At 44.2% G+C, this 72,089-nt stretch overlaps 1 protein-coding gene across 1 annotated transcript; it reads left to right on the forward strand.

Moving 5' to 3' along the window:
• Positions 1-20,903: 20,903 nt before the first annotated feature.
• pnpla1 (patatin-like phospholipase domain containing 1) lies at positions 20,904-39,028 on the forward strand. The gene is made up of 9 exons (XM_065021008.1): positions 20,904-22,418; positions 25,275-25,507; positions 26,035-26,100; positions 26,374-26,586; positions 27,235-27,295; positions 27,463-27,735; positions 34,250-34,364; positions 38,427-38,528; positions 38,834-39,028. Exons 1-9 carry the CDS (start codon positions 22,163-22,165, stop codon positions 38,976-38,978), a joined length of 1,464 nt encoding a protein of 487 aa, XP_064877080.1. The 5' UTR covers positions 20,904-22,162; the 3' UTR covers positions 38,979-39,028.
• The last annotated feature ends 33,061 nt before the right edge of the window (positions 39,029-72,089 follow it).

Here is a 72,089-nt window from a genome sequence, read left to right on the forward strand (position 1 = left end):
AGGCCCTAATGAAACAGGTTCAGTTACAGGCCCTAATGAATCAGGTTCAGTTACAGGCCCTAATGAAACAGGTTCAGTTACAGGCCCTAATGAAACAGGTTCAGTTACAGGCTCTAATGAAACAGGTTCAGTTACAGGCCCTAATGGAACAGGTTCAGTTACAGGCCCCAATGAAACAGGTTCAGTTACAGGCCCCAATGAAACAGAAACAGGTTCAGTTACAGGCCCCAAATAAACAGGTTCAGTTACAGGCCCTAATGAAACAGAAACAGGTTCAGTTACAGGCCCTAATGAAACAGGTTCAAGTTACAGGCCCTAATGAAACAGGTTCAGTTACAGGCCCTAATGAAACAGGTTCTGTTACAGGCCCTAATGAAACAGGTTCAGTTACTGGCCCTAATGAAACAGAAACAGGTTCAGTTACAGGCCCTAATGAAACAGGTTCAGTTACATGCCCTAATGAAACAGAAACAGGTTCAGTTACAGGCCCCAAATAAAAAGGTTCAGTTACAGGCCCTAATGAAACAGGATCAGTTACAGGCCCTAATGAAACAGGTTCTGTTACAGGCCCTAATGAAACAGGTTCAGTTACAGGCCCTAATGAATCAGGTTCAGTTACAGGCCCTAATGAAACAGGTTCAGTTACAGGGCCTAATGAAACAGGTTCAGTTACAGGCCCTAATGAAACAGGTTCAGTTACAGGCCCTAATGAAACAGGTTCAGATACAGGCCCTAATGAAACAGGTTCAGTTACAGGCCCTAATGAAACAGGTTCAGTTACAGGCCCTAATGAAACAGGATCAGTTACAGGCCCTAATGAAACATGTTCAGTTACAGGCCCTAATGAAACAGGTTCAGATACAGGCCCTAATGAAACAGGTTCAGTTACAGGCCCCAAAGAAACAGGTTCAGTTACAGGCCCTAATGAAACAGAAACAGGTTCAGTTACAGGCCCTAATGAAACAGGTTCAGTTACAGGCCCTAATGAAACAGGTTCAGTTACAGGCCCTAATGAAACAGGTTCAGTTACAGGCCCTAATGAAACAGGTTCAGTTACAGGCCCTAATGAAACAGGTTCAGTTACAGGCCCTAATGAAACAGAAACAGGTTCAGTTACAGGCCCTAATGAAACAGGTTCTGTTACAGGCCCGAATGAAACAGGTTCAGTTACAGTCCCTAATGAAACAGGTTCAGATACATGCCCTAATGAAACAGGTTCAGATACAGGCCCTAATGAAACAGGTTCAGTTACAGGCCCTAATGAATCAGGTTCAGTTACAGGCCCTAATGAAACAGGTTCAGTTACAGGGCCTAATGAAACAGGTTCAGTTACAGGCCCTAATGAAACAGGTTCAGTTACAGTCCCTAATGAAACAGGATCAGATACATGCCCTAATGAAACAGGTTCAGATACAGGCCCTAATGTAACAGGTTCAGTTACAGGCCCTAATGAAACAGGTTCAGTTACAGGCCCTAATGAATCAGGTTCAGTTACAGGCCCTAATGAAACAGGTTCAGTTACAGGCCCTAATGAAACAGGTTCAGTTACAGGCCCTAATGAAACAGGTTCAGTTACAGGCCCTAATGAAACAGGTTCAGTTACAGGCCCCAATGAAACAGGTTCAGTTACAGGCCCCAATGAAACAGAAACAGGTTCAGTTACAGGCCCCAAATAAACAGGTTCAGTTACAGGCCCTAATGAAACAGAAACAGGTTCAGTTACAGGCCCTAATGAAACAGGTTCAAGTTACAGGCCCTAATGAAACAGGTTCAGTTACAGGCCCTAATGAAACAGGTTCTGTTACAGGCCCTAATGAAACAGGTTCAGTTACAGGCCCTAATGAAACAGGTTCAGTTACATGCCCTAATGAAACAGAAACAGGTTCAGTTACAGGCCCCAAATAAACAGGTTCAGTTACAGGCCCTAATGAAACAGGTTCAGTTACAGGCCCTAATGAAACAGGTTCTGTTACAGGCCCTAATGAAACAGGTTCAGTTACAGGCCCTAATGAATCAGGTTCAGTTACAGGCCCTAATGAAACAGGTTCAGTTACAGGGCCTAATGAAACAGAAACAGGTTCAGTTACAGGCCCTAATGAATCAGGTTCAGTTACAGGCCCTAATGAAACAGGTTCAGTTACAGGCCCTAATGAAACAGAAACAGGTTCAGTTACAGGCCCTAATGAAACAGGTTCAAGTTACATTTACATTTACATTTACATTTAAGTCATTTAGCAGACGCTCTTATCCAGAGCGACTTACAAATTGGTGCTTTCACCTTATGACATCCAGTGGAACAGCCACTTTACAATAGTGCATCTAGGTCTTTTAAGGGGGGGGGGGGAGAAGGATTGCTTTATCCTATCCTAGGTATTCCTTAAAGAGGTGGGGTTTCAGGTGTCTCCGGAAGGTGGTGATTGACTCCGCTGTCCTGGCGTCGTGAGGGAGTTTGTTCCACCATTGGGGGGCCAGAGCAGCGAACAGTTTTGACTGGGCTGAGCGGGAACTGTACTTCCTCAGTGGTAGGGAGGCGAGCAGGCCAGAGGTGGATGAACGCAGTGCCCTTGTTTGGGTGTAGGGCCTGATCAGAGCCTGGAGGTAGTGAGGTGCCGTTCCCTCACAGCTCCGTAGGCAAGCACCATGGTCTTGTAGCGGATGCGAGCTTCAACTGGAAGCCAGTGGAGAGAGCGGAGGAGCGGGGTGACGTGAGAGAACTTGGGAAGGTTGAACACCAGACGGGCTGCGGCGTTCTGGATGAGTTGTAGGGGTTTAATGGCACAGGCAGGGAGCCCAGCCAACAGCGAGTTGCAGTAATCCAGACGGGAGATGACAAGTGCCTGGATTAGGACCTGCGCCGCTTCCTGTGTGAGGCAGGGTCGTACTCTGCGGATGTTGTAGAGCATGAACCTACAGGAACGGGCCACCGCCTTGATGTTATTTGAGAACGACAGGGTGTTGTCCAGGATCACGCCAAGGTTCTTAGCGCTCTGGGACGAGGACACAATGGAGTTGTCAACCGTGATGGCAAGATCATGGAACGGGCAGTCCTTCCCGGGAGGAAGAGCAGCTCCGTCTTGCCGAGGTTCAGCTTGAGGTGATGATCCGTCATCCACACTGATATGTCTGCCAGACATGCAGAGATGCGATTCGCCACCTGGTCGTCAGAAGGGGGAAAGGAGAAGATTAATTGTGTGTCGTCTGCATAGCAATGATAGGAGAGACCATGTGAGGTTATGACAGAGCCAAGTGACTTGGTGTATAGCGAGAATAGGAGAGGGCCTAGAACAGAGCCCTGGGGGACACCAGTGGTGAGAGCACGTGGTGAGGAGACGGATTCTCGCCACGCCACCTGGTAGGAGCGACCTGTCAGGTAGGACGCAATCCAAGCGTGGGCCGCGCCGGAGATGCCCAACTCGGGAGAGGGTGGAGAGGAGGATCTGATGGTTCACAGTATCGAAGGCAGCCGATAGGTCTAGAAGGATGAGAGCAGAGGAGAGAGAGTTAGCTTTAGCAGTGCGGAGCGCCTCCGTGATACAGAGAAGAGCAGTCTCAGTTGAATGACTAGTCTTGAAACCTGACTGATTTGGATCAAGAAGGTCATTCTGAGAGAGATAGCGGGAGAGCTGGCCAAGGACGGCACGTTCAAGAGTTTTGGAGAGAAAAGAAAGAAGGGATACTGGTCTGTAGTTGTTGACATCGGAGGGATCGAGTGTAGGTTTTTTCAGAAGGGGTGCAACTCTCGCTCTCTTGAAGACGGGAGGGACGTAGCCAGCGGTCAGGGATGAGTTGATGAGCGAGGTGAGGTAAGGGAGAAGGTCACCGGAGATGGTCTGGAGAAGAGAGGAGGGGATAGGGTCAAGCGGGCAGGTTGTTGGGCGGCCGGCCGTCACAAGACGCGAGATGTCATCTGGAGAGAGAGGGGAGAAAGAGGTCAGAGCACAGGGTAGGGCAGTGTGAGCAGAACCAGCGGTGTCGTTTGACTTAGCAAACGAGGATCGGATGTCGTCGACCTTCTTTTCAAAATGGTTGACGAAGTCATCTGCAGAGAGGGAGGAGGGGGGGGAGGGGGAGGAGGATTCAAGAGGGAGGAGAAGGTGGCAAAGAGCTTCCTAGGGTTAGAGGCAGATTCTTGGAATTTAGAGTGGTAGAAAGTGGCTTTAGCAGCAGAGACAGAGGAGGAAAATGTAGAGAGGAGGGAGTGAAAGGATGCCAGGTCTGCAGGGAGGCGAGTTTTCCTCCATTTCCGCTCGGCTGCCCGGAGCCCTGTTTACAGGCCCTAATGAAACAGGTTCAGTTACAGGCCCTAATGAAACAGGTTCTGTTACAGGCCCTAATGAAACAGGTTCAGTTACAGGCCCTAATGAAACAGAAACAGGTTCAGTTACAGGCCCTAATGAAACAGGTTCAGTTACAGGCCCTAATGAAACAGAAACAGGTTCAGTTACAGGCCCCAAATAAACAGGTTCAGTTACAGGCCCTAATGAAACAGGTTCAGGTACAGGCCCTAATGAAACAGGTTCTGTTACAGGCCCTAATGAAACAGGTTCAGTTACAGTCCCTAATGAAACAGGTTCAGATACATGCCCTAATGAAACAGGTTCAGATACAGGCCCTAATGAAACAGGTTCAGTTACAGGCCCCAAAGAAACAGGTTCAGTTACAGGCCCTAATGAAACAGGTTCAGTTACAGGCCCTAATGAAACAGAAACAGGTTCAGTTACAGGCCCTAATGAAACAGGTTCAGTTACAGGCCCTAATGAAACAGAAACAGGTTCAGTTACAGGCCCCAAATAAACAGGTTCAGTTACAGGCCCTAATGAAACAGAAGCAGGTTCAAGTTACAGGCCCTAATGAAACAGGTTCAGTTACGTGCCCTAATGAAACAGGTTCAGTTACAGGCCCTAATGCAACAGGTTCAGTTACAGGCCCTAATGAAACAGGTTCAGTTACAGGCCCTAATGAAACAGGTTCAGTTACAGGCCCCAATGAAACAGGTTCAGTTACAGGCCCTAATGAAACAGGTTCAGTTACAGGCCCCAAAGAAACAGGTTCAGTTACAGGCCTAATGAAACAGGTTCAGTTACAGGCCCTAATGAAACAGGTTCAAGTTACAGGCCCTAATGAAACAGGTTCAGTTACAGGCCCTAATGAAACAGAAACAGGTTCAGTTACAGGCCCTAATGAAACAGGTTCTGTTACAGGCCCTAATGAAACAGGTTCAGTTACAGTCCCTAATGAAACAGGTTCAGGTACATGCCCTAATGAAACAGGTTCAGATACAGGCCCTAATGTAACAGGTTCAGTTACAGGCCCTAATGAAACAGGTTCAGTTACAGGCCCTAATGAATCAGGTTCAGTTACAGGCCCTAATGAAACAGGTTCAGTTACAGGGCCTAATGAAACAGGTTCAGTTACAGGCCCTAATGAAACAGGTTCAGTTACAGTCCCTAATGAAACAGGTTCAGATACATGCCCTAATGAAACAGGTTCAGATACAGGCCCTAATGTAACAGGTTCAGTTACAGGCCCTAATGAAACAGGTTCAGTTACAGGCCCTAATGAATCAGGTTCAGTTACAGGCCCTAATGAAACAGGTTCAGTTACAGGCCCTAATGAAACAGGTTCAGTTACAGGCCCTAATGAAACAGGTTCAGTTACAGGCCCCAATGAAACAGGTTCAGTTACAGGCCCCAATGAAACAGAAACAGGTTCAGTTACAGGCCCCAAATAAACAGGTTCAGTTACAGGCCCTAATGAAACAGAAACAGGTTCAGTTACAGGCCCTAATGAAACAGGTTCAAGTTACAGGCCCTAATGAAACAGGTTCAGTTACAGGCCCTAATGAAACAGGTTCTGTTACAGGCCCTAATGAAACAGGTTCAGTTACAGGCCCTAATGAAACAGAAACAGGTTCAGTTACAGGCCCTAATGAAACAGGTTCAGTTACAGGCCCTAATGAAACAGAAACAGGTTCAGTTACAGGCCCTAATGAAACAGGTTCAGTTACAGGCCCTAATGAAACAGAAACAGGTTCAGTTACAGGCCCCAAATAAACAGGTTCAGCTACAGGCCCTAATGAAACAGGTTCAGTTACAGGCCCTAATGAAACAGGTTCTGTTACAGGCCCTAATGAAACAGGTTCAGTTACAGTCCCTAATGAAACAGGTTCAGATACATGCCCTAATGAAACAGGTTCAGATCCAGGCCCTAATGTAACAGGTTCAGTTACAGGCCCTAATGAAACAGGTTCAGTTACAGGCCCTAATGAATCAGGTTCAGTTACAGGCCCTAATGAAACAGGTTCAGTTACAGGACCTAATGAAACAGGTTCAGTTACAGGCCCTAATGAAACAGGTTCAGTTACAGTCCCTAATGAAACAGGTTCAGATACATGCCCTAATGAAACAGGTTCAGATACAGGCCCTAATGTAACAGGTTCAGTTACAGGCCCTAATGAAACAGGTTCAGTTACAGGCCCTAATGAATCAGGTTCAGTTACAGGCCCTAATGAAACAGGTTCAGTTACAGGCCCTAATGAAACAGGTTCAGTTACAGGCCCTAATTAAACAGGTTCAGTTACAGGCCCTAATGAAACAGGTTCAGTTACAGGCCCTAATGAATCAGGTTCAGTTACAGGCCCTAATGAAACAGGTTCAGTTACAGGGCCTAATGAAACAGGTTCAGTTACAGGCCCTAATGAAACAGGTTCAGTTACAGTCCCTAATGAAACAGGTTCAGATACATGCCCTAATGAAACAGGTTCAGATACATGGCCTAATGAAACAGGTTCAGTTACAGGCCCCAATGAAACAGGTTCACTTACAGGCCCCAATGAAACAGAAACAGGTTCAGTTACATGCCCCAAATAAACAGGTTCAGTTACAGGCCCTAATGAAACAGAAACAGGTTCAGTTACAGGCCCTAATGAAACAGGTTCTGTTACATGCCCTAATGAAACAGGTTCAGTTACAGTCCCTAATGAAACAGGTTCAGATACATGCCCTAATGAAACAGGTTCAGATACAGGCCCTAATGTAACAGGTTCAGTTACAGGCCCTAATGAAACAGGTTCAGTTACAGGCCCTAATGAATCAGGTTCAGTTACAGGCCCTAATGAAACAGGTTCAGTTACAGGCCCTAATGAAACAGGTTCAGTTACAGGCCCTAATGAAACAGGTTCAGTTACAGGCCCCAATGAAACAGGTTCAGTTACAGGCCCCAATGAAACAGAAACAGGTTCAGTTACAGGCCCCAAATAAACAGGTTCAGTTACAGGCCCTAATGAAACAGAAACAGGTTCAGTTACAGGCCCTAATGAAACAGGTTCAAGTTACAGGCCCTAATGAAACAGGTTCAGTTACAGGCCCTAATGAAACAGGTTCTGTTACAGGCCCTAATGAAACAGGTTCAGTTACAGGCCCTAATGAAACAGAAACAGGTTCAGTTACAGGCCCTAATGAAACAGGTTCAGTTACAGGCCCTAATGAAACAGAAACAGGTTCAGTTACAGGCCCTAATGAAACAGGTTCAGTTACAGGCCCTAATGAAACAGAAACAGGTTCAGTTACAGGCCCCAAATAAACAGGTTCAGCTACAGGCCCTAATGAAACAGGTTCAGTTACAGGCCCTAATGAAACAGGTTCTGTTACAGGCCCTAATGAAACAGGTTCAGTTACAGTCCCTAATGAAACAGGTTCAGATACATGCCCTAATGAAACAGGTTCAGATCCAGGCCCTAATGTAACAGGTTCAGTTACAGGCCCTAATGAAACAGGTTCAGTTACAGGCCCTAATGAATCAGGTTCAGTTACAGGCCCTAATGAAACAGGTTCAGTTACAGGACCTAATGAAACAGGTTCAGTTACAGGCCCTAATGAAACAGGTTCAGTTACAGTCCCTAATGAAACAGGTTCAGATACATGCCCTAATGAAACAGGTTCAGATACAGGCCCTAATGTAACAGGTTCAGTTACAGGCCCTAATGAAACAGGTTCAGTTACAGGCCCTAATGAATCAGGTTCAGTTACAGGCCCTAATGAAACAGGTTCAGTTACAGGCCCTAATGAAACAGGTTCAGTTACAGGCCCTAATTAAACAGGTTCAGTTACAGGCCCTAATGAAACAGGTTCAGTTACAGGCCCTAATGAATCAGGTTCAGTTACAGGCCCTAATGAAACAGGTTCAGTTACAGGGCCTAATGAAACAGGTTCAGTTACAGGCCCTAATGAAACAGGTTCAGTTACAGTCCCTAATGAAACAGGTTCAGATACATGCCCTAATGAAACAGGTTCAGATACATGGCCTAATGAAACAGGTTCAGTTACAGGCCCCAATGAAACAGGTTCACTTACAGGCCCCAATGAAACAGAAACAGGTTCAGTTACATGCCCCAAATAAACAGGTTCAGTTACAGGCCCTAATGAAACAGAAACAGGTTCAGTTACAGGCCCTAATGAAACAGGTTCTGTTACATGCCCTAATGAAACAGGTTCAGTTACAGGCCCTAATGAAACAGAAACAGGTTCAGTTACAGGCCCTAATGAAACAGGTTCAGTTACAGGCCCTAATTTTACATTTACATTTACATGTACATTTAATGAAACAGAAACAGGTTCAGTTACAGGCCCCAAATAAACAGGTTCAGTTACAGGCCCTAATGAAACAGGTTCAGTTACAGGCCCTAATGAAACAGGTTCAGTTACAGGCCCTAATGAAACAGGTTCAGTTACAGTCCATAATGAAACAGGTTCAGATACATGCCCTAATGAAACAGGTTCAGATACAGGCCCTAATGAAACAGGTTCTGTTACAGGCCCTAATGAAACAGGTTCAGTTACAGGCCCCAATGAAACAGAAACAGGTTCAGTTCCAGGCCCTAATGAAACAGGTTCAGTTACAGGCCCCAATGAAACAGGTTCAGTTACAGGCCCCAATGAAACAGAAACAGGTTCAGTTACAGGCCTCAATGAAACAGATACAGGTTCAGTTCCAGGCCCCAATGAAACAGAAACCGGTTAAGTTACAGGCCCCAATGAAACAGGTTCAGTTACAGGCCCTAATGAAACAGGTTCAGTTACAGGCCCCAAAGAAACAGGTTCAGTTACAGGCCCTAATGAAACAGGTTCAGTTACAGGCCCTAATGAAACAGGTTCAGATACAGGCCCTAATGAAACAGCTTCAGTTACAGGCCCCAAAGAAACAGGTTCAGTTACAGGCCCTAATGAAACAGGTTCAGTTACAGGCCCTAATGAAACAGGTTCAGTTACAGGCCCTAATGAAACAGGTTCAGTTACAGGCCCTAATGAAACAGGTTCTGTTACAGGCCCTAATGAAACAGGTTCAGTTACAGGCCCTAATGAAACAGAAACAGGTTCAGTTACAGGCCCTAATGAAACAGGTTCAGTTACAGGCCCTAATGAAACAGGTTCAGATACAGGCCCTAATGAAACAGGTTCATTTACAGGCCCCAAAGAAACAGGTTCAGTTACAGGCCCTAGTGAAACAGGTTCAGTTACAGGCCCTAATGAAACAGGTTCAGTTACAGGCCCTAATGAAACAGGTTCTGTTACAGGCCCTAATGAAACAGGTTCAGTTACAGGCCCTAATGAAACAGAAACAGGTTCAGTTACAGGCCCTAATGAAACAGGTTCAGTTACAGGCCCTAATGAAACAGGTTCAGATACAGGCCCTAATGAAACAGGTTCATTTACAGGCCCCAAAGAAACAGGTTCAGTTACAGGCCCTAGTGAAACAGGTTCAGTTACAGGCCCTAATGAAACCGGTTCAGTTACAGGCCCCAATGAAACAGGTTCAGTTACAGGCCCTAATGAAACAGGTTCAGATACAGGCACTAATGAAACAGGTTCAGTTACAGGCCCCAAAGAAACAGGTTCAGTTACAGGCCCTAATGAAACAGGTTCAGTTACAGGCCCTAATGAAACAGAAACAGGTTCAGTTACAGGCCCTAATGAAACAGGTTCAGTTACAGGCCCTAATGAAACAGAAACAGGTTCAGTTACAGGCCCTAATGAAACAGGTTCAGTTACAGGCCCTAATGAAACAGAAACAGGTTCAGTTACAGGCCCCAAATAAACAGGTTCAGTTACAGGCCCTAATGAAACAGAAACAGATTCAAGTTACAGGCCCTAATGAAACAGGTTCAGTTACATGCCCTAATGAAACAGGTTCAGTTACAGGCCCTAATGAAACAGGTTCAGTTACAGGCCCTAATGCAACAGGTTCAGTTACAGGCCCTAATGAAACAGGTTCAGTTACAGGCCCTAATGAAACAGAAACAGGTTCAGTTACAGGCCCTAATGAAACAGGTTCAGTTACAGGCCCTAATGAAACAGAAACAGGTTCAGTTACAGGCCCTAATGAAACAGGTTCAGTTACAGGCCCTAATGAAACAGAAACAGGTTCAGTTACAGGCCCCAAATAAACAGGTTCAGTTACAGGCCCTAATGAAACAGAAACAGATTCAAGTTACAGTCCCTAATGAAACAGGTTCAGTTACATGCCCTAATGAAACAGGTTCAGTTACAGGCCCTAATGAAACAGGTTCAGTTACAGGCCCTAATGCAACAGGTTCAGTTACAGGCCCTAATGAAACAGGTTCAGTTAGAGGCCCTAATGAAACAGGTTCAGTTACAGGCCCCAATGAAACAGGTTCAGTTACAGGCCCTAATGAAACAGGTTCAGTTACAGGCCCCAAAGAAACAGGTTCAGTTACAGGCCTAATGAAACAGGTTCAGTTACAGGCCCTAATGAAACAGGTTCAAGTTACAGGCCCTAATGAAACAGGTTCAGTTACAGGCCCTAATGAAACAGGTTCAGTTACAGGCCCTAATGAAACAGAAACAGGTTCAGTTACAGGCCCTAATGAAACAGGTTCAGTTACAGGCCCTAATGAAACAGGTTCTGTTATAGGCCCTAATGAAACAGGTTCAGTTACAGGCCCTAATGAAACAGAAACAGGTTCAGTTACAGGCCCTAATGAAACAGGTTCAGTTACAGGCCCTAATGAAACAGGTTCAGATACAGGCCCTAATGAAACAGGTTCATTTACAGGCCCCAAAGAAACAGGTTCAGTTACAGGCCCTAGTGAAACAGGTTCAGTTACAGGCCCTAATGAAACAGGTTCAGTTACAGGCCCTAATGAAACAGGTTCTGTTACAGGCCCTAATGAAACAGGTTCAGTTACAGGCCCTAATGAAACAGAAACAGGTTCAGTTACAGGCCCTAATGAAACAGGTTCAGTTACAGGCCCTAATGAAACAGGTTCAGATACAGGCCCTAATGAAACAGGTTCATTTACAGGCCCCAAAGAAACAGGTTCAGTTACAGGCCCTAGTGAAACAGGTTCAGTTACAGGCCCTAATGAAACCGGTTCAGTTACAGGCCCCAATGAAACAGGTTCAGTTACAGGCCCTAATGAAACAGGTTCAGATACAGGCACTAATGAAACAGGTTCAGTTACAGGCCCCAAAGAAACAGGTTCAGTTACAGGCCCTAATGAAACAGGTTCAGTTACAGGCCCTAATGAAACAGAAACAGGTTCAGTTACAGGCCCTAATGAAACAGGTTCAGTTACAGGCCCTAATGAAACAGAAACAGGTTCAGTTACAGGCCCTAATGAAACAGGTTCAGTTACAGGCCCTAATGAAACAGAAACAGGTTCAGTTACAGGCCCCAAATAAACAGGTTCAGTTACAGGCCCTAATGAAACAGAAACAGATTCAAGTTACAGGCCCTAATGAAACAGGTTCAGTTACATGCCCTAATGAAACAGGTTCAGTTACAGGCCCTAATGAAACAGGTTCAGTTACAGGCCCTAATGCAACAGGTTCAGTTACAGGCCCTAATGAAACAGGTTCAGTTACAGGCCCTAATGAAACAGAAACAGGTTCAGTTACAGGCCCTAATGAAACAGGTTCAGTTACAGGCCCTAATGAAACAGAAACAGGTTCAGTTACAGGCCCTAATGAAACAGGTTCAGTTACAGGCCCTAATGAAACAGAAACAGGTTCAGTTACAGGCCCCAAATAAACAGGTTCAGTTACAGGCCCTAATGAAACAGAAACAGATTCAAGTTACAGTCCCTAATGAAACAGGTTCAGTTACATGCCCTAATGAAACAGGTTCAGTTACAGGCCCTAATGAAACAGGTTCAGTTACAGGCCCTAATGCAACAGGTTCAGTTACAGGCCCTAATGAAACAGGTTCAGTTAGAGGCCCTAATGAAACAGGTTCAGTTACAGGCCCCAATGAAACAGGTTCAGTTACAGGCCCTAATGAAACAGGTTCAGTTACAGGCCCCAAAGAAACAGGTTCAGTTACAGGCCTAATGAAACAGGTTCAGTTACAGGCCCTAATGAAACAGGTTCAAGTTACAGGCCCTAATGAAACAGGTTCAGTTACAGGCCCTAATGAAACAGGTTCAGTTACAGGCCCTAATGAAACAGAAACAGGTTCAGTTACAGGCCCTAATGAAACAGGTTCAGTTACAGGCCCTAATGAAACAGGTTCTGTTATAGGCCCTAATGAAACAGGTTCAGTTACAGGCCCTAATGAAACAGAAACAGGTTCAGTTACAGGCCCTAATGAAACAGGTTCAGTTACAGGCCCTAATGAAACAGGTTCAGTTACAGGCCCTAATGAAACAGAAACAGGTTCAGTTACAGGCCCTAATGAAACAGGTTCAAGTTACAGGCCCTAATGAAACAGGTTCAGTTACAGGCCCTAATGAAACAGGTTCAGTTACAGGCCCTAATGAAACAGGTTCAGATACATGCCCTAATGAAACAGGTTCAGATACAGGCCCTAATGTAACAGGTTCAGTTACAGGCCCTAATGAAACAGGTTCAGTTACAGGCCCTAATGAATCAGGTTCAGTTACAGGCCCTAATGAAACAGGTTCAGTTACAGGGCCTAATGAAACAGGTTCAGTTACAGGCCCTAATGAAACAGGTTCAGTTACAGTCCCTAATGAAACAGGTTCATATACAGGCCCTAATGAAACAGGTTCAGATACAGGCCCTAATGTAACAGGTTCAGTTACAGGCCCTAATGAAACAGGTTCAGTTACAGGCCCTAATGAAACAGGTTCAGTTACAGGCCCTAATGAAACAGGTTCAGTTACAGGCCCCAATGAAACAGGTTCAGTTACAGGCCCCAATGAAACAGAAACAGGTTCAGTTACAGGCCCCAAATAAACAGGTTCAGTTACAGGCCCTAATGAAACAGAAACAGGTTCAGTTACAGGCCCTAATGAAACAGGTTCAAGTTACAGGCTCTAATGAAACAGGTTCAGTTACAGGCCCTAATGAAACAGAAACAGGTTCAGTTACAGGCCCTAATGAAACAGGTTCTGTTACAGGCCCTAATGAAACAGGTTCAGTTACAGGCCCTAATGAAACAGAAACAGGTTCAGTTACAGGCCCTAATGAAACAGAAACAGGTTCAGTTACAGGCCCCAAATAAACAGGTTCAGTTACAGGCCCTAATGAAACAGATACAGGTTCAGTTACAGGCCCCAATGAAACAGGTTCAGATACAGGCCCTAATGAAACAGGTTCAGATACAGGCCCTAATGAAACAGGTTCAGTTACAGGCCCTAATGAAACAGGTTCAGTTACAGGCCCTAATGAAACAGGTTCAGTTACAGGCCCTAATGAAACAGGTTCAGTTACAGGCCCCAATGAAACAGGTTCAGTTACAGGCCCCAATGAAACAGAAACAGGTTCAGTTACAGGCCCCAATGAAACAGATACAGGTTCAGTTACAGGCCCTAATGAAACAGGTTCAGTTACAGGCCCTAATGAAACAGGTTCAGTTACAGGCCCCAATGAAACAGAAACAGGAACAGTTACAGTCAAAATGAATACATACCAACCTTCTTTCTAATGGTCTTTAACACATATTTTTGGGGGACTAATGCTCCATTATTTGTGACATTGTGGTTCCATCGAAGAATGTAAATGAAATACATCCTATACATCCTATTCATCCTTTTCATCCTATACATCCTATTCATCCTATACATCCTATTCATCCTATACATCCTATACATCCTATTCATCCTATACATCCTATTCATCCTATACATCCTATACATCCTATACATCCTATTCATCCTATACATCCTATTCATCCTATACATCCTATTCATCCTATTCATCCTATACATCCTATTCATCCTATACATCCTATTCATCCTATACATCCTATACATCCTATACATCCTATTCATCCTATTCATCCTATACATCCTATACATCCTATTCATCCTATTCATCCTATACATCCTATTCATCCTATTCATCCTATACATCCTATGCATCCTATTCATCCTATACATCCTATACATCCTATTCATCCTATACATCCTATACATCCTATTCATCCTATTCATCCTATACATCCTATTCATCCTATTCATCCTATACATAGGATCACTCCGGTCTATATAAGGTCCCACAGAGCAAAAACCATGCCATGAGGTGGAAGGAATTGTCCGTAGAGCTCCGAGACAGGATGTGTCGCGGTTCAGATCTGGGGAAGGGTACCATAACATTTCTGCATCATTGAAGGTCCCCAAGAACACAGTGGCCTCCATCATTCTGAAATGGAAGAAGTAATCGGGTGAGAAGGGCCTTGGTCAGGTAGGTGACCGAGAACCCGATGGTCACTCTGACAGAGCTCTAGAGTGACCCTGTGGAGATGGAAGAACCTTCCAGAAGGACAACCATCTCTGCAGCACTCCATCAATCAGGCCTTTATGGTAGAGTGGCCAGACGGAAGCCACTCCTCAGTAAAAGGCACATGACAGCCCACTTGGAGTTTGCCGAAAGACACCTAAAGAACTATCAGACCATGAGAAACAAGATTCTCTGGTCTGATAAAACCAAGATTGAAATCTTTGGCCTGAAAGCCAAGCGTCACATCTGGAGGAAACCTGGCACCATCCCTACGGTGAAGCATGGTGGTGGCAGCATCATGCTGTGGGGATGTTTTTCAGTGGCAGGGACTGGTAGGTGTTAGGGTTGATTCCTTTCGTCCTTGTCAATCATTGGCTCATTGGTGAAATTAGCATTATGACAATATCTAATATAAATCATTACAAAAACCTTTAATGCAATTGCAGAAAGAAGTTGACAATCAGGAACAGGAAGAGGAACAGGAACAGGAAGAGGAACAGGAACAGGAACAGGAAGAGGAACAGGAAGAGGAACAGGAACAGGAACAGGAAGAGGAACAGGAACAGGAACAGGAACAGGAAGAGGAACAGGAACAGGAACAGGAAGAGGAACAGGAAGAGGAACAGGAACAGGAACAGGAAGAGGAACAGGAACAGGAACAGGAAGAGGAACAGGAACAGGAACACAGCACGCATGTTTCAGAGTAAGTTCTGCATCAAACAAAAGGTCTCCTGGTGTTTTGTTAAACCGACGTCCCACCTTCGTGATGTCACTGACTACGTCAATACCTTTTTACTCCTGAGACCAAAGCCCCGTGCCCACCAAGCTACATAAAACAAAGCTTTTAGTGTTATCTAAAGACTTAGCAGTAAACATCCTCAAAGTTGATTTATTGTGGAATGTTTGACGAGCGTTATCTCCACACTCCCCTGCAGAGTTCTGTCTCAGTCACACATTCTCAGAGGGTTCTCTTTATAGAGAGAGAGAGAGAGAGAGAGAGAGAGAGAGAGAGAGAGAGAGAGAGAGAGAGAGAGAGAGAGAGAGAGAACTAAAAAACAACTGTTGAACAATCCTAAACCTCTATAATGAATATATATATATATATTGTTAATCTGTAGTCTAGGACCCTATAAATGTAAGGGGTCTTATAACCCCTCCCCTTCTATTAATATAACATAAGCATTATCAATTATTCTAATAAATCAAATATTTGTACAGCCCCAAATCATGACCCCTAGGTGAACTTCTAACATAGGCTAGTCAGGATTGAGGGAAATATGAACGAAGCAAAGTACAGAGAGATCCTTGATGAAAACCTGCTCTGGAGCGCTCAGGACCTCAGACTGGGGAGAAGGTTCACCTTCCAACAAGACAATGACACTGAGCACACAACCAAGACAATGCTGGAGTGGCTTCAGGACAAGTCTCTGAATGTCCTTGAGTGGCCCAGCCAGAGCCTGGACTTGAACCCGATCGAACATCTCTGGAGAGACCTGAAAATAGCTGTGCAGCGACGCTCCCCATCCAACCTGACAGAGGTTGAGAGGATCTGCAGAGAAGAGGGGTTGAAGAAGAAGGGTTTAACTTCCCAAACACAGGTGTGCCAAGCTGTCACGCATCATACCCAGGAAGACTCCAGGCTGTAATCACTGACAAAGGTTCTTCAACAAAGTAGTGAGTAAAAGGTCTGAATACTGATGTCAATACAATATTTCCATTTTTTAAATTTCATACATTTAATTTTTTTTCTAAAAAACGTTTTTTTTTCTTATTATGGGGTATTGTGATGTCATTATGGGGTATTGTGATGTCATTATGGGGTATTGTGATGTCATTATGGGGTATTGTGATGTCATTATGGGGTATTGTGATGTCATTATGGGGTATTGTGATGTCGTTATGGGGTATTGGGATGTCATTATGGGGTATTGTGATGTCATTATGGGGTATTGGGATGTCATTATGGGGTATTGTGATGTCATTATGGGGTATTGGGATGTCATTATGGGGTATTGTGATGTCATTATGGGGTATTGGGATGTCGTTATGGGGTATTGGGATGTCATTATGGGGTATTGTGATGTCATTATGGGGTATTGGGATGTCATTATGGGGTATTGGGATGTCATTATGGGGTATTGGGATGTCATTATGGGGTATTGTGATGTCATTATGGGGTATTGGGATGTCATTATGGGGTATTGTGATGTCATTATGGGGTATTGGGATGTCATTATGGGGTATTGGGATGTCATTATGGGGTATTGGGATGTCATTATGGGGTATTGTGATGTCATTATGGGGTATTGGGATGTCATTATGGGGTATTGTGATGTCATTATGGGGTATTGTGATGTCATTATGGGGTATTGGGATGTCATTATGGGGTATGGTTTTGTCATTATGGGGTATTGTGATGTCATTATGGGGTATTGTGATGTCATTATAGGGTATTGTGATGTCATTATGGGGTATTGTGATGTCATTATGGGGTATTGTGATGTCATTATGGGGTATTGTGATGTCATTATGGGGTATTGTGATGTCATTATGGGGTATTGGGATGTCATTATGGGGTATTGGGATGTCATTATGGGGTATTGTGATGTCATTATGGGGTATTGGGATGTCATTATGGGGTATTGGGATGTCATTATGGGGTATTGTGATGTCATTATGGGGTATTGTGATGTCATTATGGGGTATGGTGATGTCATTATGGGGTATTGTGATGTCATTATGGGGTATTGTGATGTCATTATGGGGTATTGTGATGTCATTATGGGGTATTGTGTCATTATGGGGTATTGTGATGTCATTATGGGGTATTGTGATGTCATTATGGGGTATTGTGATGTCATTATGGGGTATTGTGTCATTATGGGGTATTGTGATGTCATTATGGGGTATGGCGATGTCATTATGGGGTATTGTGATGTCATTATGGGGTATTGTGTCATTATGGGGTATTGTGTCATTATGGGGTATTGTGATGTCATTATGGGGTATGGTGATGTCATTATGGGGTATTGTGATGTCATTATGGGGTATTGTGATGTCATTATGGGGTATTGGGATGTCATTATGGGGTATTGTGTCATTATGGGGTATTGTGATGTCATTATGGGGTATTGTGATGTCATTATGGGGTATGGTGATGTCATTATGGGGTATTGTGATGTCATTATGGGGTATTGTGATGTCATTATGGGGTATTGTGATGTCATTATGGGGTATTGTGATGTCATTATGGGGTATTGTGTCATTATGGGGTATTGTGTCATTATGGGGTATTGTGTCATTATGGGGTATTGGGATGTCATTATGGGGTATTGTGTCATTATGGGGTATTGTGATGTCATTATGGGGTATTGTGATGTCATTATGGGGTATTGGGATGTCATTATGGGGTATTGTGTCATTATGGGGTATTGTGATGTCATTATGGGGTATTGTGTCATTATGGGGTATTGTGATGTCATTATGGGGTATTGTGTCATTATGGGGTATTGTGATGTCATTATGGGGTATTGTGTCATTATGGGGTATTGTGATGTCATTATGGGGTATTGTGTCATTATGGGGTATTGTGATGTCATTATGGGGTATTGTGTCATTATGGGGTATTGTGATGTCATTATGGGGTATTGTGTCATTATGGGGTATTGTGATGTCATTATGGGGTATTGTGTCATTATGGGGTATTGTGATGTCATTATGGGGTATTGTGTCATTATGGGGTATTGTGATGTCATTATGGGGTATTGTGTCATTATGGGGTATTGTGATGTCATTATGGGGTATTGTGTCATTATGGGGTATTGTGATGTCATTATGGGGTATTGTGTGTAGATGGGGTATTGTGATGTCATTATGGGGTATTGTGTCATTATGGGGTATTGTGATGTCATTATGGGGTATTGTGTCATTATGGGGTATTGTGATGTCATTATGGGGTATTGTGTCATTATGGGGTATTGTGATGTCATTATGGGGTATTGTGTCATTATGGGGTATTGTGATGTCATTATGGGGTATTGTGTCATTATGGGGTATTGTGATGTCATTATGGGGTATTGTGTCATTATGGGGTATTGTGTCATTATGGGGTATTGTGTCATTATGGGGTATTGTGTCATTATGGGGTATTGTGTGTAGATTGATGAGGAAAGTAAACAACTTATTGAATTTTAGAATAACGCTGTAATATAATAATATATAAAAAAAAGTGGAAAAAGTCTGAAAGGGGTCTGAATACTTTCCAAATGCACTGAAAACACAAGCATATACAGTACAGACTGAAAACACAAACATATACAGTACAGACTGAAAACACAAACATATACAGTACAGACTGAAAACACAAACATATACAGTACAGACTGAAAACAGAAACTACAGTACAGACTGAAAACACATTTATATTCTGCATTGACTGAGAACACAAGCACATACACTAAATACTGAGAAGACAAGCATTACATGTACTGTACAGACTGAGAACACAAGCATTACATGTACTGTAGAGACTGAGAACACAAGCATTACATGTACTGTAGAGACTGAGAACACAAGCATTACATGTACTGTAGAGACTGAGAACACAAGCATTACATGTACTGTACAGACTGAGCATAATACTTACACAGCAGTTGTGGTCAGTAGTATCTTTCTATGTCTGTTTGTGTTTCTATGTCTGTCTGTGTGTGTGTGTGTGTGTGTGTGTGTGTGTGTGTGTGTGTGTGTGTGTGTGTGTGTGTGTGTGTGTGTTTCTATTGTCTGTGTGTGTGTGTGTGTTTCTATGTCTGTGTGTGTGTGTTTCTATGTCTGTGTGTGTGTGTGTGTGTGTGTGTGTGTCTGTGTGTGTGTGTGTGTGTGTGTGTGTGTGTGTGTGTGTGTGTGTGTGTGTGTGTGTGTGTGTGTGTGTGTGTGTGTGTGTGTGTGTGTGTGTGTGTGTGTGTGTGTGTGGTCATCAGCCTTGATGCTATCTAGAATTTGACAAGCTTTTACTACTAGTTTTGAATGACTGATAGTTTTACGTTGGATTCGACAACACTCCTTCCCCCAACACTAGGCTTTCGGTAGCTCCTTCCCCCAACACTAGGCTTTCGGTAGCTCCTTCCCCCAACACTAGGCTTTCGGTAGCTCCTTCCCCCAACACTAGGCTTTCGGTAGCTCCTTCCCCCAACACTAGGCTTTCGGTAGCTCCTTCCCCCAACACTAGGCTTTCGGTAGCTCCTTCCCCAAACACTAGGCTTTCGGTAGCTCCTTCCCCCAACACTAGGCTTTGGTAGCTCCTTCCCCCAACACTAGGCTTTCGGTAGCTCCTTCCCCCAACACTAGGCTTTCGGTAGCTCCTTCCCCCAACACTAGGCTTTCGGTAGCTCCTTCCCCCAACACTAGGCTTTCGGTAGCTCCTTCCCCCAACACTAGGCTTTCGGTAGCTCCTTCCCCCAACACTAGGCTTTCGGTAGCTCCTTCCCCCAACACTAGGCTTTCGGTAGCTCCTTCCCCCAACACTAGGCTTTCGGTAGCTCCTTCCCCAAACACTAGGCTTTCGGTAGCTCCTTCCCCCAACACTAGGCTTTCGGTAACTCCTTCCCCCAACACTAGGCTTTCGGTAGCTCCTTCCCCCAACACTAAGCTTTCGGTAGCTCCTTCCCCAAACACTAGGCTTTCGGTAGCTCCTTCCCCCAACACTAGGCTTTCGGTAACTCCTTCCCCCAACACTAACCATCCAAATGGGAAAACGTTTTTTTTGTGTGTTTTGCAATGAAAACAGGAGTTTCCTTTTGACAAATGAAGGTAGGTTCCTCCTCGTTTCATTCTTCAGCCCTTTGATATCTGGTGAACACACTCTCTGTTGTGTGTCGACACAACAGCACCCTGGTTCATGTGGTGGTGGTGGTAATCAGATCATTCTCAGTGGGGACTTTAAACAACGGCAGATTGATGCTGAAGAACATCACGTGTAAATCCTATTCACAAACCGTATCAGTAGGAGAGCTGGTCTAGGATCAGTTATGTCTTTAAAGAGCATAATGAATAAGAGAGGAAAGCTGGTCTAGGATCAGTTATGTCTTTAAAGATCATAATGAATAAGAGAGGAGAGCTGGTCTAGGATCAGCAGTCTGACACACTCTCTGAATAATACAGGCTCTAGGCTCTGATTACCAGCTTCCTGTTGATGCAGCACAGAGATCATGGAGCAGACTATTTGTTCACAGCGCAGAGAGAGACAAGACACACTGAAGAGATCTGGGAGACAAGAGGTCTCCAACTGATTGGCTAAGAATTATAATCAATTGACTAATTGATTGTCTACGATATGCACTGTTGAGGACATCACACATTCCACCGAGAGACCCGGGTGCTGCTGATCGACATCGATAACTGTCATTAAACTCATTAGGAACCAAACGAAACAAAAACGGAGAGGGACCTAGCTGAATTTGTCCGAAAGAAACTTGTTTTCATCGTAAAATGTTTTACGTTTGGATTAAACAGTTTCTGAATGTTTTTGCTACGGTGTGTGACTAATGAATACACCCCTAAACTAGTGTGACTGATGTTATCCAACTGGACTATGTAAAGAGCAACAGAGCTCAGCCAGAGAACAGATACTCCAGTTCTATTCCCTCTGTTCCTTGTGTGGATTTACAGAACGTCAAATAACTCGGACACGCCGCCCGTCTGCTAGAACCTCAGATATTCTCCTGCTGAGAAGACTAAACCTCAATAGAGGTTGACAAGACGATAACTGATAACCTCTCCTCGTCTCCTTGGACACCGAAAGATAACAAGCCTGTTAACCTCTCCTCGTCTCCTTGGACACCGAAAGATAACAAGCCTGATAACCTCTCCTCGGACACCGAAAGACAACAAGCCTGTTAATCTCTCCTCGTCTCCTTGGACACCGAAAGATAACAAGCCCGATAACCTCTCCTCGTCTCCTTGGACACCGAAAGATAACAAGCCCGATAACCTCTCCTCGTCTCCTTGGACACCGAAAGATAACAAGCCCGATATCCTCTCCTCGTTTCCTTGGACACCGAAAGATAACAAGCCCGATATCCTCTCCTCGTTTCCTTGGACACCGAAAGATAACAAGCCCGATATCCTCTCCTCGTCTCCTTGGACACCGAAAGATAACAAGCCCGATATCCTCTCCTCGTCTCCTTGGACACCGAAAGATAACGAGCCCGATAACCTCTCCTCGTCTCCTTGGACACCGAAAGATAACAAGCCCGATATCCTCTCCTCGTCTCCTTGGACACCGAAAGATAACGAGCCCGATAACCTCTCCTCGTCTCCTTGGACACCGAAAGATAACAAGCCTGATATCCTCTCCTCGTCTCCTTGGACACCGAAAGATAACAAGCCCGATAACCTCTCCTCGTCTCCTCGGACACCAATAAAAGTGAAAGTCAAGTCTAGTTGATTGTTGTTCCTGTATCCTAAACATGTCTCCATCGAGGTCTGTGGAGCCTCCTCTCTCCAGTGGGCAGTCTGTGTCTGGTCAGTCTGTGCCTGGTCAGTCCGTGCCTGCTCCTCTGTCCATCTCCTTCTCTGGATCGGGGTTCCTGGCTACGTACCAGTTGGGTGTGGCCCAGAGCCTGCGGGACCGGTCCCCCAGGGTGTTGCAGACGGCCCCTAAGGTCATGGGGGCCTCGGCCGGGTCTCTGGTGGCTGCTGCCGTAGTCTGTGGCTCCAGTCTGGGTAAGAGAGTTAATTATGCTGAGAAGTTGACCAGTCTGGGTAAGAGAGTTAATTATACTGAGAAGTTGACCAGTCTGGGTAAGAAAAAATTATGCTGAGAAGTTGACCAGTCTGGGGAAGAGAGTTAATTATGCTGAGAAGTTGACCAGTCTGGGTAAGAGAGAATTATGCTGAGAAGTTGACCAGTCTGGGTAAGAGAGAATTATGCTGAGAAGTTGACCAGTCTGGGGAAGAGAGGTAATTATGCTGAGAAGTTGACCAGTCTGGGTAAGAGAGAATTATGCTGAGAAGTTGACCAGTCTGGGGAAGAGAGTTAATTATGCTGAGAAGTTGACCAGTCTGGGTAAGAGAGAATTATGCTGAGAAGTTGACCAGTCTGGGGAAGAGAGTTAATTATGCTGAGAAGTTGACCAGTCTGGGGAAGAGAGTTAATTATGCTGAGAAGTTGACCAGTCTGGGTAAGAGAGAATTATGCTGAGAAGTTGACCAGTCTGGGGAAGAGAGTTAATTATGCTGAGAAGTTGACCAGTCTGGGTAAGAGAGTTAATTATACTGAGAAGTTGACCAGTCTGGGTAAGAGAGTTAATTATGCTGAGAAGTTGATGTGAGATGCTGTTGATTGATGTTTTAATCATTCTGCGAATATGTATGTGTGTACGTGCGTGTCGTGTGTGTGTGTGTGTGTGTGTGTGTGTGTGTGTGTGTGTGTGTGTGTGTGTGTGTGTGTCTGTCTATGTGTGTGTGTGTGTGTGTGTGTGTCTGTAACAAGCCGACTGTTTGTGTGTGTTTCTGTCTGTGTGTGTGTGTGTGTGTCTGTCCATGTGTGTGTGTGTGTGTGTGTGTCTGTAACAAGCCGACTGTTTGTGTGTATGTCTGTCTGTGTGTGTGTGTGTGTGTGTGTGTGTGTCTGTCTATGTGTGTGTGTGTGTGTCTGTCAATGTGTGTGTGTGTGTGTATGTGTGTGTGTGTGTCTGTAACATGCCGACTGTTTGTGTGTGTGTCTGTCTGTGTGTGTGTGTGTGTGTGTGTGTGTGTCTGTCTATGTGTGTGTGTGTGTGTGTGTCTGTAACAAGCCGACTGTTTGTGTGTGTGTGTGTGTGTGTGTGTGTGTGTGTGTGTGTGTGTGTGTGTGTGTGTGTGTGTGTGTGTCTGTCTATGTGTGTGTGTGTGTGTGTGTGTGTCTGTAACAAGCCGACTGTTTGTGTGTGTGTCTGTCTGTGTGTGTGTGTGTGTGTGTGTGTGTCTGTCTGTCTATGTGTGTGTGTGTGTGTGTGTGTGTGTGTGTGTCTGTAACAAGCCGACTGTTTGTGTGTGTGTCTGTCTGTGTGTGTGTGTGTGTGTGTCTGTCTATGTGTGTGTGTGTGTGTGTGTGTGTGTGTGTGTGTGTGTGTGTGTGTCTGTAACAAGCCGACTGTTTGTGTGTATGTCTGTCTGTGTGTGTCTGTGTGTGTCTGTCTGTAACAAGCCGACTGTTTATGTGTGTGTGTGTGTCTGTGTGTGTGTGTGTGTGTGTGTCTGTCTATGTGTGTGTGTGTCTGTCTGTGTGTGTGTGTGTGTGTGTGTGTGTGTGTGTGTGTCTGTCTGTCTATATGTGTGTGTGTCTGTCTGTGTGTGTGTGTGTGTGTGTCTGTCTATGTGTGTGTGTGTGTGTGTGTCTGTGTGTGTGTGTGTGTGTGTGTGTGTCTGTCTGTAACAAGCCGACTGTTTATGTGTATGTGTGTGTCTGTGTGTGTGTGTGTGTGTGTCTGTGTGTGTCTGTGTGTGTGTGTCTGTGTGTGTGTGTCTGTGTGTGTGTGTCTGTGTGTGTCTGTCTGTGTGTGTCTGTCTGTGTGTCTGTCTGTGTCTGTCTGTGTGTGTCTGTCTGTGTGTGTCTGTCTGTGTGTGTCTGTGTGTGTCTGTCTGTGTGTGTCTGTCTGTGTGTGTCTGTCTGTGTGTGTCTGTCTGTGTCTGTCTGTGTGTGTCTGTCTGTGTTTGTCTGTCTGTGTGTGTCTGTCTGTGTGTGTCTGTCTGTGTCTGTCTGTGTGTGTCTGTCTGTGTGTGTCTGTCTGTGTGTGTCTGTGTGTGTCTGTCTGTGTGTGTCTGTCTGTGTGTGTCTGTCTGTGTCTGTCTGTGTGTCTGTCTGTGTCTGTCTGTGTGTGTCTGTCTGTGTGTGTCTGTCTGTGTCTGTCTGTGTGTGTCTGTGTGTGTCTGTGTGTGTCTGTGTGTAACAAGCCGACTGTTTATATGTGTCTGTCTGTGTGTGTCTGTCTGTGTCTGTCTGTGTGTGTCTGTGTGTGTCTGTGTGTGTCTGTGTGTAACAAGCCGACTGTTTATATGTGTGTGTGTCTGTCTGTGTGTGTCTGTCTGTGTGTGTCTGTGTGTGTCTGTCTGTGTCTGTCTGTGTCTGTCTGTCTGTGTGTGTCTGTCTGTGTGTGTGTCTGTCTGTGTGTGTCTGTCTGTGTGTGTCTGTCTGTGTGTGTCTGTGTGTGTATGTCTGTGTGTGTCTGTCTGTGTGTGTCTGTCTGTGTCTGTCTGTGTGTGTCTGTCTGTGTGTGTCTGTCTGTGTGTGTCTGTCTGTGTGTGTCTGTGTGTGTCTGTCTGTCTGTGTCTGTCTGTGTGTCTGTCTGTGTGTGTCTGTCTGTGTGTGTCTGTCTGTGTGTGTCTGTGTGTGTATGTCTGTGTGTGTCTGTCTGTGTGTGTCTGTCTGTGTCTGTCTGTGTGTGTCTGTCTGTGTGTGTCTGTCTGTGTGTGTCTGTCTGTGTGTGTCTGTGTGTGTCTGTCTGTCTGTGTCTGTCTGTGTGTGTCTGTCTGTGTGTGTCTGTCTGTCTGTGTGTAACAAGCCGACTGTTTATATGTGTGTGTGTCTATGCCATGCAGACATGGTGCGTGATGAGATGCTGAGGTTTGCGCGGCAGATGAGGGGCCGTGTCCTGGGGCCGCTGCACCCTGCGGGGAACGTGTCTGTGTGGATAGAACGCATGCTGCGCCTCTTGCTACCGGCCGACGCCCACATCAGGGCCAGCGGACGCCTGGCCATCGCCATGACACGCATCCCAGATGGACAGAACATCATGGTGTCAAAGTTCACGTCCCGAGAAGACGTGGTGCAGGTGTGTTATGCTATAGACAATTACATTGATAAAACTAACGTGAGGTGATCTCAGTTTACCGTGAGGTGATCTCAGTTTACCGTGAGGTGATCTCAGTTTACCGTGAGTTGATCTCAGTTTACCGTGAGGTGATCTCAGTTTACCGTGAGGTGATCTCAGTTTACCGTGAGGTGATCTCAGTTTACCGTGAGTTGATCTCAGTTTACCGTGAGGTGATCTCAGTTTACCGTGAGTTGATCTCAGTTTACCGTGAGGTGATCTCAGTTTACCGTGAGTTGATCTCAGTTTACCGTGAGGTGATCTCAGTTTACCGTGAGGTGATCTCAGTTTACCGTGAGGTGATCTCAGTTTACCGTGAGGTGATCTCAGTTTAGTGAGGTGATCTCAGTTTACCGTGAGGTGATCTCAGTTTACCGTGAGTTACCATGGTACACATCATTAAATATAAGTATCAACATGTTGAATTTAGTGGTGTCTGTCTATGAGCCAGATGTTTAACTGCAGTTCTGTGTTACCCCCACATGGAGGCGCTGTTGTGCGGTTGCTTTCTGCCTGGGTACTGTGGTATACAGCCACCAAGATACAAAGGAGTGGTGAGTCCCCACACTGCTCACTGTCTGTGGGCTAATACTAAACCTGTTACACTTTAAACTAATACACAAAACGTTTTACATTGGAGTTGAACCCCTGGAGTAGCACACCTGAGTCAAGGGCTTTTGATGATTAGTCGACCAGTTGAATCAGGTGTGCTGGTTCTGGAATAGTTTCGATCAAACGACCGGCTCCCTGATGAGAGGTTTGAAAGAGACTGCTATAAAGCTCCATGGTGCATGTGATCATATCCCTGTTTGTGTGTTGTCCCGCAGCATTACGTGGACGGCGGTTTCTCCAGTATCCAGCCGACCAACTCCTGCCCAATTGGCCACACCCTCACCGTGTCTCCATTCGCTGGTGAGACGGACATCTGCCCAAAGGACCCCGCCCCACTGTGTGACATCGTGGTGAGCGGAGCGTACCTCCACTGCAGTCTTGTCAACGGTTACCGGATACTACACGCCATGTACCCCTACGACTGGGAGGTATATCCCCAAAACAAACTCAGCCCTCTACCTCTCCACCCAGCCCTCTACATCTCCACCCAGCCCTCTACTTCTACCCCATTACCCTAGACCCCAAAGCAACCCCTAACTTCCTTCCCATAGGCCCCTAAACAACCCCTAACCTCCTTCCCATAGGCCCCAAAACAACCCCTAACCTCCTTCCCATAGGCCCCTAAACAACCCCTAACCTCCTTCCCATAGGCCCCAAAACAACCCCTAACCTCCTTCCCATAGGCCCCTAAACAACCCCTCTCCTCCTTCCCATAGGCCCCAAAACAACCCCTAACCTCCTTCCCATAGGCCCCAAAACAACCCCTAACCTCCTTCCCATGGCACAACTTAAAGTAGCCTTAATTACCTCCACCTATCCCCACCTTCCAGATCTGCAGACTAGCATATGATTAGCCTATCAGAAGGCCGGGTGGAGACATGACTTTACATACAGTAAATGTATGTAAGTCATGTGCTGCAAACATGATAGTTGATAACAGAGAAGTTGACCAGTCTGGGTGAGAGAGTTAATTATACTGAGAAGTTGACCAGTCTGGGTACAGTACATGTCAGAGTGCCTTAAACATGATAGTTGATAACAGAAGGAGTGTGTCTGTGTCTATAACCTCTCCTCAGGCTCTGGACAAGGCCTACCACAGTGGATACAGAGACGGCCTTCACTTCCTACAAACCAGTGGTGGGTCATGATGTCATGTGATCTCTGTATAGATGAGTCTCTTTATGGAGGCAAAGAGATGAAGTGCTAGTGACTCCTTATCCTTTTTTTTCTCTCTCTATTTCTCACTCACTCTCTGTATCTCTCTCTATCCCTGCACCCCCCTCCTCCCCTCCCCACCCCACTAGACCTGGTCCCATGTCTGCCACTTCTTAACACCCCATCAGAGCCTCACTTCTCACCTCCTCCTGATGGATGGACAGATCTGGAGACAGACCTGGAGGAGGAGGAGGAGGAGGAGGAGGAAGAAGAATGGGTGGATGAGGTGAATGTGTGGTCCTCCCAGACAGAGACCAGAGGCAGTCAGAGAAACTGTTATCTTGAAGGCGGAGATCTACCTTGGCATCTGGCAAGCCTGGAGCAGGCCATTTACCTAGCCCTGCCCAGCTGGATAAACACAGGTACCGTGCACACACACTCGCAACACACACACACACTCTCAGCGTCATCAAGCAAATTAAATGCTGAAACGATCACCGCCAACTTTCTTGACCTAACACTTGCATGTGTCTTTTCTTACTCGCACTGACTTTGCCACCATATGTTTTTCCTACAGGGAATTTTAAAAACACTTAAAATAAGGGCTGTGTCCGACGTGAGGTTTTGATAACCGTGTAAATCTCTCTCGGACAAGGTGACTTTTATCTATATATTCGGCTCTATTTATATAACCATGTGTCTGATAGCTTTACTACCAGGTATTGATCCTGCAGGTCTCTAGTTGACACCTTTACTACCAGGTATTGATCCTGCAGGTCTCTATCTGATACCTTTACTACCAGGTATTGATCCTGCAGGTCATCTCTGATATCTTTACTACCAGGTATTGATCGTGCAGGTCATCTCTGACACCTTTACTACCAGGTATTGATCCTGCAGGTCATCTCTGACACCTTTACTACCAGGTATTGATCCTACAGGTCATCTCTGACACCTTTACTACCAGGTATTGATCGTGCAGGTCATCTCTGACACCTTTACTACCAGGTATTGATCCTACAGGTCATCTCTGATACCATTACTACCAGGTATTGATCCTGCAGGTCATCTCTGATACCTTTACTACCAGGTATTGATCGTGCAGGTCATCTCTGACACCTTTACTACCAGGTATTGATCCTGCAGGTCATCTCTGACACCTTTACTACCAGGTATTGATCCTACAGGTCATCTCTGACACCTTTACTACCAGGTATTGATCGTGCAGGTCATCTCTGACACCTTTACTACCAGGTATTGATCCTACAGGTCATCTCTGATACCATTACTACCAGGTATTGATCCTGCAGGTCATCTCTGATACCTTTACTAACAGGTATTGATCCTGCAGGTCTCTATCTGATACCTTTACTACCAGGTATTGATCCTACAGGTCATCTCTGATACCTTTACTACCAGATATTGATCCTACAGGTCATCTCTGATACCTTTACTACCAGGTATTGATCCTGCAGGTCTCTATCTGATACCTTTACTACCAGGTATTGATCCTACAGGTCTCTATCAGACACCTTTACTACCAGGTATTGATCCTACAGGTCTCTATCTGATACCTTTACTACCAGGTATTGATCCTGCAGGTCATCTCTGATACCTTTACTACCAGGTATTGATCCTGCAGGTCATCTCTGATACCTTTACTACCAGGTATTGATCCTGCAGGTCATCTCTGATACCTTTACTACCAGGTATTGATCCTACAGGTCATCTCTGATACCTTTACTACCAGGTATTGATCCTGCAGGTCATCTCTAATACCTTTACTACCAGGTATTGATCCTACAGGTCTCTATCTGATACCTTTACTACCAGGTATTGATCCTGCAGGTCATCTCTGATACCTTTACTACCAGGTATTGATCCTACAGGTCATCTCTGATACCTTTACTACCAGGTATTGATCCTGCAGGTCATCTCTATCAGACACCTTTACTACCAGGTATTGATCCTGCAGGTCATCTCTGATACCTTTACTTCCAGGTATTGATCCTGCAGGTCTCTATCTGATACCTTTACTAACAGGTATTGATCCTGCTGGTCATCTCTGATACCTTTACTACCAGGTATTGTTCCTGCAGGTCTCTATCTGATACCTTTACTACCAGGTATTGATCCTGCAGGTAATCTCTGATACCTTTACTACCAGGTATTGATAATGCAGGTCATCTCTGATACCTTTACTACCAGGTATTGATCCTGCAGGTAATCTCTGATACCATTACTACCAGGTATTGATCCTGCAGGTCATATCTGATACCTTTACTAACAGGTATTGATCCTGCAGGTCATCTCTGATACCTTTACTACCAGGTATTGATCCTGCAGGTCATCTCTGATACCTTTACTAACAGGTATTGATCCTGCAGGTCATCTCTGACTCCTTTACTACCAGGTATTGATCCTGCAGGTCATCTCTAACAGGTATTGATCCTACAGGTCATCTCTGATACCTTTACTACCAGGTATTGATCCTGCAGGTCATCTCTGATACCTTTACTACCAGGTATTGATCCTACAGGTCATCTCTGATACCTTTACTACCAGGTATTGATCCTGCAGGTCATCTCTGATACCTTTACTAACAGGTATTGATCCTACAGGTCTCTATCAGACACCTTTACTACCAGGTATTGATCCTGCAGGTCATCTCTAACAGGTATTGATCCTGCAGGTCATCTCTGATACCTTTACTACCAGGTATTGATCCTGCAGGTCTCTATCTGATACCTTTACTAACAGGTATTGATCCTACAGGTCATCTCTGATACCTTTACTACCAGGTATTGATCCTACAGGTCATCTCTGATACCTTTACTACCAGGTATTGATCCTGCAGGTCTCTAGCTGACACCTTTACTACCAGGTATTGATCCTGCAGGTCATATCTGATACCTTTACTACCAGGTATTGATCCTGCAGGTCATCTCTGATACCTTTACTACCAGGTATTGATCCTACAGGTCATCTCTGATACCTTTACTAACAGGTATTGATCCTGCAGGTCATCACTGATACATTTACTACCAGGTATTGATCCTGCAGGTCATCTCTGATACCATTACTACCAGGTATTGATCCTACATGTCATCTCTGATACCTTTACTACCAGGTATTGATCCTGCAGGTCATCTCTGATACCTTTACTAACAGGTATTGATCCTGCAGGTCATCTCTGATACCTTTACTACCAGGTATTGATCCTACAGGTCATCTCTGATACCATTACTTCCAGGTATTGATCCTGCAGGTCATCTCTGACACCTTTACTACCAGGTATTGATCCTGCAGGTCATCTCTGACTCCTTTACTACCAGGTATTGATCCTGCAGGTCATCTCTAACAGGTATTGATCCTACAGGTCATCTCTGATACCTTTACTACCAGGTATTGATCCTACAGGTCATCTCTGATACCATTACTACCAGGTATTGATCCTACAGGTGATTTCTGACACCTTTACTACCAGGTATTGATCCTGCAGGTCATCTCTAACAGGTATTGATCCTACAGGTCATCTCTGATACCTTTACTACCAGGTATTGATCCTGCAGGTCATCTCTGATACCATTACTACCAGGTATTGATCCTACAGGTCATCTCTGATACCATTACTACCAGGTATTGATCCTACAGGTCATCTCTGATACCTTTACTACCAGGTATTGATCCTGCAGGTCATCTCTGATACCTTTACTACCAGGTATTGATCCTGCAGGTCTCTATCTGATACCTTTACTAACAGGTATTGATCCTGCAGGTCATCTCTGATACCTTTACTACCAGGTATTGATCCTGCAGGTCTCTATCTGATACCTTTACTAACAGGTATTGATCCTGCAGGTCATCTCTGACTCCTTTACTACCAGGTATTGATCCTGCAGGTCATCTCTAACAGGTATTGATCCTACAGGTAATCTCTGATACCTTTACTACCAGGTATTGATCCTACAGGTCATCTCTGATACCATTACTACGAGGTATTGATCCTACAGGTCATCTCTGACACCTTTACTACCAGGTATTGATCCTACAGGTAATCTCTGACACGTTTACTACCAGGTATTGATCCTACAGGTCATCTCTGACACCTTTACTACCAGGTATTGATCCTGCAGGTCATCTTTGATACCTTTACTACCAGGTATTGATCCTACAGGTCATCTCTGATACCTTTACTACCAGGTATTGATCCTGCAGGTCATCTCTGATACCATTACTACCAGGTATTGATCCTACATGTCATCTCTGATACCTTTACTACCAGGTATTGATCCTGCAGGTCATCTCTGATACCTTTACTAACAGGTATTGATCCTGCAGGTCATCTCTGATACCTTTACTACCAGGTATTGATCCTACAGGTCATCTCTGATACCATTACTTCCAGGTATTGATCCTGCAGGTCATCTCTGACACCTTTACTACCAGGTATTGATCCTGCAGGTCATCTCTGACTCCTTTACTACCAGGTATTGATCCTGCAGGTCATCTCTAACAGGTATTGATCCTACAGGTCATCTCTGATACCTTTACTACCAGGTATTGATCCTACAGGTCATCTCTGATACCATTACTACCAGGTATTGATCCTACAGGTGATTTCTGACACCTTTACTACCAGGTATTGATCCTGCAGGTCATCTCTAACAGGTATTGATCCTACAGGTCATCTCTGATACCTTTACTACCAGGTATTGATCCTGCAGGTCATCTCTGATACCATTACTACCAGGTATTGATCCTACAGGTCATCTCTGATACCATTACTACCAGGTATTGATCCTACAGGTCATCTCTGATACCTTTACTACCAGGTATTGATCCTGCAGGTCATCTCTGATACCTTTACTACCAGGTATTGATCCTGCAGGTCATCTCTAACAGGTATTGATCCTACAGGTAATCTTTGATACCTTTACTACCAGGTATTGATCCTACAGGTCATCTCTGATACCATTACTACCAGGTATTGATCCTGCAGGTCATCTCTAACAGGTATTGATCCTACAGGTAATCTTTGATACCTTTACTACCAGGTATTGATCCTACAGGTAATCTCTGACACCTTTACTACCAGGTATTGATCCTACAGGTCTTCTCTGACACCTTTACTACCAGGTATTGATCCTGCAGGTCATCTTTGATACCTTTACTACCAGGTATTGATCCTACAGGTCATCTCTGATACCTTTACTACCAGGTATTGATCCTGCAGGTCATCTCTGATACCTTTACTAACAGGTATTGATCCTACAGGTCTCTATCAGACACCTTTACTACCAGGTATTGATCCTGCAGGTCATCTCTGATACCTTTACTACCAGGTATTGATCCTGCAGGTCTCTATCTGATACCTTTACTAACAGGTATTGATCCTACAGGTCATCTCTGATACCTTTACTACCAGGTATTGATCCTACAGGTCATCTCTGATACCTTTACTACCAGGTATTGATCCTGCAGGTAATCTCTGATACCATTACTACCAGGTATTGATCCTACATGTCATCTCTGATACCTTTACTACCAGGTATTGATCCTGCAGGTCATCTCTGATACCTTTACTAACAGGTATTGATCCTGCAGGTCATCTCTGATACCTTTACTACCAGGTATTGATCCTACAGGTCATCTCTGACACCTTTACTACCAGGTATTGATCCTACAGGTCATCTTTGATACCTTTACTACCAGGTATTGATCCTACAGGTCATCTCTGACACCTTTACTACCAGGTATTGATCCTACAGGTCATCTCTGACACCTTTACTACCAGGTATTGATCCTACAGGTCATCTCTGACACCTTTACTACCAGGTATTGATCCTGCAGGTCATCTCTGACTCCTTTACTACCAGGTATTGATCCTGCAGGTCATCTCTGACACCTTTACTACCAGGTATTGATCCTGCAGGTCATCTCTGACAGGTATTGATCCTGCAGGTCATCTCTAACAGGTATTGATCCTGCAGGTCATCTCTGATACCATTACTACCAGGTATTGATCCTACAGGTCATCTCTGATACCTTTACTACCAGGTATTGATCCTACAGGTCATCTCCGATACCATTACTACCAGGTATTGATCCTGCAGGTCATCTCTGACACCTTTACTACCAGGTATTGATCCTGCAGGTCATCTCTGACTCCTTTACTACCAGGTATTGATCCTGCAGGTCATCTCTAACAGGTATTGATCCTACAGGTCATCTCTGATACCTTTACTACCAGGTATTGATCCTACAGGTCATCTCTGATACCATTACTACCAGGTATTGATCCTACAGGTGATTTCTGACACATTTACTACCAGGTATTGATCCTGCAGGTCATCTCTAACAGGTATTGATCCTACAGGTCATCTCTGATACCATTACTACCAGGTATTGATCCTACAGGTAATCTCTGACACCTTTACTACCAGGTATTGATCCTGCAGGTCATCTCTGACACCTTTACTACCAGGTATTGATCCTGCATTACAATTCTTTTTTTTGGGGGGGGGGGGTAAATACACTCAAATATATAGATAAAAGTCACCTTGTCTTAGAGAGACATGGTTATGAAAATGTCAAGATAAGCCTACACGAATCATAGCCCTTATATGTTTCTAATATCGCCTTCGGGGAAAAACGATTGGAACCATTTCCTTTTTTACGGCTAGGTTTTATGGGTATTATGACTCATACTCTGGTACTCTATGGAAGAAAAAATCGCCTTACTATGACTGTGATATGTCTCCCTGTAACTACTGTAAGATGAACGCACTAACTGTAAGTCGCTCTGGATAAAAGCCTCTGATAAATGACTAACATGTAAATGATTCGATTTTTACCTTGAGAACACTTAATAGACTGCGAGTGGCCAGGTATAAGGAAGTGTCATGTTATTACCAGCTGTGATTGGTGTTTCAGCGTTGCTATGCAACATCATGGAGTTGCTGTGGACTCATCCCCTACTCCGTGTGATGTCATACCTGCTCCTCCCCTTCACCGCGCTACTCAGCTTCCTGATTGAAAATACACACAGGTAAGACACATGCACACGCACACACTAGTGCTGAGCGATTAACCAACATCTCTGCTATTCATTTTTTAAAGGGGCTTGTTTTCATCACATCAGAGGCATTTCTAGGACAGTGAGAAGCCAAAGCCAAGTCAGGGCAGGGCTTCGCTCTCTGAATGACACACCTTATGACAACTTCCGGTGTCTAAAGATACATGTCGTCCTGCTTTGTGGCATTTCGCGAAGGCTCTGTGTTCTACTGATCACACTATAAGGCTCTACTGATCACACTATAAGGCTCTATGTTCTACTGATCACACTATAAGGCTCTATGTTCTACTGATCACACTATAAGGCTCTATGTTCTACTGATCACACTATAAGGCTCTATGTTCTACTGATCACACTATAAGGCTCTACTTATCACACTATAAGGCTCTATGTTCTACTTATCACACTATAAGGCTCTATGTTCTACTGATCACACTATAAGGCTCTACTGATCACACTATAAGGCTCTACTTATCACACTATAAGGCTCTATGTTCTACTTATCACACTATAAGGCTCTATGTTCTACTGATCACGCTATAAGGCTCTGTGTTCTACTGATCACACTATAAAGCTCTATGTTCTACTGATCACACTATAAGACTCTGTGTTCTACTGATCACACTATAAGGCTCTATGTTCTACTGATCACGCTATAAGGCTCTGTGTTCTACTGATCACACTATAAGGCTCCACTGATCACACTATAAGGCTCTATGTTCTACTGATCATGCTATAAGGCTCTATGTTCTACTGATCACACTATAAGGCTCTATGTTCTACTGATCACACTATCAGGCTCTATGTTATACTGATCACACTATAAGGCTCCACTGATCACACTATAAGGCTCTATGTTCTACTGATCACACTATAAGGCTCTATGTTCTACTGATCACACTATAAGGCTCTTTGTTCTACTGATCACACTATAAGGCTCTATGTGAGACTGATCACACTATAAGGCTCTGTGTTCTACTGATCACACTATAAGGCTCTACTGATCACACTATAAGGCTCTATGTTCTACTGATCACACTATAAGGCTCTATGTTCTACTGATCACACTATAAGGCTCTATGTTATACTGATCACACTGATCAGACTTCATTCATTAAGTGAGGAGAGAGAGACTTCAGTGAGGAGAGAGACTTCAGTGAGGAGAGAGAGACTTCAGTGAGGAGAGAGAGACTTCAGTGAGGAGAGAGAGACTCATTCATTCATTCAGTGAGGAGAGAGAGACTCATTCATTCAGTGAGGAGAGAGAGAATCATTTAGTTAGGAGAGAGAGAATTCAGTGAGGAGAGAGAGAGAGGCTCATTCATTTAGTGAGGAGAGAGAGACTCATTTAGTTAGGAGAGAGAGAATTCAGTGAGGAGAGAGAGAGGCTCATTCATTCAGTGAGGAGAGAGAGAGAGGCTCATTCATTCAGTGAGGAGAGAGAGACTCATTCAATCAGTGAGGAGAGAGAGACTTCAGTGAGGAGAGAGAGACTTCATTGAGGAGAGAGAGAGACTTCAGTGAGGAGAAAGAGACTTCATTGAGGAGAGAGAGAGATACTTCATTGAGGAGAGAGCGACAACGACGAGACGCCAACAACGACGAGACGGCCTACAGGGAGGAGGTGAGGGCCCTCGGAGTGTGGTGTCAGGAAAATAACCTCACACTCAACGTCAACAAAACTAAGGAGATGATTGTGGACTTCAGGAAACAGCAGAGGGAACACCCCCCTATCCACATCGATGGAACAGTAGTGGAGAGGGTAGCAAGTTTTAAGTTCCTCGGCATACACATCACAGACAAACTGAATTGGTCCACTCACACTGACAGCGTCGTGAAGAAGGCGCAGCAGCGCCTCTTCAACCTCAGGAGGCTGAAGAAATTCGGCTTGTCACCAAAAGCACTCACGAACTTCTACAGATGCACAATCGAGAGCATCCTGGCGGGCTGTATCACCGCCTGGTACGGCAACTGCTCCGCCCTCAACCGTAAGGCTCTCCAGAGGGTAGTGAGGTCTGCACAACGCATCACCGGGGGCAAACTACCTGCCCTCCAGGACACCTACACCACCCGATGTTACAGGAAGGCCATAAAGATCATCAAGGACATCAACCACCGAACCACTGCCTGTTCACCCCGCTATCATCCAGAAGGCGAGGTCAGTACAGGTGCATCAAAGCTGGGACTGAGAGACTGAAAAACAGCTTCTATCTCAAGGCTATCAGACTGTTAAACAGCCACCATTGAGTGGCTGCTGCCAACACACTGTCATTGACACTGACCCAACTCCAGCCACTTTAATAATGGGAATTGATGGGAAATGATGTAAATATATCACTAGCCACTTTAAACAATGCTACCTTATATAATGTTACTTACCCTACATTATTCATCTCATATGCATACGTATATACTGTACTCTACATCATCGACTGCATCCTTATGTAATACATGTATCACTAGCCACTTTAACTATGCCACTTTGTTTACTTTGTCTACATACTCATCTCATATGTATATACTGTACTCGATACCATCTACTGTATGCTGCTCTGTACCATCACTCACTCATATATCCTTATGTACATATTCTTTATCCCCTAACACTGTGTATAAGACAGTAGTTTTAGAATTGTTAGTTAGATTACTTGTTGGTTATCACTGCATTGTCGGAACTAGAAGCACAAGCATTTCGCTACACTCGCATTAACATCTGCTAACCATGTGTATGTGACAAATAAAATTTGATTTGATTTGATTTGATTTGATTTGATTTGAGAGAGACTTCAGTGAGGAGAGAGAGAGAGACTTCATTCAGTGAGGAGAGAGAGACTCATTCATTCAGTGAGGACAGAGAGACTTCAGTGAGGAGAGAGAGACTTCAGTGAGGAGAGAGAGAGAGACTTCATTCAGTGATGAGAGAGAGACTCATTCATTCAGTGAGGACAGAGAGACTTCAGTGAGGAGAGAGAGACTTCAGTGAGGAGAGAGAGACTTCAGTGAGGAGAGAGAGAGATACTTCAGTGAGGAGAGAGAGACTCATTCATTCATTCAGTGAGGAGAGAGAGACTTCAGTGAGGAGAGAGAGACTTCAGTGAGGAGAGACTCATTCATTCAGTGAGGAGAGAGAGACTTCAGTGAGGAGAGAGAGACTTCAGTGAGGAGAGAGAGACTTCAGTGAGGAGAGAGAGAGAGACTTCAGTGAGGAGAGAGAGACTCATTCATTCAGTGAGGAGAGAGAGGCTCATTTAGTGAGGAGAGAGAGACTTCAGTGAGGAGAGAGAGACTTCAGTGAGGAGAGAGAGACTTCAGTGAGGAGAGAGAGAGAGGCTCATTCATTCAGTGAGGAGAGAGAGACTTCAGTGAGGAGAGAGAGACTTCATTCAGGAGAGAGAGAGAGACTTCAGTGAGGAGAGAGAGACTTCAGTGAGGAGAGAGAGAGAGGCTCATTCATTCAGTGAGGAGAGAGAGAGAGGCTCATTCATTCAGTGAGGAGAGAGAGACTCATTCAATCAGTGAGGAGAGAGAGACTTCAGTGAGGAGAGAGAGACTTCATTCAGGAGAGAGAGAGAGACTTCAGTGAGGAGAGAGAGAGAGACTTCAGTGAGGAGAGAGAGACTTCATTGAGGAGAGAGAGAGAGACTTCAGTGAGGAGAGAGAGAGAGTCTTCATTCAGTGAGGAGAGAGAGAGACATTAGCGCCTGTGTGTATACCAACATCCTACAGCACATTGTCTTGGTGGGTTAAGTCAGGAATTGTTTTGAAAATAACTGCGCTAAATACTTGTCTGTTTGTGATGTCAAAATTGTGACAAATGAGCAGTGTAAAATACACACATTTAGTAAGTCAGAGAATTAGTAGGACCTCGTTTTTTTAAAGCAGACTTTTCTCTCTTCCTCTGTGTGTGTGTGTGCGTGTGTGTGTGTGTGTGTGTGTGTGTGTGTGTGTGTGTGTGCGTGTGTGTGTGTGTGTGTGTGTGTGTGTGTGTGTGTGTGTGTGTGTGTGTGTGTGTGTGTGTGTGTGTGTGTGTGTCAGGATGGGAGTTTTAGGGTTCTGGCTGTGGCAGGATCTACGCCAGATCAGCTTCTATTTCATGGACATCCTGGTCTCCAGCCTCCGCAGAAACCTACAGATCAGGTACAACACAGACAGAACAACACAGACAGATACACACACACACTAGAGATTCATATTTTGTGTCTGTGTCAGAGCACTATGTACAGCACATCCTGTATGTATATATCTGGTGTGTGTGTGTGCATGGTGTGTGTGCATGAAGAGTGTGTGTTCTCAGGGTACGACTACCTCTCTTCCTGCCCGTGATGACAGAGGTGCGGGCGGGGGTACGAGGTTCTGGAAGAGACCCCCCAGGTACAGATGTGTTCCACCCTCCACCTCTCCTCTTTCTCACCACCTCTCTCCGTCCTCTCCTCCCTCACCAGACTCCATCACAATCTTACTCTGCTTGGATCTGCAGCGAGAGAAGGAGGCGGAGACGGCCCCCACCATACATCTCTATCCTGGGCTGAAAGAGGGGAGGATGATGAAAGAGAGACCTTGGTTGACCCCCCCGGCACCCCATCCTAATAAAACAGACCTTGGTTGACCCCCCTAGCCCCCCATCCTAATAAAACAGACCTTGGTTGACCCCCCCCCCGTCACCCCATCCTAATAAAACAGACCTTGGTTGACCCCCCCGTCACCCCATCCTAATAAAACAGACCTTGGTTGACCCCCCCGTCACCCCATCCTAATAAAACAGACCTTGGTTGACTCCCCCCGTCACCCCATCCTAATAAGACAGACCTTGGTTGACCCCCCGTCACCCCATCCTAATAAAACAGACCTTGGTTGACCCCCCCTAGCACCCCATCTTTATAATAGGGTATTCACACTAGACTAAACAGATTCTGTAAAGACTTTGAGAGAATACCCTCGGACAGACCGTTTACTAAAATGTAAAATGCTAACTTCTTACGTCTCGACCTCTACCTACATGCTTAGCCATGAGAATTCAGAAATCAGAATTTAAGCAGACTAAACTAGTTGCCTAGTGAACCAAAATATTAAAGGACAAGCATTAAGCTTACCACATGCTTCCTAGTCGAACCAGTTTGAGTATATATTAAGATGTCATATTGTGATGCTTTGGTGCTGAGGAGAGTTTCCTTCTCCCGTCTGATCCAAGTACACACTTTATTTTAGTTTTAATCTTGAGGCTTGTCGGAATTCAGTAGCCGAAGTGTATTGGCCAACAGCAGGGATTCTTCAATGAACTGTGTCTTGTCGTTCAGACGATTCATTTCACATGCACATTTTGTCCACCTGAGAAATACTGCATCAACATCTTAGTTAGACGTAGAACTGTGTGTCTAAAACGTCAAAATGTATTACCGATTTTCTTTTGGGGGGGGTGGTTATTTTAGATTAATTGAAACTATTTCGGGGAAGTGAACTGGCCGCTTTTTTCTCGTTTTTCAAGCAAAGGTATTTGAAGGAAGTATCCATTCCCTTCGCCTAGCCGAGTTCTGCTAGGACCTAAACTGCTGTATGTATGCAAACTCTTTGAGCCGATGTCAACCTAGTTGCCTAGGATTTTTGTAGTCGACTCCCAGTGGTCAAGGAGTCGAGGGAATCAACTATTTTGGAGTCGCCTCCCAGTGGTCAAGGAGGTGAGGGAATCAACTCTTTTGGAGTCGACTCCCAGTGGTCGAGGAGTCCAGGGAATCAACTCTTTTGGATTCGACTCCGAGTGGTCAAGGAGTCCAGGGAATCAACTCTTTTGGAGTCGACTCCCAGTGGTCGAGGAGTCCAGGGAATCAACTCTTTTGGATTCGACTCCGAGTGGTCAAGGAGTCCAGGGAATCAACTCTTTTGGAGTCGACTCCCAGTGGTCGAGGAGTCCAGGGAATCAACTCTTTTGGATTCGACTCCCAGTGGTCAAGGAGTCCAGGGAATCAACTCTTTTGGAGTCGACTCTCCACCACTATTATCAACTGCCCCAGTGAATTGTCAACTTTTTCAGTCACAATTAGCTTTTTTTCATGTAGTTATTTGCATGATATTGATAAAAAATGAAGGTAGGCCGAAAAATAATATAGAAGCTTGCTATTGTTTAGGTTAATGTTGGTTGACGTCAGCATTCAGCTAACTAATTAGCTAACTTAGCTAGTAAGTTAGCTGTATGTGGAGAGGATGCAGATACTTTTGATTAGCCTGCTACCTAGCTCTGTATAATATGAATTACACTGTTTAATAACGTTACTGTTATAGTCGTATGAGAGGGGTAAACGTTCATTTTTTTCCGATGCTGAAATGACATGATGAAGTAAATGTTGTTAGCTAACGTTAGCTAGCTAGCTAGCAGCTGAGTGTATAGATGAGAAAATAAACCATTGACACGTCTGCACATGCTTGTGAATTATTACATTATTACATTATTACATTATTCAAGAGTGTAATATGGTTTCGTTGAACAAATACAACAGTGAATACTTAGTTGTGTCCTTGTACCTGGTTCCATTAGTGGTGCATGGGGGAAATCACTGAGGAAGCCAAGCCAGTTACAAAACAAATATTACAACGGATGTTGTGATAGTTGCGTTGTTTGCTCTATAACCCCTTTCGTTAATATACCACCGTGATAGACAATAAGGCCCGTGATGAGGCTCTATAACCCCTAATCCACCGTGATAGACAATAAGGCCCGTGATGAGGCTCTATAACCCCTAAGCCACCGTGATAGACAATAAGGCCCGTGATGAGGCTCTATAACCCCTAAGTCACCGTGATAGACAATAAGGCCCGTGATGAGGCTCTATAACCCCTAAGCCACCGTGATAGACAATAAGGCCCGTGATGAGGCTCTATAACCCCTAAGCCACCGTGATAGACAATAAGGCCCGTGATGAGGCTCTATAACCCCTAAGCCACCGTGATAGACAATAAGGCCCGTGATGAGGCTCTATAACCCCTAAGCCACCGTGATAGACAATAAGGCCCGTGATAGACAATAAGCCACCGTGATAGACAATAAGGCCCGTGATGAGGCTCTATAACCCATTCGTTAATATACCACCGTGATAGACAATAAGGCCCGTGATGAGGCTCTATAACCCCTAAGCCACTGTGATAGACAATAAGGCCCGTGATGAGGCTCTATAACCCCTAAGCCACTGTGATAGACAATAAGGCCCGTGATGAGGCTCTATAACCCCTAAGCCACTATGATAGACAATAAGGCCCGTGATAGACAATAAGGCCCGTGATAGACAATAAGGCCCGTGATAGACAATAAGGCCCGCGATAGACAATAAGGCCCGTGATAGACAATAAGGCCCGTGATAGACAATAAGGCCCGTGATAGACAATAAGGCCCGTGATAGACAATAAGGCCCGTGATAGACAATAAGGCCCGTGACATCAAAAGAGACAACAGTCACACAGTGGTGGAATAAATTCAACCACACGTTTGTTTTATTAAAAAGTGGCAATTGATTTTGCAAAGACATATTCAATCAATCCCTATCCCAGTCTGCTGTTCCCACATGCTTCAAGAGGGCCACCATTGTTCCTGTTCCCAAGAATGCAAAGGTAACTGAGCTAAATGACTACCGCCCTGTAGCACTCACTTCTGTCATCATGAAGTGCTTTGAGAGACTAGTCAAGGACCATATCACCTCCACCCTACCTGACACCCTAGACCCACTCCAATTTGCTTACCGCCCCAATAGATCCACAGACGATGCAATCACCATCGCACTGCACACTGCCCCATCCCATCTGGACAAGAGGAATACCTATTGTTCAGATGGACAAGATGCTGTTCATTGACTATAGCTCAGTATTCAACACCATAGTATCCTCCAAGCTCATCATTAAGCTCGGGGCACTGGGTCTGAACCCCGCCCTGTACAACTGGGTCCTGGACTTCCTGACAGGCCGCCCCCCAAGTGGTGAAGGTAGGAAACAACATCTCCACCCCGCTGATCCTAAACACTGGGGCCCCACAAGGGTGCGTGCTCAGCCCCCTCCTGTACTCCCTGTTCACCCATCACTACGTTGCCACACATACCTTCAACTCAATCATCAGGTTTGCAGACGACACTACAGTAGTAGGCCTGATTACCAACAATGACGAGACGGCCTACAGGGAGGAGGTGAGGGCTCTGACAGAGTGGTGCCGTATGTGCCCTCCAGGACACCTACAGAAGCCAATGTCACAGGAAGGCCAAAAAGATCATTGAGGACATCAACCACCCGAGCCACTGCCTTTTCACACTGCTACCATCCAGAAGGCGAGGTCAGTACAGGTGCACCAAATCTGGGACCGAGAGACTGAAAAACAGCTTCTATCTCAGGGCCATCAGACTGTTAAATACCCATCTCTTCGTATCGTCTGAGATCCCCAAAGAAAGCTGCCACGGTCATCCCCTTCTTCAAAGCGGAAGACACTCTAGACCCAAACTGTTATAGACCCATATCCATCCTGCCCTGTCTTTCTAAAACCTTAGCACGCCAAGTTAATGAACAGACCACCGGCCATTTCGAAACCCACTGTAAATTCTCCACTATGCAATCTGTTTTTTTGAGCTGGTCATGGGTGCACGTCAGTAACGCTCAAGGTCCTAAATGATATCATAATCGCCATTGATAAAAGACAGTACTGTGCAGCCGTCTTCATCGACCTGGCCAAGGCTTTCGAATCTGTCAATCACTGCATTCTTATCAGCAGACTCAATAGCCTTGGCTTCTCAAATGACTGCCTCTCCTGGTTCACCAACAACTTCTCAGATAGAGTTCAGTGTATAAAATCGGAGGGCCTGTTGTCCGGACCTCTGGGAGTCTCTATGGGGGTTCCACAGGGTTAAATACTCGGGACGATTCTATTCTCTGTATACATCAATGATGTCGCTCTCGCTGCTGGTGATTCTCTGATCCACCTCTATGCAGACGACACCATTCTGTATACATCTGGCCCTTCTTTGGACACTGTGCTAATACCTCCAAACGAGCTTCAATGCCATACAACTCTCCTTCAGTGGCCTCCAACTGCTCTTAAACGCGAGTAAAACCAAATGCATGCTTTTCAACCGATCGCTGCCTGCACCCGCATGCCCGACTAGCATCACCACCCTGGATGGTTCCGACCTTGAATATGTGGACATCTATAAGTACCTAGGTGTCTGGCTAGACTGCAAACTCTCCTTCCAGACTCACATCAAACATCTCCAATCGAAAATCAAATCAAGAGTCGGCTTTCTATTCCGCAACAAAGCCTCCTTCACTCACGCCGCCAAGCTTACCCTAGTAAAACTGACTATCCTACCGATCCTCGATTTCGGCGATGTCATCTACAAAATGGCTTCCAACACTCTACTCAGCAAACTGGATGCAGTCTATCATAGTGCCATCCGTTTTGTCACCAAAGCACCTTATACCACCCACCACTGCGACTTGTATGCTCTAGTCGGCTGGCCCTCGCTACATATTCGTCGCCAGACCCACTGGCTCCAGGTCATCTACAAGTCCATGCTAGGTAAAGCTCCGCCTTATCTCAGTTCACTGGTCACGATGGCAACACCCATCCGTAGCACACGCTCCAGCAGGTGTATCTCACTGATCATCCCTAAAGCCAACACCTCATTTGGCCGCCTTTCGTTCCAGTACTCTGCTGCCTGTGACTGGAACGAACTGCAAAAATCGCTGAAGTTGGAGACTTTTATCTCCCTCACCAACTTCAAACATCAGCTATCCGAGCAGCTAACCGATCGCTGCAGCTGTACATAGTCTATTGGTAAATAGCCCACCCATTTTCACCTACCTCATCCCCATACTGTTTTTATACTGTTTTTTTTATTTATTTATTTACTTTTCTGCTCTTTTGCACACCAATATCTCTACCTGTACATGACCATCTGATCATTTATCACCCCAGTGTTAATCTGCAAAATTGTATTATTCGCCTACCTCCTCATGCCTTTTGCACACATTGTATATAGACTGCCCATTTTTTTTCTACAGTGTTATTGACTTGTTAATTGCTTACTCCATGTGTAACTCTGTGTTGTCTGTTCACACTGCTATGCTTTATCTTGGCCAGGTCGCAGTTGCAAATGAGAACTTGTTCTCAACTAGCCTACCTGGTTAAATAAAGGTGAAAAAAAATAAAATAATAAAATATACTATCCACCACTGCGACCTGTATGCTCTCGTTGGCTGGCCCTCACTACATGTCCATTACCAAACCCACTGGCGCCAGGTCATCTACAAGTCTTTGCTAGGTAAAGCCCCACCTTAACTCACTGGTCACCATAGCAACACCCACCCGTAGCACGCGCTCCAGCAGGTATATTTCACTGGTCATCCCCAAAGCCAACACTTACTTTGGCCGCCTTTCCTTCCAGTTCTCTGCTGCCAATGACTGGAACAAACTGCAAAAATCACTGAAGCTGGAATCTTATATCTCCCTCTCTAATTTTAAGCATCAGCTGTCTGAGCAGCTTACTGATCACTGTACCTGTACACAGCCCATCTGTAAATAGCACACCCAACTACCTCATCCCCATATTATTAATTACCCTCTTGCTCTTTTGCACCTCAGTATCTCTACTTTGACATCATCATCTGCACATCTATCACTCCAGTGTTTAATTGATCAATTGTAATTATTTCGCCACTATGGCCTATTTATTGCTTTACCTCCCTACTCTTCTACATTTCCACACACTGTACATAGATTTTTATATTTTTCCTTGTGTTATTGACTGCATGTTTGTTTATGTGTACCTCTGTGTTGTTTGTGTCGCACTGCTTTGCTTTATCTTGGCCAGGTCGCAGTTGTAAATGAAAACTTGTTCTCAACTTGCCTACCTGGTTAAATAAAGGTGAAATAAATAAAAACAAATAAAATCACTAGTCACCCTATATACTAATCACCCTCTAAACATAGACTTGAAATCATTGGCCACTTTAATAAATGGAACACTAGTCATCTACAATCAGTTCACTGAGACACTGTAACCTCACCCAACCCAACTTAACATTACACAGTCTCTTGTCACCTGAGAGCACACCTTGAGACAACCCTAACCCTGGGTTAGGTTGGGTTGGGTTAGGTTGGGTTGGGTTGGGTTGGGTTGGGTTAGGTTGGGTTAGGTTGGGTTGGGTTGGGTTGGGTTAGGTTGGGTTAGGTTGGGTTGGGTTGGGTTGGGTTGGGTTAGGTTGGGTTAGGTTGGGTTGGGTTAGGTTGGGTTTGGTTGGGTTAGGTTAGGTTGGGTTAGGTTAGGTTGGGTTAGGTTGGGTTTGGTTGGGTTAGGTTAGGTTGGGTTAGGTTGGGTTGGGTTAGGTTAGGTTGGGTTAGGTTAGGTTAGGTTTGGTTAGGTTGGGTTTGGTTGGGTTAGGTTGGGTTAGGTTAGGTTTGGTTAGGTTGGGTTTGGTTAGGTTGGGTTAGGTTAGGTTGGGTTTGGGTTGGGTTGGGTTGGGTTAGGTTGTGTTGGGTTGGGTTAGGTTGGGTTAGGTTGGGTTGGGTTGGGTTGGGTTAGGTTGGGTTGGGTTGGGTTAGGTTAGGTTGGGTTAGGTTGGGTTAGGTTGGGTTGGGCTGGGTTAGGTTTGGTTGGGTTGGGTTATTTAAGGTTAGGTAAGGTTGGGTTGGGATAAGTTATATAAGGTTAGGTTAGTTTAGGTTACTTTGGGTTGGGTTAGGTTGGGTTAGGTTGGGTTGGGCTGGGTTAGGTTTGGTTAGGTTGGGTTATTTAAGGTTAGGTAAGGTTGGGTTAGGATAGGTTATATAAGGTTAGGTTAGGTTACTTTGGGTTGGGTTAGGTTGGGTTATTTAAGTTTAGGTTAGGTTGGGTTGGGTTAGGTTAGGTTGGGTTATTTCAGGTAAGGTTAGGTTGGGTTATTTCAGGTTAGGTTGGTTTATTTAACGTTAGGTTGGGTTAGGTTAGGTTAGGTTGGGTTATTTAAGGTTAGGTTGGGTTAGGTTGGGTTGGGTTGGGTTAGGTTGGGTTAGGTTAGGTTGGGTTATTTAAGGTTAGGTTGGGTTAGGTTGGGTTGGGTTAGGTTGGGTTGGGTTATTTAAGGTTAGGTTAGGTTAGGTTGGGTTGGGCTAGGTTAGGTTAAGTTGGGTTATTTCAGGTTAGGTTGGGTTATTTAAGGTTAGGTTGGCTTAGGTTAGGTTAAGTTGGGTTAGGTTAGGTTAAGTTGGGTTAGGTTAGGTTGGGTTGGGTTGGGTTAGGTTAGGTTGGGTTATTTAAGGTTAGGTTGGGTTAGGTTAGGTTGGGTTAGGTTAGGTTAGGTTGGGTTAGGTTGGGTTAGGTTGGGTTAGGTTAGGTTAAGTTGGGTTATTTCAGGTTAGGTTGGGTTTGGTTAGGTTAAGTTGGGTTAGGTTAGGTTAGGTTATTTAAGGTTAGGTTAGGTTGGGTTGGGTTGGGTTGGGTTAGGTTGGGTTATTTAAGTTTAGGTTAGGTTATGTTGGCTTACGGTATTTTGGTATTTTATTATCAAATCAGAATCAAATCAAATTGATTTATATAGCCCTTCGTACATCAGCTGATATCTCAAAGTGCTGTACAGAAACCCAGCCTAAAACCCCAAACAGCAAGCAATGCAGGTGTAGAAGCACGGTGGCTAGGAAAAACTCCCTATTAGCTACAGTGCCTTGCGAAAGTATTCGGCCGCCTTGAACTTTGCGACCTTTTGCCACATTTCAGGCTTCAAACATAAAGATATAAAACTGTATTTTTTGTGAAGAATCAACAACAAGTGGGACACAATCAGGAAGTGGAACGACATTTATTGGATATTTCAAACTTTTTTAACAAATCAAAAACTGAAAAATTGGGCGTGCAAAATTATTCAGCCCCTTTACTTTCAGTGCAGCAAACTCTCTCCAGAAGTTCAGTGAGGATCTCTGAATGATCCAATGTTGACCTAAATGACTAATGATGATAAATACAATCCACCTGTGTGTAATCAAGTCTCCGTATAAATGCACCTGCACTGTGATAGTCTCAGAGGTCCGTTAAAAGCGCAGAGAGCATCATGAAGAACAAGGAACACACCAGGCAGGTCCGAGATACTGTTGTGAAGAAGTTTAAAGCCGGATTTGGATACAAAAAGATTTCCCAAGCTTTAAACATCCCAAGGAGCACTGTGCAAGCGATAATATTGAAATGGAAGGAGTATCAGACCACTGCAAATCTACTAAGACCTGGCCGTCCCTCTAAACTTTCAGCTCATACAAGGAGAAGACTGATCAGAGATGCAGCCAAGAGGCCCAAGATCACTCTGGATGAACTGTTGTGCCTAGTGTCCCACCATGTGGCAGTCTGATGTTACTGCATGTGTTTATGACCGCTATGGAGGAGAACGTCTTTCTTATGGGTGGCCCCAACGGGAATCGAACTCAGGATGCTTGGTGTTGCAAGGACCATGCTCTACCAACTGAAACACATGGCACCATTGGGTCAGGATGGTTATCTACAGTACCAGTCAAAAGTTTGGACACACCTATTTAGTCAAGGGTTTTTCTTTATTTTTACTATTTTCTACATTGTAGAATAATAGTGAAGACAACAAATCTATGAAATAACACATATGGAATCATGTTGTAACCAAAAAAGTGTTAAACAAATCAACATTTATTTATGACAGCTTTGCACACTCTTGGCATTCTCTCAACCAGCTTTATGAGGAATGCTTTTCCAACAGTCTTGAAGGAGTTCCCACATATGCTGAGCACTTGTCTGCTTTTCCTTCACTCTGCGGTCCAAATAATCCCAAAATAGGCCTTACACCGCCTGGTGGTGTGTGTTGGGTCATTGTCCTGTTGAAAAGCAAATGGTAGTCCCACGAAGCCTAAACCAGGTGGGATGGCGTATCGCTGCAGAATGCTGTGGTAACCATGCTGGTTAAGTGCGCCTTGAATTCTAAATAAATCACTGACAGTGTCACCAGCAAAGCATCCCCAAACAATAACACCTCCTCCTCCATGCTTCACGGTGGGAAACACACATGTGGAGAACTTCCGTTCACATACTCTGCGTCTCACAAAGACACGGCGTTTGGAACCAAAAGTCTCCAATTTGGACTCATCAGACCAAGCAAGTCTCTTCTTCTTATTGGTGTACTTTAGTAGGGGTTTCTTTGCAGCAATTCAACCATCTTCACCCCAGCTGCCAAAACTAACCCTGATTCAAATGACCATCCTACCCATGCTAGATTACGGAGACATCATTTATAGATCAGCAGGTAAGGGTGCTCTGGAACGGCTAGATGTTCTTTACCATTCGGCCTCAGATTTTCCCGTCTGATTTTGTGCCGATTTTCCACCATTGCTCCTTATAGGACACATCACTGCACTCTATACTCCTCTGTAAACTGGTCATCTCTGTATACCTGTCGCAAGACCCACTGGTTGATGCTTATTTACAAAACCCTCTCAGGCCTCCCTCCCCCCTATCTGAGATATCTACTGCAGCCCTCGTCCTCCACACATGTAACAGTATAACTTTAGACCGTCCTCTCGCCCATACCCGGGCTCGAACCAGGGACCCTCTGCACACATCAACAACAGTCACCCACGAGGCATCGTTACCCATCGCTCCACAAAAGCCCCGCGGCCCTTGCCGAGCAAGGGGAACCACTACTTCAAGGTCTCAGAGCGAGTGACGTCACGGATCGAAACGCTATTAGTGCGCACCACCGCTAACTAGCTAGCCATTTCACATCGGTTACACATACAACACCCGTTCTGCCAGTCACATTCTGTTAAAGGAACCCAAAGCACACACATCCCTGGGTCGCTCCTCTTTTCAGTTCGCTGCAGCTAGCGACTGGAACAAGCTGCAACAAACACTCAAACTGGACAGTTTTATCTCAATCTCTTCATTCAAACACTCAGTCATGGACACTCTTACTGACAGTTGTGGCAGCTTTGTGTGATGTATTGTTGTCTCCACCTTCTTGCCCTTTGTGCTGTTGTCTGTGCCCAACAATATTTTTACCATGTTTTGTGCTGCTACCATGTTGTGATTCTACCATGTTGTGATGCTACCATGTTGTTGTCATGTTGTTTTGCTACCATGTTGTGCTGCTACCATGTTGTGATGCTACCATGTTGTTGTCATGTTGTGTTGCTACCATGTTGTTGTCATGTTGTTTTGCTAACATGATGTGTTGTCATGTGTTGCTGCCATGCTATGCTGTTGTCTTAGGTCTTTATGTAGTGTTGTCTCTCTTGCTATGCTGTTGTCTTAGGTCTCTCTTTATGTAGTGTTGTGGTGTCTCTCTTTATGTAGTGTAGTGGTGTCTCTTTATGTAGTGTTGTGGTGTCTCTCTTTATGTAGTGTTGTGGTGTCTCTCTTTATGTAGTGTTGTGGTGTCTCTCTTTATGTAGTGTTGTGGTGTCTCTCTTTATGTAGTGTTGTGGTGTCTCTCTATATGTAGTGTTGTGGTGTCTCTCTTTATGTAGTGTTGTGGTGTCTCTCTTTATGTAGTGTTGTAGTGTCTCCCTTTATATAGTGTTGTAGTGTCTCCCTTTATATAGTGTTGTGGGGTCTCTCTTTATGTAGTGTTGTGGGGTCTCTCTATATGTAGTGTTGTGGTGTCTCTCTATATGTAGTGTTGTGTTGTCTCTCTTTATGTAGTGTTGTGGTGTCTCTCTATATGTAGTGTTGTGGTGTCTCTCTCTTTATGTAGTGTTGTGGTGTCTCTCTTTATGTAGTGTTGTGGTGTCTCTCTTTATGTAGTGTTGTCTCTCTTTATGTAATGTTGTGGTCTCTCTCTTTATGTAGTGTTGTGGTGTCTCTCTCTTTATGTAGTGTAGTGGTGTCTCTCTTTATGTAGTGTTGTGTTGTCTCTCTCTTTATGTAGTGTTGTGTTGTCTCTCTCTTTATGTAGTGTTGTAGTGTCTCTCTTTATGTAGTGTTGTGGTGTCTCTCTTTATGTAGTGTTGTGATGTCTCTCTCTTTATGTAGTGTTGTGGTGTCTCTCTTTATGTAGTGTTGTGGTGTCTCTCTTTATGTAGTGTTGTGGTGTCTCTCTTTATGTAGTGTTGTGGTGTCTCTCTCTTTATGTAGTGTTGTGGTGTCTCTTTATGTAGTGTTGTGGTGTCTCTCTTTATGTAGTGTTGTCTCTCTTTATGTAATGTTGTGGTCTCTCTCTTTATGTAGTGTTGTCTCTCTTTATGTAGTGTTGTGTTGTCTCTCTTTATGTAGTGTTGTGGTGTCTCTCTTTATGTAGTGTTGTGGTGTCTCTCTTTATGTAGTGTTGTGGTGTCTCTCTTTATGTAGTGTTGTGGTGTCTCTCTTTATGTAGTGTTGTGGTGTCTCTCTTTATGTAGTGTTGTGGTGTCTCTCTTTATGTAGTGTTGTGGTGTCTCTCTTTATGTAGTGGTGTCTCTCTTTATGTAGTGTTGTGGTGTCTCTCTTTATGTAGTGTTGTGGTGTCTCTCTTTATGTGGTGTTGTGGTGTCTCTCTTTATGTAGTGTTGTGGTGTCTCTCTTTATGTAGCATTGTGTTGTCTCTCTGTATGTAGTGGTGTCTCTCTTTATGTAGTGTTATGTTGTCTCTCTTTATGTAGTGTTGTGGTATCTCTCTTTATGTAGTGTTGTAGTGTCTCTCTTTATGTAGTGTTGTGGTGTCTCTCTTTATGTAGTGTTGTAGTGCCTCTCTTTATGTAGTGTTGTGGTGTCTCTCTTTATGTAGTGTTGTAGTGTCTCTCTTTATGTAGTGTTGTGGTGTCTCTCTTTATGTAGTGTTGTGGTGTCTCTCTTTATGTAGTGTTGTCTCTCTTTATGTAGTGTTGTGGTGTCTCTCTTTATGTAGTGTTGTGGTGTCTCTCTTTATGTAGTGTTGTCTCTCTTTATGTAGTGTTGTCTCTCTTTATGTAGTGTTGTGGTGTCTCTCTTTATGTAGTGTTGTGGTGTCTCTCTTTATGTAGTGTTGTGTTGTCTCTCTTTATGTAGTGTTGTGGTGTCTCTCTATATGTAGTGTTCTGGTGTCTCTCTTTATGTAGTGTTGTGGTGTCTCTCTTTATGTAGTGTTGTGGTGTCTCTCTCTTTATGTAGTGTTGTAGTGTCTCTCTTTATGTAGTGTTGTGGTGTCTCTCTTTATGTAGTGTTGTAGTGTCTCTCTTTATGTAGTGTTGTGGTGTCTCTCTTTATGTAGTGTTGTGGTGTCTCTCTTTATGTAGTGTTGTAGTGTCTCTCTTTATGTAGTGTTGTGGTGTCTCTCTTTATGTAGTGTTGTCTCTCTTTATGTAGTGTTGTGGTGTCTCTCTTTATGTAGTGTTGTGGTGTCTCTCTTTATGTAGTGTTGTGGTGTCTCTCTTTATGTAGTGTTGTAGTGTCTCTCTTTATGTAGTGTTGTGGTGTCTCTCTTTATGTAGTGTTGTGGTCTCTCTTCATGTAGTGTTGTGGTGTCTCTCTTTATGTAGTGTTGTGGTGTCTCTCTTTATGTAGTGTTGTGGTGTCTCTTTATGTAGTGTTGTGTTGTCTCTCTTTATGTAGTGTTGTGGTGTCTCTCTTTATGTAGTGTTGTGGTGTCTCTCTTTATGTAGTGTTGTGGTGTCTCTCTTTATGTAGTGTTGTGGTGTCTCTCTTTATGTAGTGTTGTGGTGTCTCTCTTTATGTAGTGTTGTGGTGTCTCTCTTTATGTAGTGTTGTGGTGTCTCTCTTTATGTAGTGTTGTGGTGTATCTCTTTATGTAGTGTTGTGGTGTCTCTCTTTATGTAGTGTTGTGGTGTCTCTCTTTATGTAGTGTTGTCTCTCTTTATGTAGTGTTGTGGTGTCTCTCTTTATGTAGTGTTGTAGTGTCTCTCTTTATGTAGTGTTGTGGTGTCTCTCTTTATGTAGTGTTGTGGTGTCTCTCTTTATGTAGTGTTGTGGTGTCTCTCTTTATGTAGTGTTGTGGTGTCTCTTTATGTAGTGTTGTGGTCTCTCTTTATGTAGTGTTGTGGTGTCTCTCTTTATGTAGTGTTGTGGTGTCTCTTTATGTAGTGTTGTGGTGTCTCTTTATGTAGTGTTGTGTGTCTCTCTTTATGTAGTGTTGTGGTGTCTCTTTATGTAGTGTTGTGGTGTCTCTCTTTATGTAGTGTTGTGGTGTCTCTTTATGTAGTGTTGTGGTGTCTCTTTATGTAGTGTTGTGGTGTCTCTTTATGTAGTGTTGTGGTGTCTCTCTTTATGTAGTGTTGTGGTGTCTCTTTATGTAGTGTTGTGGTGTCTCTTTATGTAGTGTTGTGGTGTCTCTTTATGTAGTGTAGTGTTGTCTCTTTATGTAGTGTAGTGTTGTGGTGTCTCTTTATGTAGTGTTGTGGTGTCTCTTTATGTAGTGTTGTGGTGTCTCTTTATGTAGTGTTGTGGTGTCTCTTTATGTAGTGTTGTGGTGTCTCTCTTTATGTAGTGTTGTGGTCTCTCTTTATGTAGTGTTGTGGTGTCTCTCTTTATGTAGTGTTGTCTCTCTTTATGTAGTGTTGTGGTGTCTCTCTTTATGTAGTGTTGTGGGGTCTCTCTTTATGTAGTGTTGTGGGGTCTCTCTTTATGTAGTGTTGTGGTGTCTCTCTTTATGTAGTGTTGTGGTGTCTCTCTTTATGTAGTGTTGTCTTAGGTCTCTCTTTATGTAGTGTTGTGGTGTCTCTCTTTATGTAGTGTTGTGGTGTCTCTCTTTATGTAGTGTTGTGGTGTCTCTCTTTATGTAGTGTTGTGGTGTCTCTCTCTTTATGTAGTGTGGTCTCTCTTTATGTAGTGTTGTGGTGTCTCTCTTTATGTAGTGTTGTCTCTCTTTATGTAGTGTTGTGGTGTCTCTCTTTATGTAGTGTTGTCTCTCTTTATGTAGTGTTGTGGTGTCTCTCTTTATGTAGTGTGGTCTCTCTTTATGTAGTGTTGTGGTGTCTCTCTTTATGTAGTGTTGTGGTGTCTCTCTTTATGTAGTGTTGTGGTGTCTCTCTTTATGTAGTGTTGTGGTGTCTCTCTCTTTATGTAGTGTGGTCTCTCTTTATGTAGTGTTGTGGTGTCTCTCTTTATGTAGTGTTGTCTCTCTTTATGTAGTGTTGTGGTGTCTCTCTTTATGTAGTGTTGTCTCTCTTTATGTAGTGTTGTGGTGTCTCTCTTTATGTAGTGTGGTCTCTCTTTATGTAGTGTTGTGGTGTCTCTCTTTATGTAGTGTTGTCTCTCTTTATGTAGTGTTGTCTCTCTTTATGTAGTGTTGTGGTGTCTCTCTTTATGTAGTGTTGTGGTGTCTCTCTCTTTATGTAGTGTTGTGTTGTCTCTCTTTATGTAGTGTTGTGGTGTCTCTCTCTTTATGTAGTGTTGTGTTGTCTCTCTTTATGTAGTGTTGTGGTGTCTCTCTTTATGTAGTGTTGTGGTGTCTCTCTTTATGTAGTGTTGTGGGGTCTCTCTTTATGTAGTGTTGTGGGGTCTCTCTTTATGTAGTGTTGTGGTGTCTCTTTATGTAGTGTTGTGGTGTCTCTCTTTATGTAGTGTTGTGGTGTCTCTCTTTATGTAGTGTTGTGGTGTCTCTCTTTATGTAGTGTTGTCTTAGGTCTCTCTTTATGTAGTGTTGTGGTGTCTCTCTTTATGTAGTGTTGTGGTGTCTCTCTTTATGTAGTGTTGTGGTGTCTCTCTTTATGTAGTGTTGTGGTGTCTCTCTTTATGTAGTGTTGTCTCTCTTTATGTAGTGTTGTGGTGTCTCTCTTTATGTAGTGTTGTCTCTCTTTATGTAGTGTTGTCTCTCTTTATGTAGTGTTGTGGTGTCTCTCTTTATGTAGTGTTGTGGTGTCTCTCTCTTTATGTAGTGTTGTGTTGTCTCTCTTTATGTAGTGTTGTGGTGTCTCTCTCTTTATGTAGTGTTGTGTTGTCTCTCTTTATGTAGTGTTGTGGTGTCTCTCTTTATGTAGTGTTGTGGTGTCTCTCTTTATGTAGTGTTGTGGGGTCTCTCTTTATGTAGTGTTGTGGGGTCTCTCTTTATGTAGTGTTGTGGTGTCTCTTTATGTAGTGTTGTGGTGTCTCTCTTTATGTAGTGTTGTGGTGTCTCTCTTTATGTAGTGTTGTGGTGTCTCTCTTTATGTAGTGTTGTCTTAGGTCTCTCTTTATGTAGTGTTGTGGTGTCTCTCTTTATGTAGTGTTGTGGTGTCTCTCTTTATGTAGTGTTGTGGTGTCTCTCTTTATGTAGTGTTGTGGTGTCTCTCTTTATGTAGTGTTGTCTCTCTTTATGTAGTGTTGTGGTGTCTCTCTTTATGTAGTGTTGTCTCTCTTTATGTAGTGTTGTCTCTCTTTATGTAGTGTTGTGGTGTCTCTCTTTATGTAGTGTTGTGGTGTCTCTCTTTATGTAGTGTTGTGGTGTCTCTCTTTATGTAGTGTTGTGGTGTCTCTCTCTATGTAGTGTTGTGGTGTCTCTCTTTATGTAGTGTTGTGTTGTCTCTCTTTACGTAGTGTTGTAGTGTCTCTCTTTACGTAGTGTTGTAGTGTCTCTCTTTACGTAGTGTTGTGGTGTCTCTCTTTATGTAGTGTTGTGTTGTCTCTCTTTATGTAGTGTTGTAGTGTCTCTCTTTATGTAGTGTAGTGGTGTCTCTCTTTATGTAGTGTTGTGGTGTCTCTCTTTATGTAGTGTTGTGGTGTCTCTCTTTATGTAGTGTTGTCTCTCTTTATGTAGTGTTGTAGTGTCTCTCTTTACGTAGTGTTGTGGTGTCTCTCTTTATGTAGTGTTGTGGTGTCTCTCTTTATGTAGTGTTGTATTGTCTCTCTTTACGTAGTGTTGTGGTGTCTCTCTTTATGTAGTGTTGTGGTGTCTCTCTTTATGTAGTGTTGTGGTGTCTCTCTTTATGTAGTGTTGTGGTGTCTCTCTTTATGTAGTGTTGTGGTGTCTCTCTTTATGTAGTGTTGTAGTGTCTCTCTTTATGTAGTGTTGTGGTGTCTCTCTCTTTATGTAGTGTTGTGGTGTCTCTGTCTTTATGTAGTGTTGTGGTGTCTCTTGTTCTGATGTGTGTTTTGTCCTGTATTTATATTTGATTTATTTTTGTATTTTTATTCCCAGGCCCCCGTCCCCACAGGAGGCCTTTTGCCTTTTGGTAGGCCGTCATTGTAAATAAGAATTTGTTCTTAACTGACTTGCCTAGTTAAATAAAGGTTAAATATAAATTAAATAAATAAAAAATGAAGGCCCGATTCATGCAGTCTCCTCTGAACAGTCGATGTTGAGATGTGTCTGTTACTTGAACTCTGAAGCATTAATTTGGGCTGCAATCTGAGGTGCAGTTAACTCATGCTGTGCTGCAGAGGTAACTCTGGGTCTTCCTTTCCTGTGGCGGTCCTCATGAGAGCCAGTTTCATCATAGCGCTTGATGGTTTTTACGACTGCCCTTGAAGAAACTTTCAAAGTTCTTGAAATGTTCCGAATTGACTGACCTTCATGTCTTAAATTAATGATGGACTGTCATTTCTCTTTGCTTATTTGAGGCGTTCATGCCATAATATGGACTTGGTCTTTTACCAAATAGAGCTATCTTCTGAATACCACCTCTACCTTGTCACAACACAATTGATTGTCTGAAATGCATTAAGAAGGTAATCAATTCCACAAATTAACTTTTTAACAAGGCACACCTGTTAATTGAAACGCATTCCAGGTACCTCATGAAGCTGGTTGAGAGAATGCCAAGAGTGTGCAAAGCTGTCATCAAGGCAAAGGGTGGCTACAGTGATGAATCTCAAATGTAAAATAAATTTAGCTTTGTTTAACACTTTTCTGGTTACTACATGATTCCACGTGTATTATTTTGTCATTTTGGTGTCTTCACTATTATTCTACAATGTATAAAATTGTAAAAAAATAAGTAAAGAAAAACCCTTGAATTAGTAGGTGTGTCCAAACTTTTGACTGGTACTGTACATGCCAGAGAAGAGACTGGAGAATAAAAGGCCCAGTGTAATAATAAGATATACTAGGTCATACTGGGCCCTGGGCCCTGGTCACACTGACACCATGGAGGATCACAGACATACAGCAGCAATTCATCACACACTCTCTTATTAGGGAGAGGGGAGGAGAGGAGAAGAGGAGAGGATGAGAAGAGGAGGAGAGGAGAGAGGGAGGAGAGGAGTAAAAGAAGAGGAGGAGGGGGAGAAGAGGAGGAGGGGGAGGAGAGGAGAAGAGGAGAGGATGAGAAGAGGAGGAGAGGAGTAAAAGAAGAGGAGGAAGAGGAGAAGAGGAGGAGGGGGAGGAGAGGAGAAGAGGAGAGGATGAGAAGAGGAGGAGAGGAGTAAAAGAAGAGGAGGAGAGGAGAAGAGGAGAGGATGAGAAGAGGAGGAGAGGAGAGGATGAGAAGAGGAGGAGAGGATGAGAAGAGGAGGAGAGGAGTAAAAGAGAGGAGGAAGAGGAGAAGAGGAGGAGGGGGAGGAGAGAAGGAGAAGAGGGGGAGGAGAGAAGAAGAAGAAGGGGGGAGGAGAGGACGAGGAGAGGGGAGACGGGGAGGTCGAGGAGAGGAGGAGAAGAGGGGGAAGAAAAGGGGAGGAGAGGAGGAGGAGGAGAGGAGAGAGGGAGGAGAGAGAGAGGAGAGAGAGGAGTAAAAGAAGAGGAGGAAGAGGAGAAGAGGAGGAGGGGGAGGAGAGAAGGAGAAGAGGGGGAGGAGAGGACGAGGAGGGGAGACGGGGGAGGTCGAGGAGAGGAGGAGAAGAGGGGGAAGAAAAGGGGAGGAGGAGAAGAGGGGGAAAAGACGGGGAGGAGAGGAGGAGGAGGAGAGAGGGAGAAGAGAGGGGGAGAAGAGGAGGAGGAGAATAGTGAATCAGTGTGTTGTGAGGACAGAGCATCACAAAACTCACCACTGTGACTCCAGAGGAGAACAATTGGCCACACTGATCAATGTGTCGCCTACAGCAATGTCTCAACCCTCTAGAGCCGAAGTGCACCAGGCACCTACTGCCACCGTTCAGTGGCACTGAAATATCTAGCCCATTCACCTTCTGAATGGTACACATTCATACAGTTTAAAGAACAAGTATGAACCCTTTGGAATTACCTGGATTTCTGCATAAATTTGACATACAATTTGATCTGATCTTCATCGAAGTCACAACAATAGACAAACATAGGTGTGCTTAAACTAATAACACACAAATTATTGTATTTTAGCTTGTCGATATTGAATACATCCACTAAACATTCACAGTGTAGGTTGGGATGTGAACTCCCCCCAGGGCTAATGACTTCTCCAAAAGCTAATTGGAGTCAGGAGTCAGCTAACCTGGAGTCCAATCAACGAGACGAGATTGGAGATGTTGGTTAGAGTTGCCTTGCCCTATAAAAAAACACTCACAGAAATCTACAGAAATCTCTGGAACATGCTAACATCTCTGACGAGTCTACGATACGTAAAACACTAAACAAGAATGGTGTTCATGGGAGGACACCACGGGAAAAAGCCACTGCTGTCCCCCAAAAAAATATTGCTGCACATCTGAAGTTCGCAAAAGAGAACCTGGATGTTCCACAGCACTACTGGCAAAATATTCTGTGGACAGATGAAACCAAAGTTGAGTTGTTTGGAAGGAGCACACAACACTATGTGTAGAGAACAAAAGGCACAGCAACATCAAAACCTCATCCCAACTGTAAAGTATGGTGGAGGGAGCATCATGGTTTGGGGCTGCTTTGCTGCCTCAGGGCCTGGACAGCTTGTTATCATCGACGGGAAAATGAATTCCTAAGATTATCAAGACATTTTGCAGGAGACTGTAAGGATATATGTCCGCCAACTGAAACGCAACAGAAGAAAAAAATGCCTTCTGGAGTGGCCCAATCAGAGTCCTGACCTCAACCAGATTGAGATACTGTGGGATGACCTCAAGAGAGCGGTTCACACCAGACATCCCAGGAATATTACTGAACTGAAACAGTTTTGAAAAGAGGAATGGTCCAGAATTCCTCCTGATCGTTGGTGCAGGTCTGATCCACAACTACAGAAAACGTTTGGTTGAGGTCATTGCTGCCAAAGGAGGGTCAACCAGTTATTAAATCCAAGGGTTCACATACTTTTCCAACCCTGCACTGTGAATGTTTACCTGGTGTGTTCAATAAAGACATGAAAACATATAATTGTTTGTGTGTTATTAGTTTAAGCAGACTGTGTTTGTCCTCTTGTTGTGACTTAGATGAAGATCAGATAACATGTTATGACCAATTTATGCAGAAATCCAGGTAATTCCAAAGGGTTCACATACTTTTTCTTGCCCCTGTATAAGCTATGTTCACACTGATCGAGTTAAGAAAGGTGGGGTTGTATTTGAAAAGACTCAATTCCCTGTAAGTGGCAAAGTCTGGAACTATCTGTTAACAGTTGGAATGTCTTGATTTGAATCTTGAGGTTTCAAAGGGTCTCTCTATAACTGTGATTGGCTGTTATAGACCCCCCTCTGCTCTCTATAACTGTGATTGGCTGTTATAGACCCCCCTCTGCTCTCCAGATCTGTGATTGGCTGTTATAGACCCCCCTCTGCTCTCCAGATCTGTGATTGGCTGTTATAGACCCCCCTCTGCTCTCTGTATCTGTGATTGGCTGTTATAGACCCCCCCTCTGCTCTCCAGATCTGTGATTGGCTGTTATAGACCCCCCTCTGCTCTCTGTATCTGTGATTGGCTGTTATAGACCCCCTCTGCTCTCCAGATCTGTGATTGGCTGTTATAGACCCCCTCTGCTCTCCAGATCTGTGATTGGCTGTTATAGACCCCCTCTGCTCTCTGTATCTGTGATTGGCTGTTATAGACCCCCTCTGCTCTCCAGATCTGTGATTGGCTGTTATAGACCCCCTCTGCTCTCCAGATCTGTGATTGGCTGTTATAGACCCCCTCTGCTCTCTATAACTGTGATTGGCTGTTATAGACCCCCTCTGCTCTCTATAACTGTGCTTGGCTGTTATAGACCCTCCTCTGCTCTCTATAACTGCGATTGGCTGTTATAGACCCCCCTCTGCTCTCTATAACTGTGATTGGCTGTTATAGACCCCCTCTGCTCTCTGTATCTGTGATTGGCTGTTATAGACCCCCTCTGCTCTCCAGATCTGTGATTGGCTGTTATAGACCCCCTCTGCTCTCTGTATCTGTGATTGGCTGTTATAGACCCCCTTCTGCTCTCTATAACTGTGATTGGCTGTTATAGACCCCCTGTGCTCTCTATATCTGTGATTGGCTGTTATAGACCCCCCCTCTGCTCTCTGGATCTGTGATTGGCTGTTATAGACCCCCTCTGCTCTCCAGATCTGTGATTGGCTGTTATAGACCCCCTCTGCTCTCCAGATCTGTGATTGGCTGTTATAGACCCCCTCTGCTCTCCAGATCTGTGATTGGCTGTTATAGACCCGCCTTTGCTCTCTGGATCTGTGATTGGCTGTTATAGACCCCCCTTTGCTCTCTGGATCTGTGATTGGCTGTTATAGACCCCCCTTTGCTCTCTGGATCTGTGATTGGCTGTTATAGACCCCCCTTTGCTCTCTGGATCTGTGATTGGCTGTTATAGACCCCCCTTTGCTCTCTGGATCTGTGATTGGCTGTTATAGACCCCCCTTTGCTCTCTGGATCTGTGATTGGCTGTTATAGACCCCCCCTCTGCTCTCCAGATCTGTGATTGGCTGTTATAGACCCCCCCTCTGCTCTCCAGATCTGTGATTGGCTGTTATAGACCCCCCTTTGCTCTCGGTGATGCATTTTCATCTCTGACACACCTTATGTCTAAACTTTTTTACAGTGAAATGATCTTGATTGGTGATCCCAACTGGTGTTAAAGCCGGTGTCGGATGATTTTAGAATGTATTATAATTCTAAGAAGCCCAGTTGACTCATCCACCTACCCAAACGTCCAGAGAACTCTACCCTGATTGATTTGATATTGACAAATGTTCCACAAATATTCTCTGGTTGGTGTTTTTTGTAATGATTAATGTGACCATTGTGCTGTTGTTGCTGTTAGAAATACTAAGGTTCCTAAGACAAACCCACACTCTTAAGAGAAATGGAGTTTTAATGAGCATGATGTGTTTTATTTTGACTGGAGCTAGATTGGTCTTATTCCTGACGTGGGAGCAACCTGGAAATTCTTTCATTATGTTTCCCCCCCCCCCCCCCCCTCCCAAATAGATAATCCATGGTTTTCTCCAAAGAGTAAACAAACATCCCCCATTCCGCAGGTTCAGAGTTAAAGGGAGGGATAATGCATGTTTTTCTTCTGAGCTGTCTTGTATTATTCACAAATGTAATCTAGCCTGGACTAAAGCAAGGACATCATGTTCTGATTCTGATTGGCTGGTTTTTAGGCTCCTAGAAAAGTGTTCTTTTCTTCTCAGGAAGGCCGAGTCTGAATCTTTTGTCTGTTACCACATTTTTCTTTATTTCACCTTTATTGAACCAGGTAGGCCAGTTGAGAACACCTTTATTGAACCAGGTAGGCCAGTTGAGAACACCTTTATTTAACCAGGTAGGCCAGTTGAGAACACCTTTATTTAACCAGGTAGGCCAGTTGAGAACACCTTTATTTAACCAGGTAGGCCAGTTGAGAACACCTTTATTTAACCAGGTAGGCCAGTTGAGAACACCTTTATTTAACCAGGTAGGCCAGTTGAGAACACCTTTATTTAACCAGGTAGGCCAGTTGAGAACACCTTTATTTAACCAGGTAGGCCAGTTGAGAACACCTTTATTTAACCAGGTAGGCTAGTTGAGAACACCTTTATTTAACCAGGTAGGCCAGTTGAGAACACCTTTATTTAACCAGGTAGGCCAGTTGAGAACACCTTTATTTAACCAGGTAGGCCAGTTGAGAACACCTTTATTTAACCAGGTAGGCCAGTTGAGAACACCTTTATTTAACCAGGTAGGCCAGTTGAGAACACCTTTATTTAACCAGGTAGGCCAGTTGAGAACACCTTTATTGAACCAGGTAGGCCAGTTGAGAACACCTTTATTGAACCAGGTAGGCCAGTTGAGAACACCTTTATTTAACCAGGTAGGCCAGTTGAGAACACCTTTATTTAACCAGGTAGGCCAGTTGAGAACACCTTTATTTAACCAGGTAGGCCAGTTGAGAACACCTTTATTGAACCAGGTAGGCCAGTTGAGAACACCTTTATGTAACCAGGTAGGCCAGTTGAGAACACCTTTATGTAACCAGGTAGGCCAGTTGAGAACACCTTTATGTAACCAGGTAGGCCAGTTGAGAACACCTTTATTTAACCAGGTAGGCCAGTTGAGAACACCTTTATGTAACCAGGTAGGCCAGTTGAGAACACCTTTATGTAACCAGGTAGGCCAGTTGAGAACACCTTTATGTAACCAGGTAGGCCAGTTGAGAACACCTTTATGTAACCAGGTAGGCCAGTTGAGAACACCTTTATGTAACCAGGTAGGCCAGTTGAGAACAAGTTCTCATTTACAACTGCGACCTGGCCAAGATAAAGCAAAGCAGTTCGACACAGTTACACATGGAGTAAAACAAACATACAGTCAATAATACAGTATAAATAAAAGGAAACAAAAAGTCTATATACAGTGAGTGCAAATAAGGTCAAATAAGGGAGTTAAGGCAATAAAAAGGCCACGGTGGCGAAGTAAATACAATATAGCAATTAAACACTGGAATGGTAGATGTGCAAAAGATGGATGTGCAAGTAGAGATACTGTGGCGCAAAAGGAGCAAAATAAATAAATACAGGATGAGGTAGATAGATGGGCTGTATACAGATGGGCTGTGAACAGGTGCAGTGTTCTGTGAGCTGCTCTGACAGCTGGTTCTTAAAGCTAGTGAGAGAGATGGGAATCTCCAGCTTCTGTGGTTTTTGAGGTTCATTCCAGTCAGTGGCAGCAGAGAACTGGAAGGAAAGGCGACCAAAGGAGGAAATTGGCTTTGGGGGTGACCAGTGAGATGTACCTGCTGGAGCGCGTGCTACGAGTGGGTGCTGCTATGGTGACCAGCGAGCTGAGATAGGGCGAGACTTTACCTCTCAGAGACTTGTAGATGACCTGTAGCCAGTGGATTTGGCGACGAGTATGAAGCGAGGGCCAGCCAACGAGAGCGTACAGGTCGCAGTGGTGGGTGGTATATGGGGCTTTGGTGACAAAACGGATGGCACTGTGATAGACTACATCCAGTTTGCTGAGTAGAGTGTAGGGGGCTATTTTATAGATGACATTGCCGAAGTCAAGTATCGGTAGGATGGTCAGTTTTACGAGGGTATGTTTGGCAGCATGAGTGAAGGAAGCTTTGTTGCGAAATAGGAAGCTGATTCTAGATTTAATTTTTGATTGGAGATGCTTAATGTGAGTCTGGAAGGAGAGTTTACAGTCTAGCCAGACACCTAGGTATTTGTAGTTATCCACGTATTCTAAGTCAGAGCCGTCCAGAGTAGTGATGCTGGACAGGCGGGCAGGTGCTGGCAATGATCGGTTGAATAGCATGCATTTGGTTTTATTTGCGTTTAAGAGCAGTTTGAGGCCACGGAAGGAGAGTTGTATGGCATTGAAGCTCGTCTGGAGGTTAGTTAACACAGTGTCTAAAGAAGGGTCAGAAGTATACAGAATGGTGTCGTCTGCGTAGAGGTGGATCAGAGACTCACCAGCAGCAAGAGTGACATCATTGATGTATATAGAGAAGAGAGTCGGCCCGAGAATTGAACCCTGTGGCACCCCCATAGAGACTGCCAGAGGTCCGGACAACAGGCCCTCCGATTTGACACACTGAGCTCTATCAGAGAAGTTGTTGGTGAACCAGGCAAGGCGAGTCAATCATTCCAATCATTCCAATCAAATCCTTAGACCAGAGAAAGCCTGCAGCTCCTGATCTTCTGGATCCCTGCTTTTTAAATCTGATTTCATAGCTGAACCACTTACATCTCTGTTCAATCTAACCCTGGAATGTAATGACATTCCAAAGATCTGGGAATCCACATTTTTCCTATCACTTTTAATTAGGGCCGTGGTGCCGTGGTGGGAACATCAATCAGCGGAAATGTTCAAGAGCGCCACCTATAGTGGTTGATAAACCTCAAACTTTCATTAAAATGGACATACAATGTACTGAATTAAAGCTACACTCGTTGTGAATCTATCCACCAAGTCAGATTTGTAAAATGCTTTTCGGCGACAGCATGAGACAGCATGAGAAAGCATGAGAAGCTATTATCTGATAGCATGTATCCCCCAGAATACAGCAACGTCACCTAACGACAGATTTTGCGATAGCCGGGGGCTACTCAAAACGCAGAAAAAAAATATAAAACATTCATTACCTTTGACGAGCTTCTTTCTTGGCACTCCTAGATGTCCCATAAACATCATTTTGGGTCTTTTTTCGATTAAATCGGTCCATATATAGCCTAGATATCGATCTATGAATACTGTGTGAACAACCGTCTGGAAATAATGTCAGGAGAATTCTCAACCAAAACATCCGGTCAGAGACCGGAGGGAATTGGTTCCCTTGTGTCGGTTTGACCAAGAATCAAAGCCGAAGCAAATGACAAGACTCTAGACATCGTGTGGAAGCTGTAGGTACTGCAACCTCGGCCTCATTTAATCCGGTTCACCTTTAACAATTCCTGGAAGTGGCGCATGGATATTTATTTCCATTTTCAGTGATCAGATTTTCCTGCACTTTTCGATGAAACGCACGTTCTGTTATAGTCACAGCCGTGATTTAACCAGTTTTAGAAACGTCTGAGTGTTTTCTATCCACACATACTAATCATATGCATATACTATATTCCTGGCATGAATAGCAGGGCGCTGAAATGTTAAGCGATTTTTAACAAAAAGCTACGAAAATTCGCAACTTCCCTAAGAGGTTTTAAAAGGGGGTGATCCAACCATTTTAAATAATTACAGGTTAAACTCAAAACTGTCACCCCTGGTGAAAATACTTGAAACCTTTGTTAGTGAACAGCTAAACTTTGTTTTTATATATATTTTATCTGATCAATTAGTATTCGAATTAATGAATTATTTACTTTACCTCACAATAGTCTCATTCCAAATGTTGTAAATTGTTGGTTATCTGCACAAACCCAGTCTTCACTATGAGTCATCCATACATCATTGTCTTAAATAATTTATTTATTACTAACTAAGTAATTCACAGAAATGCATAAACAAACAAAGGTAAATGTAATGATAGGAAAATGTGCCCTAGTGGGCTGAACCGGCATGGCGGCTTGTTAGACAATTGGGGCAGGGTAGCCTAGTGGTTAGAGTGTAGAGGCGGCAGGGTAGCCTAGTGGTTAGAGCATTGGACTAGTAACCGGAAGGTTGCAAGTTCAAACCCCCGAGCTGACAAGGTACAAATCTGTCGTACTGCCCCTTAACCCACAGTTTCTAGGCCGTCATTGAAAATAAGAATTTGTTCTCAACTGACTTGCCTCGTTAACCTCTTCAGTCGACCCTCTACTTTTTTGAACATTCTGTTAAAAATCGCGCAACATTTCAGCGCCCTGCTACTCATGCCAGGAATATAGTATATGCATTTGCTTAGTCTGTGTGGATAGAAAACACTCAGACGTTTAAAAAACTGGTTAAATCACTGCTGTGGCTTTACCAGAACGGCATTTACATCGAAAAGCACAGGAAAAACTGATCACTGAAAATGGGGAAAATATATCCATGCGCTACTTGAACCCATTGATAAACGTGAACCACAATTAATTGACTGAGGTTGCAGTACCTACAGCTTCCACAGGGTGTCTAGAGTCTTGTCATTTCCCTTCGAGTTTTTTCTTGGTCAAACACATACAGGACACCGTATCTAATCCGGTCTAGGACCGGATATTTTCGTTGAGTTTCTAGCCGGACATTTTTCCAGACGGACAGCTAATGATCTTTATATCGCCTCCTGATGAATTTTATCGCTTATTAACCTCTTCAGTCGACCCTCTACTTTTTTGAACATTCTGTTAAAAATCGCGCAACATTTCAGCGCCCTGCTACTCATGCCAGGAATATAGTATATGCATTTGCTTAGTCTGTGTGGATAGAAAACACTCAGACGTTTAAAAAACTGGTTAAATCACTGCTGTGGCTTTACCAGAACGGCATTTACATCGAAAAGCACAGGAAAAACTGACCACTGAAAATGGGGAAAATATATCCATGCGCTACTTGAACCCATTGATAAACGTGAACCACAATTAATTGACTGAGGTTGCAGTACCTATAGCTTCCACAGGGTGTCTAGAGTCTTGTCATTTCCCTTCGAGTTTTTTCTTGGTCAAACACATACAGGACACCGTATCTAACCGGACATTTTTCCAGACGGACAGCTAATAATCTTTACATCGCCTCCTGATGAATTTTATCGCTTATTAACGTTTACTAATACCTAAAGTTGCATTACAAACTTATTTCGAAGTGTTTTGTGAAAGTTTATCGTCGACTTTTTGAATTTTAAAAAATGACGTTACGTTTTGAAACGATGTTTTTTCGTTTATCACACAGTCTACATATAACGATATCTAGGCTTTATATGGACCGATTTAATCGAAATAAAGACCCAAATAGTGTTTATGGGACATCTAGGAGTGCCAACAAAGAAGATGGTGAAAGGTAATGAATGTTTTCTATTTTATTGTGCGGTTTGTGTAACGCCGAAATGCTAATTATTTTGTTTACGTCCCCTGTGGGTCTTTTGGGGTGTTGCATGCTATCAGATAATAGCTTCTCATGCTTTCGCCGAAAAGCATTTTAAAAATCTGACTTGTTGCCTGGATTCACAACGAGTGTAGCTTTAATTCGATACCCTGCATGTGTATTTTAATGAACTTTTGAGTTTTAACTAATACTATTAGCATTTAGCGTAGCGCATTTGCATTTCCAGAGCTCTAGTTGGGACGCAAGCGTCCCGGGTAGAAGCAACAGGTTAACGTTTACTAATACCTAAAGTTGCATTACAAACGTATTTCGAAGTGTTTTGTGAAAGTTTATCGTCGACTTTTTGAATTTTAAAAAATGACGTTACGTTTTGAAACAATGTTTTTTTTCGTTTATCACACAGTCTACATATAACGATATCTAGGCTTTATATGGACCGATTTAATCGAAATAAAGACCCAAATAGTGTTTATGGGACATCTAGGAGTGCCAACAAAGAAGATGGTGAAAGGTAATGAATGTTTTCTATTTTATTGTGCGGTTTGTGTAACGCCGAAATGCTAATTATTTTGTTTACGTCCCCTGTGGGTCTTTTGGGGTGTTGCATGCTATCAGATAATAGCTTCTCATGCTTTCGCCGAAAAGCATTTTAAAAATCTGACTTGTTGCCTGGATTCACAACGAGTGTAGCTTTAATTCGATACCCTGCATGTGTATTTTAATGAACTTTTGAGTTTTAACTAATACTATTAGCATTTAGCGTAGCGCATTTGCATTTCCAGAGCTCTAGTTGGGACGCAAGCGTCCCGAGTAGAAGCAACAGGTTAAATAAAGGTATAACATTATTATTTTTTTTTTTTTATGTGGCCACACCGTCTCTCTCGAGTTGTGACAAACCGTAGCTGGATTCTTCACCGATCTTTAACACTTTCTCTGGAAGCATTTCCTTTGTCTCCATGAAAAACTACTATAACCTCCATGAGGTCTTCTCAGGAATTTACGACCTCTGACCACAGCAGCCATGTTGAAGGAGTAAAGGGGGGAGGCAGAGGGACAGGGGGATGGGGTTGCTATACTCAAAGAGGCCAACGTCATTACATTGTGTAATGACGTTGGTTTTGCCTATCTTGGCCAGGATGCTCTTGAAAAAGAGATTTAAATCTTAATGAGCCCTTCCTGGTTAAATAAATAAATAAAAGTTTAAACTTTGGTCGCTCTCCCCTAATATACAGTTGAAGTCGGAGGTTTACATAAACTTAGGTTGGAGTCATTAAAGCTCGTTTTTACCAGTGTCAGAACTACAGTTGAAGTTGCAAGTTTACATACACTTAGGTTGGAGTCATTAAAGCTCGTTTTTCAACCACTCCACAAATTTCTTGTCAACAAATTATAGTTTTGGCAAGTCAGTTAGGACACCTACTTTGTGCATGACACAAGTAATTTTTCCAACAATTGTTTACAGACAGATTATTTCACAATTCCAGTGGGTCAGAAGTTTACATACACTAAGTTGACTGTGCATTTATACAGCTTGGGAAATTCCTAAAATTATGTCATGGCTTTAGAAGCTTCTGATAGGCTAATTGACATAATTTGAGTCAATTGGAGGTGTACCTGTGGATGTATTTCAAGGCCTACCTTCAAACTCAGTGCCTCTTTGCTTGACATCATGGGAAAATCTAAAGAAATCAGCCAAGACCTCAGAAAAAAAAGTTGTAGACCTCCACAAGTCTGGTTCATCCTTGGGAGCAATTTCCAAACCCCTGAAGGTACCACATTCATCTGTACAAACAATAGTACGCAAGTATAAACACCATGGGACCACGCAGCTGTCATACCTCTCAGGAAGGAGATGAGCACCTTGTGAAGATGCTGGAGGAAACAGGTACAAAAGTATCTATATCCACAGTAAAACAAGTCCTATATCAACATAACCTGAAAAGGCCGCTCAGCAAGGAAGAAGCCACTGCTCCAAAACCGCCATAAAAAAGCCAGACTATGGTTTGCAACTGCACATGGGGACAAAGATCATACTTTTTGGAGAAATGTCCACTGGTCTGATGAAACAAAAATAGAACTGTTTGGCCATAATGACCATTGTTATGCTTGGAGGGAAAAGGGGGAGGCTTGAATGCCGAAGAACACATCCCAAATGTGAAGGACGGGGGTGGCAGCATCATGCTGTGGGGGTGCTTTTCTGCAGGAGGGACTGGTGCACTTCACAAAATAGATAGCATCATGAGGTAGGAAAAGTATGTGGATATATTGAAGCAACATCTCAAGACTTCAGTCAGGAAGTTAAAGCTTGGTCGCAAATGGGTCTTCCAAATGGACAATGACCCCTAGCATACTTCCAAAGTTGTGGCAAAATTGCAACAAAGTCAAGGTATTGGAGTGGCCATCACAAAGCCCTGACCTCATTCCTATAGAAAATTTGTGGGCAGAACTGAAAAAGCGTGTGCGAGCAAGGAGGCCTACAAACCTGACTCAGTTACATCAGCTCTGTTAGGAGTTGACCAAAATTCACCCAACTTATTGTGGGAAGCTTGTGGAAGGCTACCCGAAACGTTTGACCCAAATTAAACAATGTAAAGGCAATGCTACCAAATGCTAATTGAGTGTATTTATACTTCTGATTGGGCATCACCTGATCAGGGAGTTATCGGAACTTCCTAATTCTGACTGGGAAGTTTCACTTGAATGACCCTCCAAGATGGAATTAGAAGAGGGAAATGTTCAGAGTTTCACGTTTCACCACTGACGTTTTACCTTCTCAACCAAAAGATGAAAACAAACCTGTTTTTGACAGCTATAAATATGGATACTGTCCGACCAAAAAGCACACGGATGAAACGAAGTCGTATTTCCAACGTCACAACTACGAAATAGGAATTTCCGATGAGCATGTGAATGCGGCATGAGAATATTGGCCAATGTGAGCGGTCTTAACAGGAAGAACCAGCCAGTGCAGCTCTTAAGGGCCATATTTAGTAGGAAACACAGGAGGAACCAGCCGGTGCAGCTCTTAAGGGCCATATTTAGTAGGAAACACAGGAGGAACCAGCCAGTGCAGCTTTAGGGCCATATTTAGTAGGAAACACAGGAAGAACCAGCCAGTGCAGCTCTTAAGGGCCATATTTAGTAGGAAAAACAGGAGGAACCAGCCAGTGCAGCTCTTAAGGGCCATATTTAGTAGGAAACACAGGAGGAACCAGCCAGTGCAGCTCTTAAGGGACATATTTAGTAGGAAACACAGGAGGAACCAGCCAGTGCAGCTCTTAAGGGCCATATTTAGTAGGAAAAACAGGAGGAACCAGCCAGTGCAGCTCTTAAGGGCCATATTTAGTAGGAAACACAGGAGGAACCAGCCAGTGCAGCTCTTAAGGGCCATATTTAGTAGGAAACACAGGAGGAACCAGCCAGTGCAGCTCTTACGGGCCATATTTAGTAGGAAACACAGGAGGAACCAGCCAGTGCAGCTCTTAAGGGCAATATTTAGTAGGAAACACAGGAGAAACCAGCCAGTGCAGCTCTTAAGGGACATATTTAGTAGGAAACACAGGAGGAACCAGCCAGTGCAGCTCTTAAGGGCCATATTTAGTAGGAAAAACAGGAGGAACCAGCCAGTGCAGCTCTTAAGGGCCATATTTAGTAGGAAACACAGGAGGAACCAGCCAGTGCAGCTCTTAAGGGCCATATTTAGTAGGAAACACAGGAGGAACCAGCCAGTGCAGCTCTTAGGGGCCATATTTAGTAGGAAACACAGGAGAAACCAGCCAGTGCAGCTCTTAAGGGCCATATTTAGTAGGAAACACAGGAGGAACCAGCCAGTACAGCTCTTAAGGGCCATATTTAGTAGGAAACACAGGAGAAACCAGCCAGTGCAGCTCTTAAGGGCCATATTTAGTAGGAAACACAGGAGGAACCAGCCAGTGCAGCTCTTAAGGGCCATATTTAGTAGGAAAAACAGGAGGAACCAGCCAGTGCAGCTCTTAAGGGTCATATTTAGTAGGAAACACAGGAGGAACCAGCCAGTGCAGCTCTTAAGGGCCATATTTAGTAGGAAACACAGGAGGACCCAGCAAGTGCAGCTCTTAAGGGCCATATTTAGTAGGAAACACAGGAGGAACCAGCCAGTGCAGCTCTTAAGGGACATATTTAGTAGGAAACACAGGAGGAACCAGCCAGTGCAGCTCTTAAGGGCCATAATTAGTAGGAAACACAGGAGGAACCAGCCAGTGCAGCTCTTAAGGGCCTTATTTAGTAGGAAACACAGGAGGAACCAGCCAGTGCAGCTCTTAAGGGCCATATTTAGTAGGAAACACAGGAGGAACCAGCCAGTGCAGCTCTTAAGGGCCATATTTAGTAGGAAACACAGGAGGAACCAGCCAGTGCAGCTCTTAAGGGCCATATTTAGTAGGAAGCACAGGAGGACCCAGCCAGTGCAGCTCTTAAGGGACATATTTAGTAGGAAACACAGGAGGAACCAGCCAGTGCAGCTCTTAAGGGTCATATTTAGTAGGAAACACAGGAGGAACCAGCCAGTGCAGCTCTTAAGGGCCATATTTAGTAGTAAACACAGGAGGAACCAGCCAATGCAGCTCTTAAGGGCCATATTTAGTAGGAAACACAGGTGGAACCAGCCAGTGCAGCTCTTAAGGGCCATATTTAGTAGGAAACACAGGAGGAACCAGCCAGTGCAGCTCTTAAGGGCCATATTTAGTAGGAAACACAGGAGGAACCAGCCAGTGCAGCTCTTAAGGGCCATATTTAGTAGGAAACACAGGAGGAACCAGCCAGTGCAGCTCTTAAGGGCCATATTTAGTAGGAAACACAGGAGGAACCAGCCAGTGCAGCTCTTAAGGGCCATATTTAGTAGGAAACACAGGAGGAACCAGCCAGTGCAGCTCTTAAGGGCCATATTTAGTAGTAAACACAGGAGGAACCAGCCAATGCAGCTCTTAAGGGCCATATTTAGTAGGAAACACAGGTGGAACCAGCCAGTGCAGCTCTTAAGGGCCATATTTAGTAGGAAACACAGGAGGAACCAGCCAGTGCAGCTCTTAAGGGCCATATTTAGTAGGAAACACAGGAGGAACCAGCCAGTGCAGCTCTTAAGGGCCATATTTAGTAGGAAACACAGGAGGAACCAGCCAGTGCAGCTCTTAAGGGCCATATTTAGTAGGAAACACAGGAAGAACCAGCCAGTGCAGCTCTTAAGGGCCATATTTAGTAGGAAACACAGGAGGAACCAGCCAGTGCAGCTCTTAAGGGCCATATTTAGTAGGAAACACAGGAGGAACCAGCCAGTGCAGCTCTTAAGGGCCATATTTAGTAGGAAACACAGGAGGAACCAGCCAGTGCAGCTCTTAAGGGCCATATTTAGTAGGAAACACAGGTGGAACCAGCCAGTGCAGCTCTTAAGGGCCATATTTAGTAGGAAACACAGGAGGAACCAGCCAGTGCAGCTCTTAAGGGCCATATTTAGTAGGAAACACAGGAGGAACCAGCCAGTGCAGCTCTTAAGGGCCATATTTAGTAAGAAACACAGGAGGAACCAGCCAGTGCAGCTCTTAAGGGCCATATTTAGTAGGAAACACAGGAGGAACCAGCCAGTGCAGCTCTTAAGGGCCATATTTAGTAGGAAACACAGGAGGAACCAGCCAGTGCAGCTCTTAAGGGACATATTTAGTAGGAAACACAGGAGGAACCAGCCAGTGCAGCTCTTAAGGGCCATATTTAGTAGGAAACACAGGAGGAACCAGCCAGTGCAGCTCTTAAGGGACATATTTAGTAGGAAACACAGGAGGAACCAGCCAGTGCAGCTCTTAAGGGCCATATTTAGTAGGAAACACAGGAGGAACCAGCCAGTGCAGCTCTTAAGGGACATATTTAGTAGGAAACAGAGGAGGAACCAGCCAGTGCAGCTCTTAAGGGCCATATTTAGTAGGAAACACAGGAGGAACCAGCCAGTGCAGCTCTTAAGGGCCATATTTAGTAGGAAACACAGGAGGAACCAGCCAGTGCAGCTCTTAGGGGACATATTTAGTAGGAAACACATGAGGAACCAGCCAGTGCAGC

Source organism: Oncorhynchus nerka, linkage group LG7 (assembly GCF_034236695.1).
Source record: "Oncorhynchus nerka isolate Pitt River linkage group LG7, Oner_Uvic_2.0, whole genome shotgun sequence".
In the NCBI taxonomy this organism is placed as follows: domain Eukaryota; kingdom Metazoa; phylum Chordata; class Actinopteri; order Salmoniformes; family Salmonidae; genus Oncorhynchus; species Oncorhynchus nerka.

Excerpts from the sequence above, each read along its gene's own strand:
- pnpla1 (XM_065021008.1), top strand. The coding sequence starts at position 22,163 with ATGTCTCCATCGAGGTCTGTGGAGCCTCCTCTCTCCAGTGGGCAGTCT. Across the intron at positions 27,736-34,249 it reads GCCCAGCTGGATAAACACAG|CGTTGCTATGCAACATCATG; the intron begins GTACCGTGCACA and ends TTGGTGTTTCAG. Across the intron at positions 34,365-38,426 it reads CTGATTGAAAATACACACAG|GATGGGAGTTTTAGGGTTCT; the intron begins GTAAGACACATG and ends TGTGTGTGTCAG.